Raw genomic sequence first — 71,794 nt, forward strand, 5'->3', positions numbered from 1 at the left:
AACCTCTGAAGCAGGAGAACTGTTCGGTTTAAACTGTTCTTCCCGTTCTTTGTCTCCAGAAGATGTTCGAGGTCGAAGCCAGAAATATTGTGGAGGCTCTGGGTGCAGAAAAAACTCTGATCCCCAACAAGGACCTACTGGTGAACGTGGAGCTGATGACTCTGGTCAAAGTCAGAAAGAAGGGAGTCCTTAAACTCCTATCGTATGAACCTCTGAACATCAAACTACCACAACTGTTGGAGGAAAATCAAGAGCCGACCCTACGTGAGTAGTCTGATACGCAAAGACAGAAAGAAAGAAACAAACAAACAAACAAAGAAGGAAAGAAAGAAACAAAGAAGGAAGTAGTGAATTTATTTTCAATCTCCTCCCAGATTGTGACGAGAAAGTGCTGGTGAAGGACTTCAGTTCTTTGTCGAAGGTCGGGGGGACGGCCAGCGTTGGTGGAGGATCCAGGAGCCTTCGAGCAGAAATCTGTGGTGGTAGAGACAGACTGGACGGACTGACCGAACCTGTCAGTCTGAAGAAGAAGGAAATCGATGTTCATGCGATGAGTGGCAGGTACAGAACAACACCTCTGTCTTTCTGTTTCCCGGTTTTTCAAAAATAAATCTGACACTGATTTATTCTGCAGCAAATTAAACCACAGCATAGTGAACGAGCTGAAACTGGAGAAGACAGAAAAACTTGCATGTGTCAACCAGATTGTCTACAACACCAGCGACGTCAAACTCATCAGGGCGTCCAAGAACGAAGGATCCATGTCAGCATTCTGTGAGAAACTGCTGGGTCTGTCTGTGAAGGTCAGTGTTTCCTCTGGGGCTGTGTATGGACACTGACACCAGCTGACTACTTCATTCAGTTTGTTTTTCACTTCATTCAATGTTAATCAACAGAAGCAACCAGTCATTTAAATGTCACCACTCCTTCCCACTCTAAATATCTGTACACCAATACATTTTGCAAGTGCTTTACAAACCTTCAGAGCAAACTATTATTTGGGCTGTGTAATTCATCAACATCACAACCATGAACCAGTATCCTCAGTCTCCACATCTTACGTTAGCGTTAGCACACACAGCTACTACTGCAACATGCCACACAAAGCATGAGTACAGTTCGCCTAGTAGCCATTTATGTATCACCTGAAGTTATCGTCATGTTGAGAAGATGATGTCTTGTGGACACGGAGCAGTTGTCCAGCCTCAGGTTTCCTCTGTTTGATGAGGAGCTTTATCAGGTCGCTCATATTCCCCCAAATAATCTAGTAATAATGCATTTCATGCATTTACTAGTACCAGCAGGTGGGTAGTACAGTTGTACTTATGAGCGTTTTTGGTGGAATCTCGGAACGTTGAAGAGCCAAAACCACTACAGACGCTGCATGAAAAGCTGCTTTACCACCAAACAAACTACAGTCATCGACCAATCGCACAGCGTGTTGAATCAAAGAACACTCGTGGTGATTGGTTGCACACGAAGCCATTTTTTCTAGATCTGGTCCAAAAAGAACCGATTGGAGTACTCATTGGACAGATGCAGTTTCTTTGTACTGGGTTGTTTCGGTCGATACCTAAAATGTATCGGTAGTCGATACCCAGCCCTGGTTTCCACAGAGAAACAATGTTCACAGGTCATTGAGGATGAAGTCATCCAGACTATAGTTTTAAACCTTCATCTAACAAAACAAGATGACTCAACAAAATGAATCAACAGAACACAGCGCTGACCTCACTGAGATGATATGTAGTCTATTTTAGTCTTTTTGCTGCCTTTTGTCTTTGTCCTATTTTCGTCTTTTTGTTGTCTCTTGTCTTTGTCCTATTTTAGTCTTTTTGCTGTCTGTTGTCTTTGTCTTATTTTAGCCTTTTTGCCGCCTGCTATTTCATTTCTTTTCTGGTCACTGTTTTTTCTTGACTTGTACTGCTGTAACATTTGAATCTTATCTTATCTTATCTTATCTTATCTTATCTTATCTTATCTTATCTTATCTTATCTTATCTTATCTTATCTTATCTTATCTTATCTTGACATCTGGACTAGAAGACGTTTCCTCTAAGTTTTCAGTTCTGAATGTTTGGTGGAGAGGGTTAGGGTTTTAGGTTTTAGGTTTTTGACATGACCAGAGTCTGATAATGACCTGATACTCACCTGGATCTGATCCTTGGACGAAACGTCTTCCGGTCCAGACGTCTTGGTCTTATGTTTGGTTGTTGGATTCAGTTTTAAAGCTGCTTCAGTTCTTCTGTGGGTTTAGTTCTTGTCTTGGTGTGATCAGATCAGGACTCATGTCTCTGTCTTTAAAGTCTTACCAAGGTTTAATAAATGAATCTGAATGTTTCCTCAGGGCAGCAAGAAGGAGCAGATGTCCTTCACTGTTCCACAAAGATCCATCTTTGCCTACGGCCTCGCAGAGATCATAATAGAAGACGATGAACTGAGTAAGAACGCTGTCAGTGTGTTTCAGAGTAGAACTCATTTTTTTTACCTTTGTCTTTTTTCTCTCATCTCATTCAGAAATCCCACTCAGTGATAGTATAGGAGGAACTCCCCGTAAGTTGTTTCAACTTTTCTTCAAACTAAAGTCAGACATTTTATTTTGATCTTCATTGTCTTCATGTGTACAGTCAGTAAAATCTTGACTCAAGCATTTATGGATCTTGACGTCTGTTTTCAGCCCCTCGGAGAAAACTTGATCCTGAACTCCTGGCAATGAAAGGTGAGCGAGACTTTCTGTTTATCATCACACTCATTACTACACAGAATGAGATGTTACAATCTCATGTGCCAAGATCTGAGGCAAAAAAACTCCCTTTAACAGGAAGAAGGGACCTCATATACTGTCAGTGGCCACATTATGTGGGAGCCATGACCAGTCTATGCTCAAAATGTCTTGAATCATTTCCTGCCTCAATCCTTCAAACTGCGTTTTACCCACAACTTTAATTCTCTGTATGTTTAGATGGAAACTGATTTAAATCTGAGTAAAAGATCATTTTTAAATGCAGTTAATGGTGTTTTAACTTACTAGACTAAATCACTAAATCACATGTAGGAGTTTGATAAGTGAAACTTGAAGCTGTTTCTTGCAGAGTTGGAGATGAATCTATCTACAATGCAGCCGCTGGCAGATCTTCCTGAGTCGACCCGTCGTGAGCTGCTGAAGAAACTCTGTGACGTCCTGAAGAACCAGGACGGCCTCTCTGAGCTGGAGGAGACGGTGAGATGATGGACTCCTGGTCTGGTTCAGATCCTGGAGCTAAACCTGGATCAGTGACCAGTCAGGAGCCTGATGAGTCCAGTCCTAAATATCTGCAACTTCAATGTTAAATACATGAACTGATGGTGATGATGATGATGATGATGATAATGATGTCCTCCTCCTCCTCTCAGTTGGATCAGTCCATTAAAGGGACCTATGAGCGTCCTCAGAATCAGACCGTCGCCTCCTTCCTGGACGTCCTGGATTTTCCTAACGTTTCCACGGGTGTGAAGGAAGCTGTTTACATGCTGGTCAGCGCCATGAACAGTAAGAACTGAGACATAAACACAGAACCTCATGTCATCACAACAGCTCATGGACTCATGTCCTGACATTTTCTTTTAGAGTTCACTGGTAGAATTCACAGTTCATTGGTCCATCAATGATGAGCAGATGCAGCAGAACAGGCCCAAACCAGGACATTAGCGCCCCCATGTTTCATGGAGGGATGAGGTTCTGATGCTGGAATGCAGTGTTGGTTCATCTCCAAACATTTAAACCAAACTGTTCTACTCTGGTCTCATCTGTCCACTAAACATTGTCCCACATGTCCTTTGTGGACAGAGAGCAGTGTCTTTGGTTGTTGAGTGGATTCATCAACATGAACATCAGCCAATGTGAGAGAGGCCTTTAGCTGCTTAGAAGTTCCCCTGGTTCCTCTGGTTCCTCTCCCACTATGATGGAGTGATGTTTGTTGGTGGACCACTCCTGTCGAGGGGAACAGTCGTCTTCAATCTGTCTGACTCTCTGTGGATTATTTGTGGCTTCCAGACTCTTTACAGATGGTTGTGGAACGTTTTCCAGCCTGATGAGCAACAACAACTCTTTTTCTGAGCTCCTCACAAAGCTCCTTTGATCTGTTGTCATCACACACTTCAACACAAACATGAGACAAATCCCTGATTCATAGAAACTAAACCAGGACCTGAGTCTCATCACATTGATGGAAACACTCATGGACTCTGGTTAAATCCTCTCTGATCTGGGATATTGACTTTTTTTATTCTAATATTTGTCTTTAATGTGTTTGATTGGGTTCTTTTAGTAGCATTTGTGATTAAAATGTGTTTAAAAGTTTTTATATCTTCATGTATGTTCTTCTTCTCCTTTTTTTGTGCAGGTCTTGCTGATGAGGTTCCAAGTCTTCTGATCACCTGGGATGTAGAAGCTCTGGATTTCTTCATCTATAAAGTCAGTAATCATGCCTTGGTTTTATATAGCACTTTATCATAGACACTCAAAGACGCTTTACATTGAATACATTATTCATTCGCTCACACAGTCACACCCTGGTGGTGGTAAACTACGTCAGTAGTCACGGCTGCCCTGGGGCAGACTGATGGAAACGTGGCTACCAATCCTACGGCCTCTCCAACCACCACCAAACATCACTCACTACCAGCAGTCCCAGCATCCCTGAAACACATCCTGGTGAGGTGCAAGACCAGCTTGAGGCAGGGGAGATATACCTGACGCCACAGTCAGGTACTGGGGTTCCTGGCCTCAGTCAATACCCCCCCCCCCCAAAAAAAAAAAAAAAAAAAGCCTCCTCTCCCACACTTCACATCCTCTGCCCGTGGAGGGGTAACCTCCCGCCTGTTGACATCAGCCAGAGGAAATGAGTGTGGACCTACATCAAAGACTCACCTTCCCTCCTGAGAAGCTCAGACCAGCTTGTGTCCTGACCTTGACCCACGTCCAACTACTGCCACCGTGTCCTCGTTGTGGAGCTCACAGTCCTGTGGAAAGACTCTACTGAAGGGAAAAGCCTGTGATGTGCTGATCCAGCAGTTGAGGCAGATGGACTAGGTTAGAAGGTTCAGGTGTTTCCAGTGGAAGTGGGTTGAGATAAGATAAGTAATACTTTGGGGGGGTCCACCACAAGGCTCCACAGGGAGGTTGGCGTTATAGAACATCACCGCCACCACTGCCGCTGGTTGTGGCTGAAGCAGGAGGACATTGTATGGGCTGCTAAATGACCTGCCTTGGCTCAGAAACCCCCAGAGAGGCCGGGGAACACGACTGATGATAACACAGTGAAGAACAACATGGTCTTTTTAAGGCACCCCATCAAGAGGGGGTGGGGGCTGTGAAGCAGTGGTGAGAGGCACAGCTTTTAAAGGGTCGCAGGTTCGCCTCCCGCCCTGTCCATGGCTGTGGTGCCCTGAACAACCACCTAACCCCCAATATGCTGCCCGGGCGCAGCCACCAGAGGAGCTTCAGCCCACTGCTCCAACTGTACACATCACTGCATGTGAACAAATGGACGGGACAAACAACAGGACACAATATCCCCTCGGGCATCAATATAGTATTGTGCTAATTTGCTAATTCAAAGGAAGTGCTGACCTAGCAGGGACTGGAATGCGTAGTCCTTTCAGTTACCGGATATTCTGAACTTAGCATTAACCTGAGCATTTGAATACAACACGTAATATTCAATATTCTGTAACATAGTGAGGAACCATCCATGTACATTTCACACAGTAAATAATTAAAGTAAAGAAGATGAGCTCCTCTCCAAAGTAACAGAACATCACCATGAACCAGAGGGAGAACAGGGAGGTTAAAGTTCATCTGTTTCTCATCCTCAGGCCACCAACTGGAGGAACATTCAACGAGAGGCTCCGGCCGTTGTGAAGAACGAGTTCTCCTGGATGCTGGACTTCATGGAGACGACCAAGAAGACCAAGGATTACGATGGCTTCGAGATTATAAGGTTTCCTCTGGAGAAGCTGCAGGAGATGGTGTGTGTCGCCATGAAGGGAATCAAGATCCTGAGGTCCTGAACTCAGCACGTCTGAGACGTATGAAAAGATGAACAGCTCAGATAAGAAGCTGTTAACGGATTCATTTTAAAGACGTGTTAACATCATCTCACAAACACGGCAATACCACATCAACACATCAAGACCACGCCATCAACACATCAACACCACGCCATCAACACCACGCCATCAACACATCAACACCACGGCCAATCAAACACCATCAACAACAACGCCATCAACACATCAACACCACGCCATCAACACATCAACACCACGCCATCAACACATCAAAACCACGCCATCAACACATCAACACCACGCCATCAACACATCAAAACCACGGCATCAACACATCAAAACCACGGCATCAACACATCAAAACCACGCCATCAACACATCAACACCACGCCATCAACACCACGCCATCAACACCACGCCATCAACACATCAACACCACGGCATCAACACATCAAAACCACGCCATCAACACATCAACACCACGCCATCAACACATCAACACCACGCCATCAACACCACGCCATCAACACATCAACACCACGGCATCAACACATCAAAACCACGCCATCAACACCACGCCATCAACACATCAACACCACGCCATCAACACATCAACACCACGCCATCAACACCACGCCATCAACACACCAACACCACGCCATCAACACCACGCCATCAACACATCAACACCACGCCATCAACACCACGCCATCAACACACCAACACCACGCCATCAACACATCAACACTACGCCATCAACACCACGCCATCGAACACATCAACACCACGCCATCAACACATCAACACCACGCCATCAACACGCCAACAACACATCAACACCACGCCATCAACACATCAACACATCAACACCACGCCATCAACACATCAACACATCAACACCACGCCATCAACACCACGCCATCAACACATCAACACATCAACACCACGCCATCAACACATCAACACATCAACACCACGCCATCAACACCACGCCATCAACACATCAACACCACGCCATCAACACCACGCCATCAACACATCAATACCACGCCATCAACACCACGCCATCAACACATCAACACCACGCCATCAACACCACGCCATCAACACATCAACACCACGCCATCAACACATCAACAACACATCAACACTACGCCATCAACACCACGCCATCAACACATCAACACCACGGCATCAACACATCAACACCACGCCATCAACATATCAACAACACATCAACACCACGGCATCAACATATCAACAACACATCAACACCACGGCATCAACATATCAACAACACATCAACACCACGCCATCAACACATCAACAACACATCAATACTACGCCATCAACACATCAACAACACGTCAACACCACGTAAAAAGCTAAAGATCTCTTTATTTCCCTCTTTGTCTCTTTCTTTACAATCTACACTTATGACTTAAAAGAATCAAAACCATCATTATTTATATTAAATTGTCTGGTTTTAGTCCTTTCACATTATAAACATGTCTGAGTTCATCGATGAAACTTCATTATTCTAATGTTTTATTCTGGATGGTGGAGGTAGTTCTATTTATGATTGTAATGGAAATATATGTTAATAAATTATCAGTCAGAACCCTGTGGTGTTTCAGTGTGTTTGATCCAGATCAGATGGATAAAGAAATGGATGATGGCGAAAGAAAAAAACCTGCTTTTAAAGGTTTAAACCAACGGATGCAGGAAATGCTAGAGGCATTAATCTCAAATGTGTCTTAAAGCACGCAGAGTTCATTTGTTCATCCTATGATTATAAAAAGTTTTATAATTACTATAATTATAAAACCTATCTCTAAGTCTTTAAATTGTAGATAAACCTTCTAAATGAGTGAATAAATGAGTTAATGTTGAAGCAGTGTCAGTAAGCTGGTGATAAACTGGACCGGACTGAAACATGTTTCCATTATTTAGTTTAGCCCCAAGACAGTCAACATTCAATCAACACAAAACAGTAAAGAGACAAAGGAACCGAAGTGGATAAAAGTTGTTTAATACTTTACGACACACAATAAAACATGGAAATAGTGAAGTCTCATAAATGAAATAAACGACACATTCACTCAAACTGAACTTTATAGAGCAACCACAGAGACGGCAGATAGCCAGCAGCTAACGAATTTCCTCTAAGGATTAATACGGGATTCTGAGCTAAGCTAACAGAGAAGCTAACAGAGTTAGCTCCGAGCGGCGGAGCTCCGCTCCTCTTTCAGCCGGAGAAAGCTGCTCCTCTGCGGCTGTGGATAATAATCTGTGTCCTCTTTATGGAGCTCTGTCTTCTGATGGATCTGAGCAAGACGGACTCCATGTTGGACCCAAGCGACCCCAAAGAGTCGATCACTTCCGGGTCACTCAGCAGCAGCGCCAACCGCGAACAACACGAACCGGAACATCCAGTCAAGGATTTCACAGTAAAACATAGACGTACAAGTTAACAATATATATACGTATTAATCAGGATTTTCCCCAACACATTAAATGAAATTAAGTTATAGTAAAATTCCTTGTATATACACACACACAAGGAAAAAACAGAAAGGCAAAAAATGATAAAAAAAAAAAAAAACTACTTAAGAGTTAAAGCATCTGTATCAAAAACCAGTATTGAACTGATGAAAAGGGGTTAAATTGTTTCTGTAACCTTTTAGGGCAAGAGTGTAAAGTTACACATTTGTTGTTATTCCTTAATTTTTATTCAATTAAACAAACAAACTAATTTTAGTTCAGAGGCCACAACAACGGACACATCAGCATATTAACCTATAAATAACGACAACTAAAAATGTTTCCCCTTGTTTTAGTGCAAAAAGCATCATGAAAGTGTTTATCTTTAATGAACTGAACTATTACAAAGCATGTAATGAACATCTGGACATTTCTAAACAAAAAAAAAGTGTAATTTCTGTTTAATTCCAGGTGTCAGGGAAAACAAATGAATGTCTTGCTAATTCATCCTCGCATGTAATAGCTCAGTGTGAAGTAAACGGATGAAAACAAATCTTTTTAAATGTACGACGCATTTATTTTGAAGGCGGGAGTGGCGCAGCTGTTTCCGCTGCTTGTGTTTGGTGTGGTCAGACTCGGCTCGGCTCGGCTCGGTTCCGCTCGGTTCGGCTCGGCTCGGCTCGGACCAGTAGCAGCGCTAGTGTCTGGTGTCGGCCGCGTTGAACCTGTTGTGTGTGACCGCGGAGGAAAGATGGCGGCCCCTGCTCTCTCCGCTCGGGCTGGCTCGGTGGGAAGCCTCGGGAACAGCCCCACCATGGCCACCGCAGGACGGCTCCCCCACGGAGGAGGAGGCGGCGTCGGGCCCGAACTCGACTTCAGGTCGGCGGCCCGCATGGAGGACCTGAACCGGCTCATCCAGGAGTTCAGCAAACACGACCAGCGGGAGTACGACGACCAGCGGGCGCTGGAGATCCACACGGCCAAGGACTTCATCTTCTCCATGCTGGGTGAGGACCGCGGACCGAGGGACCGAGGGACCGAGCCCGGTACCGGTACCGGTACCGGTAACCGGTGCGCGGTGCGTCCAGGTGGATGCTGCACTCCACCTGGACCAGTGATGCGTTCAGGTGGATGCTGCAGAACAGGGAGGAGGGAGGGGAAGATAAATGGGAGGAGAAGGGGACAGAACAGGGAGAAGAGGAGGAGGAGGAGGAGGTCCAGCACCTGTGGTGCATTCAGTGTCATGGTTCCCCCTCGTGTTGATGCGTTCAGGTGTTTGTTATTAGTTTATTATTTGATGAGTCAGACACAGAATGAAGGAGGAGGTGGAGGAGGAGGAGGAGGAGGAGGTGCTGGTTTCATGGAGGATCTGTTCTCAGCTTTTATTTCTTCATTGATTCGTCTTCACTCAAGTTTTCCAGTAAATCTGAACCAGAGGGCGAAGCCTAAAGCTCCTCATTCTGGGTCTGTCCCTGAACGCAGCATCTTATACTTCTTACTTCTCCTCTTCATCATCCTCTTCCCCCTGTTTCCCTCATCCTCCTGCTCATTTACTCCTCCTTCTCTTCGTCCTCCTCTTCTTCTTTTTAAAGTCCGTGCTCTGTCTCCGAGTGGCAGGAAGAAGAAGGATGTAATGTCCACATCTTTGTTTTAAACTCATGTTTGTCTTTAAAATGACTGTGTCTTGGTGAACTAGGACCTCACCACCGTAACGAGACACAGCTGGGACGAACATGGTGACGGGGACGGTCTGTTGGATCCAGTGAGGTGTCAGTCTAAATCTAAATCAAATGTAAATCAAATGTAAATCTGAATCTAAATCTGAATCTAAATCTAAATCAAATGTAAATCTAAATCTGAATCTGAATCTAAATCTAAATCTAAATCAAATCTAAATCAAATCTAATCTGAATCTAAATCTAAATCTGAATCTGAACCTAAATCTGAATCAAATGTAAATCTAAATCTAAATCAAATCTAATCTGAACCTAAATCTGAATCTGAATCTAAATCAAATCTAAATCTAAATCAAATCAAAATCAAAATCAAATCTGAATCTGAATCTGAATCTAAACCTAAATCTAAATCAAATCTAAATCTGAATCTAAATCTAAACCTAAATCTAAATCTGAATCTAAATCTGAATCTGAATCTAAATCTGAATCAAATCTAAATCTAAATCAAATCTAAATCTAAATCATATCTAAATCTGAATCTAAATCAAATCTGAATCTAAATCTAAATCAAATCTGAATCTAAATCATATCTGAAGTTGGGGTTTGTTTTGCTGTGACGTGTGGCTAGTATGTGCAAGCTAACTGTTAGCATGGAAGATATTTGTTAAATATTCTAACAGAGATGATGAAGGTTTGGTGCCTTCGTAGATCCAGTCACACTAGAAGAGTGTGAGGGCCACAATACATGAGGAATAAAATGAAACATCATCGTGCACTTTAAGAAAAGAGTCGACCTTTAGAAACGATATCGACCAGAACAACATGTCCTGCAGGAAGTTAGATGAAGTCACGAAACTAGACTTGGGACAATGGGAGAATATTAAAGACACTATTTATTTATTGATTGATTTATTCCATCTGGCACCAGTGAGGCCTCCTCTTCAAGATGCTGTGGTTTCTCCTCGGGAACAGTCTCTGCTTCAGGTTCAGTCTCTTTAAAGTCCTGGTACTGAAGACTAGACTGTGTTTGGAGCTAAAGGAGAAAGGATTTGTTTGGTTCTGAAGCCCGGTCCCAGGTCTAGTTTCACCGCTTCATCTAACAGCCTGAAACAGCCTCGTGATGAGGTTGTTATCGTCCCAGAAGCTCGATGATTTCATTGAAGTGCATGATGAAAAGAAATGTGTTGGGAGGTTCCAGTCCTCTTCGGTGTAGATCAGATGTTTGTTGTGGACCAACGTTAAGGCTGGTCTGACTAAGTGTTGACTGACACATTAAAAGGTTGAATCCTGGGGTTAAACCTTTGTAACTTTGAGCGATTTAAAACGAGAGTCCTGAGGTGGAAACGCCTGCGTCCTCTCGACTCCACCATCGGGAATTCAGCCAGGAACAGAGCACGAGTTCAACAGAGCTGAAAAAACCCGTCCAGACAGATTCAGTCCAGTGGCCGAGGGTGAACTCAAAGATCCGTCCGGTCTGACTCAGATTCTACAAAAACAAGAGAGAAGAAGAAAGGTTCCAGAGAAAAACAACAGTACAGCTGATGTGGTGGCGAAGCATCACGTGACCTGGTTCAGGTTCTAGAAGTAAAAAAGTTTTATAGATGCAGAAAATAAAACCTGTTCAGTGGAGGACGGTTGTTGGGAACTTATTCTGGTCCAGTGAAGATCTGCAGAACCAATTAGACCTGATTCTTTATGAACTTGATCTCTTTTTAACTTCAGACCTTTAGTTCGCCGACCAAATAAAACCCCAGAAAAGAAAGAAAAGTTATCTCGCTGTAAAGTAACGAGCTTTGATGTTTGAAGTGTTAGAAGAGTGTTGGAAAGCTAAACGCTGCTAATTCATGCTAAAACCACTTAGAGCGAAACGTTACTGAAAATCTACCTGGTTTAGTTTTAGACCGCTGGGAAGCATGCTATGCTATGCTAGCTATTATCATCTGCTCTAAAGAGACGTCTAAAAACTGTTCAGTGGAGGAAAATCATTGGTTCTGGTTCTGGTTCAGTGAAGACCCAGTGATGCTGGACACTAAGAATTTCATCTCATTTTAATTTTAAAGCCATTTTTAAACAGTCACTTGGTGTTTTCGTGTAAAAAGAGAAATCTAATTCTGTGTCTTTATCTGAGACGACCAACTCTGCTCCATGGAAACATTCGGCTTCGTCAGTTTTTATCCACAAACACAAAATTCTGCGATTCACTTTGAAGAGCCAACACGTCTCTACACAAACCACTTTTGGGTCGTGACCCACCAGTTGAGAATTACTGCTGTAGAGAGTCTTTGTTGAGTTCTCGTCTGTAAGATTCTCCAAAGGGACTTGGTCTGAAGTGGGCTGATCCCTGTGAGGAGGAGGTTTTGAGCCAAAGAGACGCTTCACTTCTCACTTCTCTGTGTTGATATTAAATCTGATCCAGCTCCAGGTGTCTAACCCGTGACTCCTCCTCTGTGTCTCAGGAATGGTCCAGAAGCTGGACCAGAAGCTGCCGGTGGCCAACGAGTACCTGCTCCTGTCTGGAGGCGTCCGTGAGGGTGTGGTGGACATGGATCTGGATGAGCTGAGCGTCTACGCCCGCGGCACCGACTACGACATGGACTTCACCCTGTTGGTCCCGGCGCTGAAGCTCCACGACCGCAACCAGCCGGTGACCCTGGACATGAGGCACTCGGCCCTGGGCCACTCCTGGCTCAGCCTCCGCCTCTTCGACGAAGGAACCATCAACAAGTGGAAGGACTGCTGCACCATCGTGGACCACATCAATGGCACCACCAACTACTTCTTCTCCCCAACGCTGGTGGCCGACTGGTTCTACCAGTCCATCTCCCTGGTGCTGCTGGAGGTGCAGAAGAAGCCTCAGAGGGGGATGCCGAGGGTGGAGAAGGTGGAGAGGAACGGCACCATCATCTCGGTCATCCTGGGGGTGGGGAGCAGCCGGATGCTCTACGACATCGTCCCCGTGGTCTCGTTTAAAGGCTGGCCGGCCGTGGCCCAGTCCTGGCTGATGGAGAACCACTTCTGGGACGGGAAGATCACGGAGGAGGAGGTGATCAGCGGCTTCTACCTGGTTCCCGCCTGCTCCTTCAAAGGCCGCAAGGAGAACGAGTGGCGCCTGTCGTTCGCCCGCAGCGAGGTGCAGCTGAAGAAGTGCATCTCGTCCAGCCTGATGCAGGCGTACCAGGCCTGCAAGGCCATCATCATCAAGCTGCTGTCCCGGCCCAAAGCCATCAGCCCCTACCACCTCCGCAGCATCATGCTGTGGGCCTGCGACCGCCTGCCCTCCAACTACCTGGCGCAGGACGACTTCTCCGCCCACTTCCTGCTGGGCCTGATCGACGACCTGCAGCACTGCCTGGTCAACAAGATGTGTCCCAACTACTTCATCCCCCAGTGCAACATGTTGGAGCACCTGTCGGACGAGACCGCCATGCTCCACGCCCGCAAACTCTCCTCGGTGCGCTCCGACCCGGCCGAGCACCTGCGCACCACCATCGAGCACGCCAAGGCCGCCAACAGGCTGACGGTGGAACTGCAGTGGCGAGGCAGCTCCAGCAACTTGCCGTCGCCTCAGTCCGACGCCGGCGGAGAGAATCAGCCCGACGACCGGCTCGCCAAGAAGCTGCAGCAGCTTGTGACCGAGAACCCGGGGAAGTCCATCTCGGTCTTCATCAACCCAGACGACGTCACACGGCCACACTTCCGCATTGACGACAAGTTCTTCTGAGACTGACAAATCTCCTCCTCCTCCTCCTCTTCCTCCTCCTGCTCCTCTTCCTCCTCTTCCTCCTCCTCCTCCTCCTCCTCCTCTTCCTCCTCTTCCTCCTCCTCCTCCTCCACTGAAACCGTTATTTTTTACTTTCTGTTTTCTGCCACAGAGTGAAGTGAGGTGATCGTCTTAATTGTGTCTGCCACAGTTTTTTTATTTTTCTATTCCTCCTCTTTCACTGTGTGCCCTGTGTCTTTACCTGCTGAAGGCCTTTTAAATACACAGCTCAATGGCAGCGGGTTGTTTTCAGAAATGAAGGAAAAGACAAAATCCACCTTAAGACGGAACTGGAATTGAGAAGAATCCCTCGGGTCCTGATTCCGAGTACGTATCAGTGACGTCGCTGCTGCTTCTCAGTGTTTTCTCATAATCATTGACTAACATCTGACTTGTGACCTTTTAACCAACTACCTGACAGGAAAATGGAAAAGTTATGCAGAAAAGATCCAGGTCCAGAGCCTCAGGTGGGTTTGAAAAAGTAAAAGACTGTAATTTAACGGGCTGGAGTCAGTAAAAACGCACCTACAGGTTTTCAAACCCACGTGAACCTGAGAGCCTGGACCTGGGTTTGTTCCCATTGTTCCTGTTCCAGCGCCGGTCGCGCTCCAGACATTTTTCTTTTCTTTACCTAACGACACCATCGGTCACATGGTTCAGATTCATTCAGCGCAGTAAGGAAAGATGTTATGTCTTATTATTGACCTGCTGACGGTTGCTAACCTCGTACAGGTCCATACCTGCAAAACCAAACTGTGCTCACATGCTAGCCATTAGCATGCTAATTAGCATTAGCATCATTGCTGAGTTCTAGTGTGGAACACGACTCCCAGACTCTCGTTGTCGTGCTGCTGTTTCTTTGCATCTGTTCTGTTTTCTGCTCCTGCTGTGGTTTAGTTTTTCCGAGGTTCCGACTCTTTTGACGTTGGAGCTTCAGGTCGTTTCCCTGGAGATGAATGTAAACGCTGCTTCTCTAACCCACGTTTTACCCTCTGCTGGAGCAGCAGCAGCTCAGAGTCGGTCCGGGAGTCTCAGAGTTGAGTCTTAAGGTGGATTTTGTCTCTCTGAGGAATGTCTTATCCCCGCCCGGGGACGATGGTACTAACGTCTTAGACGCTAACTGTAAATAGAAGACTGAAGTCTGAAGTGTGTAGAGACAGACTGACGCTGATTCGTGGACTACTTTTCGTCTAATTTTGCACAGAATGTAAGAAAAAAAAAAAGGAAAAACACTTGTCCTCTGGACGGGGGACACGGTGTCCTCCAGGTCTCTAACGATGTATCATATCAGTGAACAGGTGACACTTTACCTGATGGTCATACTGCACATTTTAAAGCTGTGGAGCTGCAGCCTGAACACGACCGAGTTTAAAGCCCCAGCACAGAACTCCTGTCCAATCAGTTTGTTCCTTTACGCTTTTTATAAGGTTAGTTTTTAGTTTTTAACATGAAAACACGGAGCTGCAGCGACTGTTGAGGAATCAGTTCAGTTCTTTTAATATCTAAAGGGTTTTTTACTCTTTTCTTTCTGTGGACGGTGCAAACAAAATAATATATAACAGAAGTTTAAACAAAAGGTTTCACAGCTGGAATATAAATTCTCCATCTGTGGAACCAGAGACAGTTCTCAGTAATCAGAGTAAATGAGTCATCGAGTCATTGAACCACGTTACCAGCTCTGATCCAAACGGTCAAAGTCTGATCTCATCCAGCGGTTTCTCTTTATTGTTTCCTAGACTATAGATTCATTACTATGAAGGAACAAACCAGAATATATTTCAGACTTTAGCTTCAGTCATTTCCATTAAAAGATGTTTTTGACTTGGGAACCTTCATAGTTGATCCTAAGAACCAGAGCTGAGACCAGGTCATGTAGAAGATGTGTCGGTGGTGGTCAGAACCGAAGGATGCTCCTCAGAGACCATCAGAACTGGTCCATGGTTCTCTACTGATGTTCTGATCATTATTATGACAAGAACCACAGTCCATCAGTACTTTACGACGTAGAGCTCAGTCATCCTGGAGAATATCAAGAAAGTTTCCTCATGAAATGCTCCAAGGAACCCGTCTCTGATGAGGAAACAAAGATGGAGAGTTAAAAACTCAGAGGAGCCACTGGATGAGAACGTTTCAACTCGTCTGTTTCTGCTTCCAAACGAGAACCGTTCAAACTTTTAAAGTCGGAGAACGTGACCTCAGCTCGGCTCTGATTCACCGACCGATCGCTGCAGCTCTTCCACTTCTTTTTACTGGCTGCGTGGAAACAGCCAATCAGATCCATGTATGTTAATGAGCCGCCGCCTCCTCACACTCAGGTTAACGTGCTGCATTATGACCACGGTGGGTAAAGTGTCCCAGAATGTGACTTCACCTCCTTTAGCTCGACACGTGTCACATGTGTTTATTCAACCTGATGATGATGATGATGATGATTTTTCCAGCTGCTTCTCTCTGACTCGGCTTCACCTCAACCAGCTCACGATGTCACCGTTAAACTCTGTGACGGGTTTTTATCGTCTTAACAAACTCAAACCATGAACGGGTTCAGACCACAGCATGTTCATCGGCTTTGTTCCTGAAACCTCCTCTAGGTCCGTCTGTCTCCCTGTAGCAGACGTCCACAGCTTGGACTGCAGCGCCACTATGTGGTCAGTGTAATACTGTACCAGCTGCTGTCTCTGATGGACCTCTACCTACCACTGGACCAGAACCAGGGACACATGGAGACATGATACAGATTTAGGAATGCGATGGATTTTTTTGTTTTAGAGGCTCAGATTAGACCTGAACCCTGAGAGTTTCTGGTTCTCAGAGGAACCAGGTCACTGAGGACCAGAAACTCCCCCCACCACTAATTAATGGATCTTAGTCTGGGAAGTTATTGACATTTGTTCATCTGAGAAATGAGGCTTTTACTAAACAGTCTGAGCTCTGATTGGACCACTGATGAAAAGGGGTGGGGCTTAGTTTGTTCAGATGGTCCAGAGCTGGTTGAGTCCAGATGAAGGCGACTCAGTCCCTGTTTATTTTTGTCTTTGTGTTTTTAAAGTCTCAAACATTTCCAGAAAAGAAGAAGAAGAAGGAGGAAGCTGGAAACCGTTCTCCTGCAGACCTCTGACGGGTCGTCTTATCTCCATGTCCTCATCCTCAAGTGCAATTAGTGAAAATACAGACAAACAAACACACATGTCGACATCACGTAGCATCAGACACTGAACCCACAATGAAACACTTTAACTCCCACAAACCGACACTAACTCACTCACACCATCAAAGTGCCGCACACTCCTGCTCGGTGGAAATGTTGATCAGTGTAAACCTCCGACCTTACTCCTCTCTGCTCCGTCAGAACCTCTCGACTGTGACCGTTCAGTTCCTCCGTATCCGCGCTGCTTTATTCTGATGATGGATTTATTTCTTTATGCAATGTTGACTCGTATGGTTCAACCCTTCAGACGGCAGCTCCTCCCTGGGGGCGACGAACAAAAGAGGGTCCTGAGCAGAGCCCTGAGGAACTCCACTCAGATTTGGACCTGAACAACTAATGTGAACTAATCTGAGCGTTTAACGTCCTGAGATGAAAACGCTTCCTAACGTCTTGTAGCTGTGATAGATGTGACTGATGGAGATGAATTAAGAAGAATAGTTCCTTAGAGTACCCTCCAGCCAATCAGATAACCTGTTCACTATGTTAAGCCCCGCCCACATGATTTGATTGGTCCAGCAGATCTTTGCTGGAACAGAATCAGACCAGAACCACATAAACTTTACTAAGTGTTTGGCTGCTGAAGAACTCTCATTGATTCTATTTGCACAGAGATCCAAACTTTTCTTTATTTTTTAAATTAATTTGCAAACGTTATTCATTTGTGTGCAAAAAATGTTGCACAAGTTTCATCTTTTTTGTCCTGTTTGCAGATTAAAATGTCTCGTGCAGCATAAAATAATGAGTCTCAGATGTGACGAGAGAAAAGAAACAGTTCAGCTCATTCACACCGAGAATTATCTCAGACAGGAAACATTTAGAAACTTCAAATCTGCTTCTTCATAGATTTATTCTTGAAACAGTTTCCTCTTGTTGCCACCGGGGGGCGCTGCCATCTGACCGGCGGCCGTTTGTACAAACACAGCGACTCTATCTCCTCCTGTGACGTGGAACCACTGTTGTAAATAACACTTGATAAAATAAGACAAACTCCGTTTGCTTCCTGTTCCCTGTCTACGGATGGATGGATGGATGGATGGATGGATGGATGGATGGATGGATGGATGGATGGATGGATGATAAATAGATGGATGGATGATAAATGGATGGATGATAGAACAGAAAAGCCAATCAAGACAGTTGTAAGAAATAAAAACAAACATTAAAATGCCTGATAAAAACAAGGAAAATAAAAGCATGAATAATGAATTCATGAATGAATAAAAACACCTTTAACATATGTCCACAGAAACACATTTGAGGTTATTTCCCAAAGGTTTAGATTCTCAGGTGAACTGGTCCAGAGTTTAGGTTCATAATAAACTAATCCTGACTCACGACTTTAGGCTGAAACCAAAGAATTCACAATAACGACCAAACTGAAAAACACACAGACACAAGAAGCTGCAGAATTCAGATGAAGAATGTTTTAAAAGTGCAGCGTGTAAAAAACATCCAGGTCAGTGAATAACGAGACGGAGCTGAAAGAAAAATGAGAAACGACTAGAAAAGGTGAAGCTGTGAGGATGAAGTTCATACAGTCACTGGACCTGTGGGCTGAGGTCAGAGTTTTATAAAGGAACCAGAACCAATGGATCAGTCTGAGGGTGAAGAACATTTATTAAGGTCCAAACAGGTCCAAAGGTGGGAACAACAAACGAGTTAGCCCCGATTAGCCCACCTGGGCTCCGCCTACCTGGGCTCCGCCTACCAGCCAGGTACCTGAAAGACAAAGAGCAAAGAGAGTGGATTCAAACCAACCAGGGTAAATGTGATCCAGCTCCCTGGTTCTGGTTCTGGTTCTGGTTCTGACCTCGGCCCAGAGTTTAGTTGATTCAAGGATTCAGGGATTTTTATTTGTCATTTGTCACCAAACAGAAGCATGAGATGGAACAAAATGATGATTCCAGGTCCTGGATCATTTCCCATAATTAACTATAATTTATAAAACTAAATAGAACCAATATAGATAAAGAATGAAAGAAAGTGATGAATAATAAAATAAATAAAACAGCAACATAGCAGCATAAACCAGAGTCTGGTGATATATTATATCTGATTTTCCCACAGTCTGAGTTCACCTCAAATGCACCCTCCTCCTCCTCCTCCTCCTCCTCCTGCTCTGCCTCCTCCTGCTCCTCCTCCTCCTCCTCCTGCTCCTCCTCCTCCTCCTCCTGCTCCTCCTCCTGCTCCTCCTGCTCTGCCTCCTGTCGTCTCAGCACCTGTCCTCCACCTGTCCTCCACCTGTCCTGCGTCTCTGCTTCCCTTTGGGTTTTTCCTTTGTGCTCAGCTCTTCTTGTTGCCGTGCCAACAGGAAACCATCCATCAGCCTCCAAATAGAAACACAAACATATGCTGTGAATGTAACGGTAAAAATGAGCAGAGACCGAACACAAAGTCCAGACCTGCTCTCACACCCTGAAGCTAAAGCCGCTGAGCTAACGCACCACATGCTAATCACGCAACAAACAACTTCACTCCCTGAAAATAAACATAACATAAAACAACCACTTAGATGAGAAATTAAGATGAATAATGCAAATGACAGCATCAGTCAGCACAGTTCAATGACAATAGAATAATATGAATGAATGAAATACACAGTGTGAGAGGAGGCGAGTGGACTCATGTGTTCAGTGTTAGAAGGAAACTAACATCCTCCAACCAGTGAGTGTCTGGTTTATTCAGGAATCATCTGGAAATGAAGATGTTTCATCTGAGGAGCTTGTTCAGATCCAGGAGACCGGAGGAAGTTTAAAGGGACAGAAACTCTGGGGGTCATGATCAGGCCCAGGATCCAGGATCCAGGATCCAGGTGTGAACGGGGACAGAAGTCCAGACTGAACTGGATCAGATCTCAGTCTGACATGGACCGACTCCTTTACTCCTCTGTCAGACCATCTGGTCCTGATCAGACTCTGGAGGAACAGCATTCAGTTCCTGATCTCGTGGACTTTAAAGACGCTGATAGAATCTTCCTGTCCAGTAGGTGGCGATAACTCACGTATATAACTGTATGTAAATATGGACGATACGTCTCCTCTTCCTCCCATTGGTCAAACTGACTCTGTTTTCCCGTGGATATTGATCAGTACAGTCTGAGGGCGGAGCCATGATATTGATGCCTCGCCCACACGTCCTCCAGACTCACCGGTGTTTTAGTTGAATTAATCCTACGCTCTGCTCCATCTCCACCAGCTACACAGAAATGTTGGATTATACACTGGAGTCATTTTTAAAAAGAGTTTTTACAGCTCTCATGGTCTTTACAGATGGTTGGCATGGCAACTGGTGGTCGCCATGATGTCACATCCTGTTTCTATAGCGTCCAATAACGAACTAAAACCAAAATTATCCAAAGAAACTGACACTTGAACATTTATCATTATTCCTGAAACCACTGAAACCATCGTTGATAAAAAAGTGTTTGATGTGTATTTCCGTGTTTCAGTTAGGCCCAAGCCCCGCCCACTCATATGGAGTGGGCGGGGCTTGTGACCTATACCGCAACCTCCAGCCACCAGGGGGAGCTCTAGCTTTAGTATCCGGTCTATGGATACGTAGCATTAGCATGATAGCCTAGTTAATTAGCCTGATTAAATAAACCACTGAATATGTCGTCTTTATTTCAAGCTGATGCGCATGTGCAGTGAGGGCGTGGCTTAGTCCTGGAGAAGAAAGTCGGTGCGGAGTAGTAGTAGGCAACTCTTCCTCCTCCTCCTCCTCCTCCTCATCATCATCATCATCACGTCAACTTAAAAAACACCTCTGGTGGTGACGTCACTCCTGGCTCGAGCTGCAGCAACACGGCGCGAGCGAGAGAGAGAGAGAGAGAGAGCGCAGAGCGCGCACAGGTGAACGCACGAGCCTCGACGTCCGCAGCAGGAAGGAATAAACGAAGAAGAAGAAAGAGAAGAAGAAGAAGAGGAAGAAGAAGAAGAGGGTGGAGGATTCCAGAGAAGACTCCGCGGTTTGTTTTTCTTCCTCCTCTTCATCATCCTCGGGGATCGATCTTCTTCACTGAGGAAAACGCTGCGTGAAAACAGCTGAGAGAGGAAAGAAAGAAGGAAGGAAGGAAATAAAGAGAAAACAGCAGAGATGATGGAGGGCAAAGAGAAGGCACCGGCAGGTAGGACACGGATGGAGGGATGAAGGATGGAGGGATGATGGGATGGATGATGGGATGGAGGGATGGAGGGGTGGAGGGTGCTGCAGTATCCCGCAGCTCTCATCCTGAATGCAGCTCTAAGGTGTGGTTATTATGGGATGGAGGAGAGGACTGATGCAGCAAAATATACAGAGATGGACAGACAGGTGGGGGTGGACAGATGGACAGTAAATGGACAAAAGAGACTGACAGGAGACATGGACGAGGAGGTAAAGAAGCAGGACGCGGGTTAAGAGACAGACATGAAGACATGGAGACAGACATGTAGGGGTGGACAGAAAGACAGGTGAGACAGTAAATGGACAAAAGACAGTAGGAGACGTGGACGAGGAGGTAAAGAAGCAAGACACGACTTAAAAGACAGACAAGAAGACAGAGGGACAGACATGAAGACATGGAGACAGTTTGACTGAAGTGTGGTGCATCCTGGGAGCTGCAGTTCTTTAGTCTCTTGTAGTTGTTGCTGCCTCGAGTCACTGAACGGTGTCAATAGTTCTTCATGTGGACGTGTCTCTAGTCTCCAGTGATGTGGACATGTCTCTACTGGGGTTAATGTGTCTCTAGTGGACATGTCTCATGTCTCGTGTCCAGTGGACGTGTCTCTGCAATCTGACAAACCAGGGCCTTGCTAAGCTTAGCCTAATTAGCCTAAAGCTAATTTATTAGCTGGCTAATTAGATGCAGTATATGACCATTTAAATAATATTTAAACTTCTGGTAAGAGTTGAAGCAATGTGGGCGTGGCTTAAATGGGCTGGGACGTTGAGTGGGCGGGGCCTGTCCACAGAGACCAGGGAGGCGTTCAGTGTCCACGTGTTTGTTTACAACCCTCAGATCAGTGTTTGTATTGATTCTGGGACCAGATCCACATAGTTGAGAACGAGACACCGAGACATCGTCCAAACTAGAGAAACCTGAGACGCCCTGGACACACACACACTTTTATATCTCTGTGAGGACCTTCCATCGGATTAAAGGGTTCCTCGTCTTAACATTTACCCTAAAAACTGAACCAAGTCTGAATGAGTTTAACCCTCAAAATGTTGTGAGGCCCAAGAACGTGTCCTCACGACGCTGGTATTCAGGAAGACTTTGGTTCCCACAACCTACTTAAAGCCAGAACACACACACACACACACACACACACACACACACACACACACACTCAGGTGGGGAGTGTTTCAGGTCGATGTGTTTTCGATCTGTCGAGAAAAACCCAAACATCGTCCTATCAGTGTCTCTGTTTACGTCTGTGGGACTGGATTTAGGAACCTGAGACACTCAGTCAATATCTTCACAAACAAACGTGAAACTAAACGCTGCTCAGGCGGCGGCCATTTTGTTGGAGGTGACGTGTACGACTACTGTTACTCTAACGTCCATCATCATGTTAAGCCACGCCCTCAAACAACCTGATTGGTCCAGCAGATCTTTGGAGGAGAATCGGTTCTCCAGATAAACAGCGTTCCTGTTCAGGTGGAATAAATGTGTCGTGTCCTTAGAAGCTGGTTTGTTCTGATCTGAACCAGCTCCATGTTACTGATGAGGAGTCGGGTTTAGATCTGTGTCTTCTTCGCCTCCTTCCTCCAGACTGGTTGTTCTACTCTAAACATTAGATTAGTAGATTATTAGATTATTACAGGTGAGCGAATAGAACGCAGAGTATGTCTTTTATGCTATTTACCCGGAGATGACACATTCTCATGGTGAGGATTGTTGTTCTTGGTAAATCGTGTACGATGAGTTACTGCGTGGACTGATGCTGCTGATGCTAAAGCAGGATAACATTAGCTGTTACATTAACAAGCTAATGACAGTGGTTATTTTAGCACAAATGATGTGACGATAAATTTACCCCTTTACAAGGTTACAACCCTAGACTTTCATTTATCGTAGGACAGAAAATTTTTAACCTTTTTACCTGATGTTCCTGAGTTAAATCCAGATGAATCAATGTCTCATATCTGGTTCTGGTCTCACATCTGGTTCTGGTCTCATATCTGGTTCCTGGTCTCGTATCTGGTTCCTGGTTCCTGGTCTCATATCTGGTTCTGGTCTCATATCTGGTTCCTGGTCTCATATCTGTTTCCTGGTTCCTGGTCTCATATCTGGTTCCTGGTTCCTGGTCTCATATCTGGTTCTGGTCTCATATCTGGTTCTGGTCTCATATCTGGTTCCTGGTCCTTAAACTAGTGTAAACATGTATTTGTCACATTAGAACATCATCAACATCATCACATTAGAAACATTAGGACACTTGTTCTTCTTCATGGTTCCTGATAAACCAGTCAGAGGGGGGACCTTGTAGACCACATTAGACCCTGATTAGACCTGACAATGTTTCCTGGATCTTCTCTGATTGGCTCAATGAAAACCACATGGCACTAAACCTCACTGAGAGGAACCAGGAACCACGTTACCACATATGGTTCCTGGTTCCTGGTCCATGGAGGGTTAAACAAGGTGCCTCATAAAGACTCCACAACGTATCATTTACAGCCTGAAGCTAAACATGGTTGTGAAAGCTGGATTGATGCTAACTGTAGCTCTAGCATAGTTAGCATTCAGTAATTTTTATAGTAAAGTCAGATTCTTTAAGTTCCATGTTGGAAATGTCACCTTGAACACACCAGAAGGTGACTACAGCACAACCCACAGGAAGTTGGAGCTCGTTAGCATGTTAGCTTTTTAGCCTGTTGTTATCTCGTCTGGTGTCTGCAGAGGAATCACTCTTTTACCTCCGTGCGGTGAAAAAAGCCGCTCCACCCACAGAGACGAGGAGTGAGATGGTTTGAAGAGACTGTCTCTGAGTGAAATGATGCATCACTCTGTCAGCGTGGCCTTCCTGCTGTTCAGCAGAGTGGAGGAATGAGTCCCACCGCTTCTCCTCTGCTGCAGATCAATATGTGGAGTTCATTAAGCTCAGAGCTCTGGATCAGGACGTCTGATAAAACCCAGCAGCAAAACTCAGAATCAGTCAGAATCAGTCAGAATCAGACAGAATCAGTCCTGGGAGTAGACAAAGAAACACACAACACAACCTATCAACCTGTTAATGACAACTCCAGAATTTAATATTAAGAAATTAACTTTGGTATTAAAATTAGGGTAATCTGGGCTCATGTCTAGTCCTGGTTCTAGTCCTGGTTCTAGTCCTGGTTCTAGTCCTGGTCTCAGTGTTGTGTTTGTTATGTTGTTATGTTTGACACCTGTGCTGTAGCACAACACAAAGTGAATCCAGTTTGTAGGTTTGAGTCCCACTAGAGTCAAGTTCTTCTGTTTGACATTGTGAAGCTGACGCTATCTTAACTAGCATTAAGCTAACTCTAGCTAGTTGGTTTTTGGGCGGAGTCAATCGATGACAAGATGGCGGCGCCCAGGAGTTAGTTGAAAGCTGTGAATGATGAGAGGTTAACGTCACATTTAGAGGTAAAATATTCAGCTGTCGACTGAACTCTCAACGTTCTGTGACATGGATCTAACCAGGATTTTATGTAAACTGGTCAATAAAACCCTAAATGGACCTTATAAAAACCAGCCCCCCCCCCCCCGTCCTCCCCCAGGATGAGGACCATAAAGAGATGCTGAGCTCAGCATGTTCCCCCTGTTTTATAGCCTCTCGTCTGGATTCCCAGCAGCTCTCTCTGCTTCTAGAAAGGGAACAGGGCGTTGTTCTCTAAGTGAGGAGGCGCCCGTCTATCGGATTATCATCACGTTACACGTCTTAATGTTCAGAGTGGAAAGTTCCACCATCGACCGGCGGAAACAGGACCAGCCTCCGAATCCAGTCTCCGCCTCAAATAACTCTAACAGCACCTGAGATCTGACCTCAGTCTGTGTGTAAATAAGATCAGCAGCGCCACCATGTGGTCAGTAGAATACTGTATCAGCTGCTGCCTCTGATGGATCTCTACCTACCACTGGACCAGAACCAGGGACACATGGATCCAGATTTAGGACCAGATGGAAAGACTCTCGACCTGATAACGTTCTAATTTATTTAGACTTTAGAGAGAAATTAGACCTGGAAGCTTCTTCCATCCTCAGAGGATCTCAGAGGAGTAGGTCTGTTGAGTAGGTGGTCTTTAATAGTGAGTCTGGAGAGTGTGGGTGGGGCATCTACATCGTGGCTCCGCCCTCAGACCGTACTGATCATTCACAAGATGGCCACGCCTGTATCCCTGTGAAAATAGAGCCAAGTGACCAATGAGAGGAAGAGGAGAACCCCCCAGGGTACCATGATGAGATTGAGACAGACCAGATTGGAGCCAGATGATGACTTTCAGTAACGCTCTATTTATTAAGTCTTTAGGAGAAGACTGAGTTTATCCTCAAAGATTCAAATAGGTCTGTTGGTAGGTGACTGTGAGTCCTGGAGAGTGATGGTAGGATCTACATGTGGGAGACCCTTGTTGTCACAATATTATTAAATAGGCGTCCTAAGGAGAGAGACGTGGTGTCCATATTTATATACGGTCTATGGAGGAGACGTGTTTAGTCCATATTTACATACAGTCTATGCTCAGGACTCATCGTGTGTTCACATTAACCGAAGGAATGAGATCAAATGTGTCTCAAACCACCTCCACATGTGGACTGAGACCATCCATGACTCAGCATTTAGTTCCTTCCAGAATCAGGTCAAACATTCAGCGTCCTATTTTCCACATTCTTGATGCAAACTCCACAAACAAGTTTTTCTGGGTGACCTTCAGCCCCGACCAATCACAGAAGCTCCTCTCATCTTCTTTTAAAGCCCCAGACACCAACACACCAACACAACAACACAGCGAGCTGCACTGGAAGGAACTGGGTTAAAAATAGTCCGACCCAGCGTCTGAGCGCAGGAAACAGACTCATCCTCGCCTTCGCCCTGAGATCTCACTAATCACCAAGAAGAAGAAACTCCTCATCGACTTTTTACAGCTTTTGACACAAATTTAACACCAAATTTAGTCTCGTCACCACGGAGACAGAATCAAATGATGTGATCAGATACATGAGTTGACATCCAAGCACTGGTTTAGTCGTACTGGAAATAGAACAGAAGAAAAAGAAGAACAGCACCAATAAATAAATAAATAAATGAATAACTGTGGTGTGGCCCTTTAAGAGTATCGCCATGGAGACTGTGTGAAGGGGCGAGAGACTGTATAATAAGATAGAGAGAGAGAGAGGGAGTCAGCACCTTTCAGTTATTTATGAGTCTCTACTGGAACTGGTCTCTGCATCATATTCTCTGGTCTCATTGGCTGAACAGTGAGTCTTCTGCCACCTTGTGTTCTGTCTGGGACATGACACCCGTCACTGGTTTACATCTAAAACCTGCTTCGTTCAGGGCTGTTTTCCTGGAGCACATGAGTCCAGATTACACTGGTTTATATCAAGACATGTTTAAATGTAAACATTCTCCTGATTTCTTTGTTCGTCTTTGCTCTGAAACTGATGGAAACGTTGTGGTCGGACTGGGAACAGACCGGAGGTGGAACAGAGTGTTCCTGTTATATATCATACATACATCAGCCTGATGGCGAAGGTCAGGATGAGGAAGAGGAGGACGAGCTGGGCATGTTAATGAGACGAGGAGGATCAGAGCTCAGACCATTAATCTTTATTATTATTATTACTGGAGATATAAATCTTTATTCTCCGCTGAGAGAGAAACATTTAAACATCAGTCACTGCTCCCTTCAACATTTCATGTAACCTCAGCTTCTTCTCTTAAAGGGACAGAACGTGTATCTTCCTTCACTTCCTCCCTCCTTCCTCCAGCTTCTCCCTCTTCTCTGGTGTTTATCCTGGAGGATCTGGTGATTGATTGGCTGCTGGAGCCTCTAGTGGACGTACGAGGAACTGCAGCTTCTCAGAAGGTCAAGTCAAATGAAGGGATGGTGCATCAGAGCAGTATGGTAGTGGAACATTAGTGGAACATTAGTGGAACATTACTAGAACATTAGTAGAACATTATTAGAACATCAGTGGGATATTATTAGAACATCAGTGGGATATTATTAGAATAGGTAGTGGAACGTTAATGGTAGAATATTAGCAGGAGATTAGTAGAACATTAGTGGAACAACAGTTTAGGCTGGTTTAAGCTAATGTTAGCTGCCTTAGGTTAACTTTAGCTGGCTTATATTTAAGTTAGCAGGTTTAGCCTAACATCGTTTAGGCCAGTGTCAGCTTGTTAAAACTAGCATTAGCAGGTTTAGCCATAACATCATTTAGACCAGTGTCAGCTTGTTAAAACTAGCATTAGCAGGTTTAGCCTAACATCGTTTAGACCAGTGTCAGCTTGTTAAAACTAGCATTAGCTGGCTTAGGCTAACAATTGCTGGTTTAGCGTCAGGTTCACTGTTTTAGGCTAACATTAGCCAGGCTATGGTAATATTTGCTAGATTACATTAATGTTGTTTAGGCTACTGCTAGTGCTAATGTTAGCTGCCTTAGGTTTTCTTCAGCTGGTTTAGCCTAATGTTGTCTAGGCTAATGCTAGCTATTTTCACGTACTGCTTTTTTTCACAAGAGGGTTACCTAGGAAACCAGAGACGAACTGTCCTCTGCAGGGACATGGACGTTTATATGTGGAAGTTATATGTAGCTTAGCTTAGCATAAACGCATCAAGCAGCTGTATTTATAGAAAACGACACAATGGAAAGAGACGGGATGGGACAGGGAGGACGGAGACGTATGTATTTATAAGTTCTTAGATTAACTTTGACATTTATTCTGATGCAGCTTTGACTCCGTGAGGGTTTGTTGACAGTTGTTGACATGTTGCTGTCAACATGTGGACATGTTGCTGTGGTGTGAGGCTGCGCTGATTTACATACGTGCTGTGAAACCTGACTCCAGACCGTCCAGGGTTCAGAGTCCTCACTAAAACCGGTCCAGGCGCTGTAGGGACAGGAAGCTGACGGGGTCGATGCCCCTTCGTTGATTAGAGACAGACTTAACTGGTCTGGGACCTGGTCTGGGATCTGGTCTGGGATCTGGTCTGGGATCTGGTCTGGGATGACTCGATACTGCAGCCTGTTTGGTCGTCTGCTGTCTGGAGACACTAAAGGGGAGGACGAGGATGAGGACGAGGGCGGCGTCCTTAGAGACAGCAGCCAGCAGGGTGAGTCCTCAGGAGACACCACACAGTTGGTTCAAGACTCAGAGGGTTGGTTCCACCTCCAGACCAGGATCTGGTTCAGGTCTAAGATCCATCAGGTCTCCTTTACTTTACTGAAGGAGAATTTATGACCTGGTTTAGATTCATATGAGAGAATCCTGGTCTGGTGTTAAATGTCCTCTCCTTCTTCTTCTTCTTCTTCTTCTTCTCTTCTTCTTCTTCTTCTTCTTCTTCTTCTTCTTCTTCTTCTTCTTCTTCCTTTTCTTCTTCTTCTTCCTCTTCTTCTTCTTCCTCTTCAGTTTTTTAATCAGTTTGATGCTATAAAGGACCTGGTCCTCTCTCCTCTGAACTAAACCTTTATCTGAACTAATTTAAAGTTTCCAGTTATAAAGACGAACACAAGAATCTGTTTTAAACGTGACACTAAACAGGAAGTAGGAGACGGAGAAGATGTGAAATGATCAGCTGTTTGTACCAAAATAAAAGACCTGCAACTAAATAAAGAGACACACAACAGAGACACAAAAGAGACACAACAGCTCAGGTCCTGGTTTGTGTGTTGAAGGGAGACGACAAGAAAAATATGCAAATATAGAAAATGTGGCTGCAGAAACTCGACCACACAGAGAGAGAGAGAGAGAATGAACCAGAACTGGAGATAAATAAATAAATAAATAATTATTATTATTTATATTTATTTATCGGCCACAACAGTGAAAGAGTTAGAGACAGAGTCCAGTCTGCTGGTTTAGTCCAGAGGGTCCAGACGAGTCCAGTGAGACAGACCTTTGTCTCTGGTCCGTGTGAGGACGTGTCTCTGATGTCAGGTTATAAATATCAGTGTTAATGTCTCTGATCACGTCTCAGTGTCTCACACCTTCACCGCAACACGTCCCCCATCCTGACCCCAGAGACCAGACCAGATCAGAGACTAGACCAGAGACTAGACCAGATCAGAGACCAGAGACCAGACCAGAGACTAGAGACTAGAGACTAGAGACTAGAGACCAGAGACCAGATCAGAGACCAGACCAGAGACTAGAGACTAGAGACCCAGAGACTAGACCAGAGACCAGACCAGAGACTAGAGACCAGAGACTAGAGACCAGAGACCAGATCAGAGACCAGACCAGAGACCAGAGACTAGACCAGATCAGAGACCAGAGACCAGACCAGATCAGAGACCAGAGACCAGAGACCAGAGACTACACCAGATCAGAGACCAGACCAGAGACCAGAGACCAGAGACCAGAGACCAGAGACCAGACCAGAGACCAGAGACCAGAGACCAGACCAGAGACCAGAAACCAGACCAGAGACCAGAGACCAAGACCAGAGACCAGAGACCAGAGATAGACCAGAGACCAGAGACCAGACCAGAGACCAGAACGAGAGCAGAGACTAGACCAGAACCAGACCAGAGACTAGACCAGAGACCAGAGACCAGACAGAGACCAAGATCAGAGACTAGACTAGACAGAGACGAGAGACCAGAGACTAGACAGACCAGAGACCAGAGACTAGACCAGAGACCAGAGACAGACAGAGACCAGAGACTAGACTAGACCAAGACAGACAGACAGGACCAGACCAGAGACCAGAGACTAGACACTAGACCAGAGACCAGAGACTAGACAGAAGAACTAGAGACTAGACCAGGGACCAGACCAGAGACCAGAGATAAACGCAGAGACTAGAGACTAGACCAGACCAGACCAAGACCAGACCAGAACAGACTAGACCAGAGACAGCAGAGACTCAGAGACCAGAGACCAGAGATCCAGACCGAGACCAAGAGACTAGAGACTAGACCAGAGACCAGAGACTAGACCAGAGACTAGAGACTAGACCAGAGACTAGACCAGAGACCAGACCAGAGACCAGACCAGAGACCAGAGACCAGACCAGAGACTAGAGACCAGACCAGAGACCAGAGACCAGAGACCAGACCAGAGACCAGAGACTAGACCAGAGACCAGAGACCAGACCAGAGACCAGAGATCAGAGACTAGAGACTAGACCAGATACCAGAGCAGAGACTAGACCAGAGACCAGAGACCAGACAAGAGACCAGAGATCAGAGACTAGACTAGACCAGAGACGAGAGACCAGAGACTAGACACTAGACCAGAGACCAGAGACTAGACCAGAGACCAGAGACCAGACCAGAGACCAGAGACTAGACTAGACCAGAGACTAGAGACTAGACCAGGGACCAGACCAGAGACCAGACTATAGACTAGACACTAGACCAGAGACCAGAGACTAGACCAGAGACTAGAGACTAGACCAGGGACCAGACCAGAGACCAGATCAGAGACTAGAGACTAGACCAGATACCAGACCAGAGACCAGACCAGACCAAAGACTAGACCAGAGACTAGACCAGAGACCAGACCAGAGACTAGACCAGAGACTAGAGACTAGACCAGAGACCAGAGACTAGACCAGAGACTAGAGACTAGACCAGAGACTAGACCAGAGACCAGACCAGAGACCAGACCAGAGACCAGAGACTAGACCAGAGACTAGAGACCAGACCAGACCAGAGACTAGAGACCAGAGACTAGACCAGAGACTAGACCAGAGACTAGACTAGAGACTAGACCACAGACAAGAGACCAGAGATCAGAGACTAGACTAGACCAGAGACGAGAGACCAGAGACTAGACACTAGACCAGAGACCAGAGACTAGACCAGAGACCAGACCAGAGACCAGAGACCAGAGACTAGACTAGACCAGAGACTAGAGACTAGACCAGGGACCAGACCAGAGACCAGACTATAGACTAGACACTAGACCAGAGACCAGAGATTAGACCAGAGACTAGAGACTAGACCAGGGACCAGACCAGAGACCAGATCAGAGACTAGAGACTAGACCAGATACCAGACCAGAGACCAGACCAGACCAAAGACTAGACCAGAGACTAGACCAGACCAAAGACTAGACCAGAGACTAGACCAGAGACCAGAGACCAGACCAGAGACTAGACCAGAGACTAGAGACTAGACCAGAGACCAGAGACTAGACCAGAGACTAGAGACTAGACCAGAGACTAGACCAGAGACCAGACCAGAGACCAGACCAGAGACCAGAGACTAGACCAGAGACTAGAGACCAGACCAGACCAGAGACTAGAGACCAGAGACTAGACCAGAGACTAGACCAGAGACTAGACCAGAGACTAGACTAGAGACTAGACCACAGACGAGAGACCAGAGACCAGAGACTAGACCAGAGACTTGACCGGAGACCACAGACCAGAGACTAGAGACCACAGACCAGAGACCAGAGACTAGACCAGAGACTTGACCGGAGACCAGAGACCAGACCAGACACTAGACCCGTCGGTGTAGTTGTTGGTCTCCAGGTGCAGCACTGCCTCCTAGTGGCCTGGAGACGTGTGTGTGTAACATCCTGTGGTGTGTGCAGGGCCCAGAGGTGTTCCTAATAAACTGGCTGATCTCTGCAGACAAAAACATAGAAACATTTTTATCCTCGTAACAGAAACAGAGCAACTAAAATTACCCACAACCCCCTGAGAGAGAGTGTGTGTGTGTGTGTGTGTGTGTGTGTCTGTGTGTGTGTGTGTGTGTGTGTGTGTGTGTGTTGTATTTACCTCGTGGGGTATTTGTAGCTGAGCAGCTGAGTTTCCTCGACTCTTTCAGCTCCTCCTGTTTCTGAGTCCAGACCAAAGAAAACCTGCAGCTGGATTCAGGATCAATCACACGTCAACACGTCTGATAAACACTCGTTCATGTGAGACTCTGATTAGTGGATCAGCTCAGAGAACCAGAACCAGAACTTTTCACTCAACAACATGAAGATCTAGAATCAATCAAGTATATCACAGTTTGTAGCTCTGCCTAGCCTCTCAGCTAATAGTAGCTCTCCCTAGCTTCTCAGCTAACAGTAGCTCTTCCTAGCCTCCCAGCTAATAGTAGCTCTCAGCTAATAGTAGCTCTTCCTAGCCTCTCAGCTAATAGTAGCTCCTCCTAGCCTCCCAGCTAATAGTAGCTCTCCCTAGCCTCCCAGCTAACAGTAGCTCTCCCTAGCCTCTCAGCTAATAGTAGCTCTCCCTAGCCTCCCAGCTAATAGTAGCTCTCCCTAGCATCCCAGCTAATAGTAACTCTTCCTAGCATCCCAGCTAATAGTAGCTCTTCATAGCCTCCCAGCTAATAGTAGGTCCCCCTAGCCTGCCAGTTAATAGTAGCTCTCCCTAGCCTCTCAGCTAATAGTAGCTCTCCCTAGCCTCACAGCTAATAGTAGCTCTCCCTAGCCTCCCAGCTAATAGTAGCGCTCCCTAGCTTCTCAGCTAATAGTAGCTCTCCCTGGCCTCATAGCTAATAGTAGCTCTTCCTAGCCTCCCAGCTAATAGTAGCTCTCCCTAGCTTCTCAGCTAATAGTAGCTCTTCCTAGCCTCCCAGCTAATAGTAGCTCTCCCTAGCCTCCCAGCTAATACTAGCTCTCACTAGCCTGCCAGTTAATAGTAGCTCCTCCTATTTCCTGTTTTGGATCTAATCTACTGACACCTGCTGGTCGATGGCTGTCATCGTCATCGTGGTGCGTTCAAGTGCAACGTTTTGGTCACAGTAGATGTTGGTTGATGGTTTGGTGTCAACTGCTCATTCGGATATAAACATCTGTGCCTTAGTTGACGTCTGTATTTCTGTTATGGTTCTGTTCTAGAACCGTGGCACCTGCAGTTTTCAGATTATTTCTGTTTACTACAGAGTTTCCTGTAAACTGAGATTTGTTTCTTGTTTTCCTCTGGAAATGGTGGCTCTGTGGTGGTGGGACGTCTCCAGGCCGACCACCAGGGGGAGCTGTTGATTCTCTGTGTCTGATGTAGCAGCAGGGAACACGTGATAATGCTCCCAGACCTGGTTCATGATGTTTGTCGTCAGTGTCTCACGCTCAGACTCAGCCTTAAAAGCTGAGTCAGGAGGATTAGTTAAAATATTTAAAGCTGGATTAAAGCTCCTGTTCTTCACATCAGGCTGAAGTCAGCGAGCTACAGAGTCACTGCTACGAGCTGAATAAATATTTAAACTAGATTTTTATTCGAATGAATAATGAATGGTGTAAATATGCAGCAGTGAACTGGTCCTGTGTCTCTGTCTCCCTCTGCTGGTCACAGTCAGCATCTCCTCCTCTGTCTCTACAGGGATTATAAAGGAAAACAATGATATAACATTAGGTTCAATCAGGGTCAAACATCTTTAATCAAAAATAATCCCACCTGCACCCAAACACAGACACACAACTCAATGATGTGTTAAGCCCTATAAATAAAAACAACATTCATTCAAACAAGAGACAGAACCAGAGGCTGAGAAAACCTCCAACACCGAGATAAAAGCAGTCAACAAGGAAAAAAACAGAATAAAACATAAAGTGATAAAATGACATTAATAACACAATAAAAATGACAACTATTAAAACCAAATATTTAAATAGTCCATAAATAAATAGTTAAGATTTAATTAAAATCTAAACTGAAAGTGTGGAATCTGAATCTTTTAGCCTCGGTATCAACCTGACTCTCTAGAATTAGCTGCTACATGACATTAGCCGAAACTAGCATCACCTTCCTCTTAGCACTGTTGATAAAACCAGTCTGATCTAAACGAGCTAATGCTACATGTTGTAACGGTCTCAGTGTGTTTCTTTATTTGAGGGGGACAAAGCACATTAATGAACGTTTTAATGATGTAAATGGACTCATTTCCATCTGCTGCTTATGTCATTTATAGAATCAATAAACAAATAAAACACAACATCTACACAATAAAAGCAGCGGAAGTGTTGGTTCCTTACAACAGCAACAACACAACTAATGAATTAATTCCTCTGCTTCATGAACTCTGAACTCTGATGGAGACGTTATTCCTCTGATGTTTGGCTGGTTTAAAATAAAAGGAGTCGGATAGAGGAGGAGGAGGAGGAGGAGGAGGAGGAGGAGGAGGAGGAGGAGGAGGAGGAAGAGGAGGAGGAGGAGGAGGAGGAGGAGGAGGAGCATCATCTTAGAAACTAGACACAACCCAAACTCAGTGGTTTGTTCTTCTTAACAATACGACACCGATGGAACCATCTGGTTTTATGTGGTTCTGGTTTGAGTTCATGTTCGATCCTAAATACTGATAAAATATCTGTAACATTCAATATTATACAAAATAAATCCAGTGACACAATTTTAACTAATAAAAACACAAGTCTTCCACAAACAGAAGAGAGACTTTTCCTGGTTAAACAAAGGTTAATATATTAATAATAATAATAATAATAATAATAATAATAATAATAATAAGATAAAGTAGCTGCTACATCGCTGGTGACGGACTCTTCCTGCGTTCAGTCGGTTTTCGTTCTGGTGAAGTCGTGTTTTGTCTCGTACCGTCGTGTTGGACAGTTTTTAGAGTTTAGGTTGGAAATAGTTTCCATGTCTCAGATAGAAGACGTGTCTGAGGCTTTTTTGTTTTTAGTGTCATGAATTTTTCAGCAGATTCTCCTGAATTAATGATTCAACATGAAACATTTAACACGCACACATATAAACTCGTGTTCTGGATGTGGATTCACTCAGACATCCGGTCATGTAGAAATAAAGAATTATTTAATTATTATTTAATGAAACGAAACGCTCTGAAGTTTCTGCTCCGTGTTTTATCTGCTTATATAAAACCTCCGGTCTCTGAACTAAACCAGAATTTAATTTCAGTCATTAAAGATCTCAAATAAATCTCCTTCAACATGAAAACAAATCGTTTAAAACGTGATGAATAGAAGATGACAGATCTGTCCCTGAGCCGCACTTCTCCTGATGTCCAGCAGATGGAGACATGTCCCCATTGGACAGAGTTTAATTGATCAGGTGATTTAATGAGGCTGCAGCTGATTGGTTCCAGATTTATTATTAACACTGAGAAGAGAAGCTGCTGAAGCTTATTAATGATAATAATAATGTTATTATAGAAACTTCAACCGAAACCCTTTTAATTAATAAACTACTGAGACATCATGAATAAATCTCGTCTTAACTCCATTTATGTTCATCTCCTGTTATTACTGAGGTAATATTGATCATTAATTCACGTTCAGTCTGTCCTGGTGATGAGTGATGTGAATCCCTGGAGCCGTTTCTGGGACGGAGGGAGGATTAGCTTCGGTTTGTTGTGTGAGCTGAGTCATCAGCTGATTTGGATTTAAAATATATTTTGGTGTAAACCAACGGAGCGTTTTTCTTTGAGTCTTTGTCCACCGCCCACACCGAGGCCGTCCTGTGTTTCTGGGATCAGCTGCAGCGAATCCTTCGTAAAAAGGTTTAAAAGAAGTTATTTTTAACGTCGCCTTTATTTTTATCCTTCGACAACGACTAAGAGATGAAGACGCCGCAGTCAAACACTGCATCGAAACACAGTGTTTCTCTTTATCATGAAATAAAGAGTTTCAGAACATAGGAAGTTATGAATAAATTAATTACAATTAGATCATCGTTCAAAATAAACTAGCTAACGTGGCTACATCGGCTAAAGGAGCTAATTAATCCGTGAACTAGTTCAAATATCATAAACATTCTAATTAGCTACTGATTCAGTGTTAATGAGCTAATATTAGCCCATAAACTAACGTTATATTACTGATTATATGACTCTAAACTACTTAAAATTACTGCTGCTACACTAGCCTAAACTAGCTGCTACACTAGCCTAAACTAGCTGCTACACTAGCCTAAACTAGCTGCTACACTAACCTAAACTAGCTGCTACACTAGCCTAAACTAGCTACCACTAGCTGCTACACTAGCCTAAACTAGCTACCACTAGCTGCTACACTAGCCTAAACTAGCTGCTTCACTAGCCTAAACTAGCTACCACTAGCTGCTACACTAGCCTAAACATTCTAATAGTAGTCTAAACAAGCTAACATTAGCCACACAAACTGAATTGAGCAGCATATATATAGCATATATTAGTTTAGCAGTCTAAACATGCTAACATTCATCCAACTAAACAGTAGTCTACAATATACAATCTACGGTGAGCTGTGACATTAGCGTACCGAGCTATATTAGCCACACAGCTACCATTAGCCGCTGTATCACTTTAAACATGTGTGTAAACAAGCTCCAAACATTAGTGAGGAACATTTAAGGCCTTCGTGTTGTCCATTAGCACAGAGGAGCACGTGATCCATTTAAACCAGTTATTGGAGCTGGTTCGTATTTCATACACTCAGGTTGAGGTTTGTGAGCCACCTGTTACCTGGCTGGTTCTTCCTCTGGGCTCCACCCATTCAGGAAGAGGGAGGCTGGTGGGAGGGGCTTGAGGATTTTCCTTAACAACGTGTGAGACCAGACGTCCCTGGTTTCTGGGGACAGACTCCGTTTCAGATGACCTGTCTCTGAAAATGTCCCAGATTTTATGAATGAGAGAAAGAAACAGTTATTATGGTCGTAGCAGTTTAAATCTGAATAAATATGTCAAAATAAATAAAACAATAATCATCCCTGTTTCTTCATTTCATCTTTATTTTTTTTATTTTTTGTTATCTCCGAGCTATAAAGATTTTATTCCAGATATCTGGTAGCATGCGTCTAAACGAGCTAAACATTAGCTCCTGGTGAAGAATCCAAACCTGCTGAAAAACACAAAGACATTTTGTTGAAGTGAACCCGGGTCGGTTGGTGGTTGTGTGTCAGGGTTCTGCTGTGTTCTCTGTCTCCGGGGTTCGATGGTTTCGTTGTCTTTAAACGCTCCGCTGACTTTCTCCTGCCCTCTGATGAGGCAGTTTGTCTATTGATCAGGAAACAAACCTGAACCACTCACGCGTTCACCTGCCGGCTGATAATGAGCTCTGGGATCGATGCTGATGCTGCTGCGCTGGGTTTCCTGCCCTTCAGTCCAGGCCCTGAAGGTTCTCAGCCCTCCAGGTCCTGGTTCATATCTAAAAACACTTTTAAAAGTTTTAAGGAGTTTAGAGAAGACGATTCATCTGAGTATGTTCTTCAGTTCTAAGGGACTGGAGGAAGTTTGAGGTTAAAATAGAAACTAATGTTTATTAACCTTTTATGGGGCAAGGAACCATATTTGGTTATTTGGACACATTTAGTCTTAGTTTGTTATTCTACGCTATAGAAACAGGATGTGACATCATGGTGACCACCAGTTGCCATGCCAACATAAAGCATCGGGTGAGGGGGGGGGGTCCACCCTGGACAGGTCTCCAAAACAAATAATTATAAATATAAATGATTATAATTTCATTAGTATAATCAAGCTCACGTTACGTAACCAAAGTTAGCTTGTTAGTTGTAGCCTGTTTTTAGCATGTCTATCCGATCAGCAGTCGGTCATTTTAAAGTGAACGATGAAGACGTTTCTCTTCCTCTTTCCGTCTCATCTGTCTGTCCCAGTGTGCAGGTACGAGGACGCAAATACACAATTAATTAATTTAATTAAAGGCGCTGACCTGGTTTTTTCTGCTGGGAGTGTAGGCCTACATTCAGCATGATGGTGCGTTCACGGACACGTGCCCCGTCAGGGCGATGATATTAATCCTGTTTAGTTTCAGTCTGTCAGTGGGAACCATGAAACCTGCCGGACACGTCGGCCCCGCGGCCCCAAACAAAGTGTCGCTGCATCACGTGACTGCAGGAGAATTCAGCTCCTCATAAAACATAAATCTCTTCATCCGCTCATATCGACTCCATCAGTGTTCAGTCCTGAGACGTCGCTTCTTTTCACAGATCTGAATCTGAATCTGAATCCTAATGTCAACAAAGTTTTTAACCCTCCATGTGGTCTACAAGGTCCCCCCTGAACTGGTTTATTAGGAACCATGAAGAAGAACAAGGGTCCTGGACCAGGAACCAGATATGAGACCAGAACTAGATATGAGACCAGGAACCAGATATGAGACCAGAACCAGATGTGAGACCAGGAACCAGATATGAGACCAGAACCAGATGTGAGACCAGGAACCAGATATGAGACCAGAACCAGATATGAGACCAGGAACCAGATGTGAGACCAGGAACTCAATGAGAGCCATGTAAAGAGTTAAAGGCAGAAAACTGATGTCGGTTTATTACTGAACCAGTGTTTCTATATTTTTCTACATTTCCTTTTAAAGCCAGACTCTGTTGACAGTGACTCATCCTTCGGCTGATAATTGAGTCGTATAACGAGCTTTTCGTGACTAATTGGTCGTCAACGCTCATCTCAAACAAGAAAAAAAAAAACATTTTAGCAGCACGTTGGTATTATATATAAAATATATATATATATATATATTTATTGATATAGTAACAGTACGTCATGGGAACTTATGCTATTAAGCTAACAATATGCTAAAATTAGCTAACATTAACCTTTAGCTTCTACGTTATTCTTACCAGGCTAACATTGGCTAGTTTATTAGCCTAAACTAGCTTACATCAGCTACTAAGTTGACTCAAACAATATAACATTAGCCTAAGCGAGCTAATATTAGCCTTTACCTTAGCTTCAGCAGTCTATTATTAGCCACTTATTCACAGCAAGCTAACATTGGCTAGTTTATAAAACCCAAATTAGCTTATGTTAGCAGATATGCTAAAGAGGACATGAATCACTAAAAGTAGTTGTGATAATTTAAAGAAGGTCCCTCAAACTAAAAGGATTATTTAACAGTTTCACAGTTAAAACACAAGGTGGCGCCGTTGGGTTAGTTGATAGTTTAACATTAGCCAACATCCATAACAACATTCATGAAGCTCTGGACCAGATCAGCTGAGGTGGAAGTAATCAAGTACAAATACTTCATTACTGTACCTGATAGGTACCTGTTGAGTATTTTTATTTTACTACGTCCACAAATATCCCAACGTTCTACTTCCACTGGGAAAACAGGCTGGTTGACATAAAAGACTAGACATGATTGGACACGACTAGAGGAGGAGGAAGAAGAAGAAGAAGAAGAAGAAGAAGAAGAAGGTGCATGGAGGAAGATCTGGAGGAGCTGGACCTTCTTGTCCATCTGGGTTTATTAAAGAACTGATCCACGTTATGGATGGATGGAGGTGGAAGGAGGTGGAAGGAGGTGGAAGGAGCTGGATGGAGGTGGATGGATGGATGGAGGTGGATGGAGGTGGAAGGAGGTGGAAGGAGGTGTAGAGTCTGTGTGAAGCACCGAGGAGGAACCAGAGTCCCTGAGTATCCTCCTGGAACGTTGATCTACTTCTGTTGTGTTTAATAATCTGAACCAGGAGGTGGAATCATGTCTGATGACATGAAACATCAGGAAGAATATTTCTGGAGCTCATTCCACACCTCCACCTCCCGTCGCTCGCCCTCTCTCTCGCCCTCCATCTCCTCCTCTCTCTCTCTCCTCCCCTCCTCCCCCCTCTATCTCTCTCTCTCTCTGTCTCTCTCTCATCATTCTCCAGTTCTCCGTCTACGAGGAAAGAGGACGTCGTCTCTTCTCTCGCTCTCATTCTTTCTCTGGGATTATTCTCCTTTTTCTTCTTCTTCTGATTCTCTGAAAACGTGACGACGTCTCTGGACGTGTTTGATGGACGGATGAGGATGAAGGAGTGAACTGGAAGCAGCAGCGTCGGCTTTGGTTGTTTCGCTGCAGACGGAGCCGAGATAAAAACTTGTTTTATTTTCTGTCGAGTCTGAGCTGAAGCTTCAGGATGTGAACTCTGAGAGGAAACGTCCTAAAACCCGGAGGAATGAGCTGAAACTGAACTTCATCCGACACATGGATCTAAACTTCTACTGGTTTTAAGGCAGGGGTGTCAAACATATGGCGCGGGGGCCAAAACTGGCCCCCAAATCCTCCAATCTGGCCCTCGGGACTGAACAGCAGGTGGCAGCGATGAGTTGAAGTTAACTTCCAGGTTTTTCATTTAACGTTTTGTAAAAGAAACATTTTCATAATGTTTTCATCAAAGCATTTGAATTTGTTCCTTTTTATTCTGCTGATGTTCCTGTTCTGGTCCGGTTGAGCTTGAAGGTCTGAATGTGGCCCCCGAACTAGAATCCGATCAGAGGATCCTCTGAGTCCTGGACCGGTTTCTCAGATCTCAGACTCTGGTGGACATGTCCCCGGCTCTGGACTGAAAGACACTCGTCCTCCGCCCCCGTTCTCAGATATTAGCTTGCAGGTCTCGGGGGGATGGCGGCGGCCATCGCTAGCTCCCTGATCCGACAGAAGCGCCAGGCCCGCGAGTCCAACAGCGATAAAGTCGCCACCAACAAGAGACGATCCAGTCCCACCAAAGACCCCCGGTCTCTGTGTGAGAGACACATCTTCAGCGTCTTTAGCAAAGTTCGCTTCTGCAGTGGAAAGAAAAAACCGGTTCGAAGGAAACCAGGTGGGTTAACCATCGGTTAAAGGTTTGTCACCTTCTGTTGGACAACGTTTAGCTTTGAGCTAATCACAGGAAACCTGGAAGGCTGGTTCACCGACTGGTGGTTCACAAGGACCCGGTTCCACCAACTCTGTCTAAAGGATTAACTGCTATGAATTTAAATTAGCCAACATTAGCTGCTACGTTAGCTTCAATGTAATAACATCTCTTAACACATGTAACCACAAGCAGCTAAATAAGATTCAGTGGTTTATATATTAACCACCGTTAGCCTGAATAATATGACATTGGTCTCAGCCATAGACTGTATGTAAATATGTAGAGCTCCCCCTGGTGGCTGGAGGCTGCAGCATACGTCATAAGCTCCACCCCTTCCATGGTAGTGGGCGGGACTTGAGCCAAATCAAAACACTAAAACACACGTCAGATAATATTTTATCTGAAGGACGTTTCAGTCATTTCAGGTTTTAAATATAATGTTGGTGAACGTTGCTTTAGTTCAGTAGTTGATGCTGTTTAAAGGAGGCTTCACAGTTGTTCCTGTGTTTACTCTGCAGATAAAAACACTCACAAAGAAAAGTTCTTTAAATCTGGTCACGTTCTAGAGTTGATCTGTAGCTTCATAAACTCTTCTCTAGAGTCGACTGGATCCGTCCAGTAAATGTTCTTCAGTCAGAGTTAATGTGAGAGGAGCTCGTTCCTCGTTTAACTCTCTAACTTTCTGGAAGATTCGTCTCCGGGAAACGTTTCTCTTCTTCTGAACGTTGTAGTTGTTGTTGTTTGGCTGCAGCCTTTGACCTGAGTCTCTCTGGGTCCTGGTTCTGGTTCTGGTTCTGGTTCTTTAACCCTGGAACATTAACGTCTGGTGACTGTTGTGTTTCCGTCTTCAACCCTGTTTTATTCCCAGTGTGTGTTTATTAAATGAGACGACAGTAATAACTGGAAACCAGAGTTTTTAGACTCAGATGGACTTTAAACAGTTAATCTGACATGACAACAAGTTAATAACATTCACCAGCTACGATATTTATTATTTGATACTAGAGTTACCTGAGAATTAATATGTAACTCGCCCATGAACTAATATCACTTAGTTTAGAAACATTCTTACAGTTGACTCGTCTTTTTCAGCCTCTGCTCGGTTGTTGCATTAAGACAGAGTCTCACACGTCCCAGGAACTGATTATTATTGGTTGATTTAAGGAGATATTCATTAAGAAAACGCGCTTCATCGTGTTTTAGGTTAATGGAGGTTGAGTCAGAGCTGGTGGTTTTGGTTCAGATGTTCATGTTCTGCTCTGGTTGTATTTAATGTTGCTGCATTTTAATCCGTGCTGTTAAATATTCCAGGACCAGGAGCAGATCCTCCGTGTGTTCACATTTACTCGTCCACAGAATTAAAACCTTCACGTCGCCTCTTTGCCTCCATCTTTCCTCCATGAACGCGTGTTTTAGTTGATGGAGCCATGAAAGACGTTCTGGTGTTTTTTAGTTTGTGTGTGAACATTTGAAGGAGAATAAAAACGAAGCTTCTTTGTAACGTGAGACGAGTCCAGAGGTTTGTTCTCGACAGGATGAAATGTGAAGCTCGTGATCAAGTGTTCGTCTTCCTCACAGCTTCCTCATCCACACTTTTAAATATAGAAGCTTTTAAAGAGCCCGCTTGTTCTCAGACGTTTGGAGTTTATCAGCTGTGAGAACCGGAGCAATGACTTATATGTGTTCTGTTTTCTTTATTTATGTGTTTCTGGTTCAACTTCATCTTCTTCAGACCAGAAACCAGTAAAAAGTGGAAATAAATTTAGGATAACGTTGACTGACGGCTCCTTTCAGCTCAGGATCAGACACTAAAACACAAACCTTCAAAGTTTCTCTCTTCTTCGCGTCAGGTGTTTAAGCAGCAGCAGCTTTTTAGATCCATGACGTTTGAAACAACAGGATTTAGTGTAAATAGAAGTTAATTCATATTCCAGTTGGTTTTAGTCCAGATCTCTGGCTCCTGGAGTCGGTCTGTGGACGGCGTTAAGTAGATCAGCAGCTGCTCCACATTAGCCTCTCTTGTCTTCTGGTCTATTTCTGCCAGGGACCGGTCCTTCTGGCCCACATTGTTCATCTGGAGCATCACTCACGTCCACGTCCTCAGACCTTCAGTCCACAGCAGCGCCTCTGGAGGAGACCGGCCGGTTTTATTTAGTCTGCTCGCTGGTTTCTGGTCACTCTGCTGCAGGTTAAAGACGAGAGGATGACATGATGAATCATCTGGAACTGTTTGCAAAGAAGCGTTTTCCTTAAAGACCAAATGAAAAATTAATCCTGATGTGATGCAAAAAAAAAGTTTTGAAATGTTTTAAACACATGCAAAAAGCCAAACTCTGTAAATATTACAGAGACTTTGAGTTTTCCTTCGTCACAGCTGCAGCACATTTAGATAAATGAGGAGTCTCCACCTCCAAAGGACGAAATCAACTCAGTGTCAGAAAAGATGTCAGATAGAGGAGGGAAGTCTGGAAATGGAAAGAGATCAGCTGAGAGCAGCGTGCTAATGCTACGTGCTAATGCTACGTGCTAATGCTACGTGCTAATGCCGCGTAACAGTTTCTCTGAACCAGAATCAGGCTTTTGTTTGCTGTGCATTTTTAATTTATCCAAGCGTAAGGAGAATAACAACTACGCATCATCTTTAAACAGAAAAAAAACATGTCACATGTGGATTATTTCACTTTATGTTACAGTGAAGTCACCAGTGTAATAAAATATAAAACTGTTGCAGAATTACAGCAGTGAGTGTTTGCTAATTAGCGGCGTCGTAGCTCGTTACTGTCGTTATTTCTGCCTCATGTCAAACTAGAAAGTTAATAATCATGAACAAACGTTTCAGTCGTATTTGATGAGGTTTTGTTCCCTTTCTTTTTTGTTTTACTGTGTTGACCCTTTGCTGCCACTAGGGGGCAGACTACAGCGTCCACTTATGAGGACACCAGGTCTAAATGAGGCAGGATAGTGTTAACGTGCCCGTATGTGGACGCTGGGTTTAGAACCAGTCTGAGGTCCAGATGAAGCTGAGTGTTGTTGCTGTCGTTGCAGAGCCTCAGCTGAAGGGAATCGTGACGCGTCTCTTCAGCGAACAAGGATTCTTCCTCCAGATGTTGGGCGACGGAACCATCAGTGGAAACAAAGACGAGAACAGCGACAACAGTGAGTTCAACTTCCTGCTTTTACATCTGATCTCAAAAGAGAAGGAAGGAAGGAAAGGATGAAAGGAAAGAAAGGATGGAAGGAAGGAAAGTCTTCATCTTCATCTTGTACTAGTTTGTTTTATTTATCTTAATTTTCATCGTCTCAGTCGTCTTCGTCTTCATCATCTTTGTCTTCTACTCGTTTGTCTTCATCTTCATCGTCTCTGTGTGTTCGTCTTCTTCTTAAATCATGGACATGTTTCTCTGCAGGATTACGACTCTTCCTCTAAAACCTCGTTGGGTTTGAGAAGCAAAGAAAAGAAAAAAGAGGACAAGAGGAGGAGGAGGAGGAGGAGGAGATGTTTTGGCTTCTCCTCTCAGATCATCTGTGTCTGAGCTGAATAAAGGAGGATTAACAGCAGCCATCGCCACAGGCCTCCTCCTCCTCCTCCTCCTCCTCCTCCTCCTCATGCTGCAGCTCTGTCCCTGAGGATTAAATCACTCTCCTCCTCCTCCTCCTCCTCCTCCTCTGGTTTCTACAGACGCTTTTCCACGGAGCTGAAACTCATTCTCTTCTGTGTCTTTGTCTCCAGCTCTGTTCAACCTGATCCCGGTGGGTCTGAGGGTCGTGGCCATTCAGGGCGTGAAGGCTGGTCTGTACGTGGCCATGAACGCTGAGGGATTCCTCTACACATCAGTAAGAACTGCTGGTTCCTCCCACTGCTGCAGCTTTAACACCAGGAACTTTAGCCCTGCTACAGTCCTACAGTCATAGAGTCTACTTCACCTTGTTCCTGGTTCCCTGGCTTGTTCCACGTTGTAGCTAAAACCAGACTAGAACCATCAGATCCAGGAGGAACAAGTTAGAAAACCACAAACATGTTGAACCAACCATTTCTAGAACTTAGAATGTAAATCTAACCTGGACATTTATAAAGCTGATCAACACATTTACTTATTTACAACTATTTCCATTAAAACTATTTAGGACCATGTCCACAACTATCAGGTGTCCAACCAGTAATAATGTCTAAATGTCTCTAAACTGTCTCCTGTCTCCATAGACTGAATATAGCCTCACTGTTGCTTAGCAACCACTGACACATCATGTCCTGATTGGCTGATGGATGCATGTTTCCACCAATAGGAAAGAGGCTGTTATGTTGTTTCTTTCTATCATGTGTAGCTGGCTAGCTCTCTCCTCCTGCTAGCTCTCTCCTCCTGCTAGCTCTCTCCTCCTGCTAGCTCTCTCCTCCTGCTAGCTCTCTCCTCCTGCTAGCTCTCTCCTCTTGCTAGCTCTCTCCTCTGGCTAGCTCTCTCCTCCTGCTAGCTCTCTCCTCCTGCTAGCTCTCTCCTCTGGCTAGCTCTCTCCTCCTGCTAGCTCTCTCCTCTGGCTAGCTCTCTCCTCCTGCTAGCTCTCTCCTCCTGCTAGCTCTCTCCTCTTGCTAGCTCTCTCCTCCTGCTAGCTCTCTCCTCTTGCTAGCGTTTTCCTCCGTGAACCAAACATGACGACAACATTCAGGAGAAAGCCTCAGTTATTTAGAACCAGTCTAGTTTTACTTGGTCTAGAAACACTAGTTAAAAACTGATCTATAGGATGAAGTTTGTACTAAAGTAGAAACAGAGACTCAGTGAGAAGCGTCTTGATGCTACGTCGTCTTAACCTGGTCCAGAGGGCTCGAGTCGTCCTGCAGGACTTCTCATGGTGGAGGACCAGTCTGGGTAAATCTCCATCTATAGTTTATTCTCCATAAATTTGTTTAACTCTGTTATTTTCTCAAGGCTCCACATTAGACATGATTTTATTTGCTCTCTCAGTTTCCACGCTCAGCTCTGAAACCTGCTGTAGAACCAAACATAAAAAATTAATTAAGTAAATAATTGATTTGGTTTCAAGATCAACTCTCTGGTCCCTGAAACTCAAAGAGTCGTTTCTTTTTCTCCTCCTCTGTATCGTTGATTCCTCTCTCAGTCGTCACCTTCATCAGCTTCACAAAACAAAACCAGAAACGTTTGTCCAGGTGTGTCCAGACCCTCAGGTCTCCTCCTCCATGTCCTCTTCTATGTCCTCTTCTACGTCCTTCTCCATCATCTCCTCCTCCATGTCCTCCATCATCTCCTCCATCATCTCCTCCTCCATCTCCTCCTCCATCTCCTCCTCTAGGTCCTCCTCCGTGTCCTCCTTCGTCCATGTTTCTGATAGATTCAAGATTTTTGTCATTACTTCTAGTTCAGGTACAAACACAACGACATGAAGTTCAGCTGCAAACAGCGAAAAAATGCTAAATTAAGCCAATAACTGTGTGTGTGTAAAAACACATTTGTGTGTGTTTGCATGTGTTGTTATGAGTGTAGTCTACGCACTCGTATTGGTTCAGAGTCTATGAACCTAAAAATACATTAAAGGAGAAGCGACGTCTATTAACAGCGTCATTTTGTCCTAAAATGTGACAAATGTTCAGGACGTAAAACGAAACCAAAAAGTGGCGACACAAACCTGTTCGTTAATATACACAGATATAAATGTATATGAATGTTGTGAAGTCTATACGGTGTATTCATATTGATTTATTCCAACCAGAGCGGAGCCACCAGAAGCTTTTATTCTGATTATTAGACTTCATTTAAACATATGTGGAGCTCATAGTTTGTAGAATAACTCCTCATCTTTCTCGTCTGAGATGAAGACTTTGTCCTCCTCCTCACTTTGATCTCATTTCAGGATGTTTCTGTAAAAGGTGTCAGATGATCTGAGGGATCATATTAATTCCAGCTGGAGGAAACATCCTGACGGTGGAAATGCTCCTGATCCGCCTGCAGAGCTCTGAAAGCTCCCGGTCCATCCTGCATCTATAATTCACGTCTGCTCCTTCCATCAAACTTTAAAAAGCAGTTCTTCAGTGGCTCTGTGTGCAGCATCAGAGAAGAGACGGGTCATACGTCCTCCGTCCTCGGGCTCGTTCCTTTTCTCCTGTAAAACACACAACAACAAAGACAGAATCACAGTCGTAATAATTCAACAGGAAAGAAGAAGAACCGGAGAACGTGTGGTTACCATGAACCCGCGCTGTTTATAAGAGAAGAATCTGAAACGACACGGGACACGTTTTAATGTGAACGTAACTGTTTGTGTTCATTCACACGTCTGGAAGTTCACATCAAACTAAACATGACTCAGTGTCTAAAGTCTAAATCATTTCTCCTAAAAGCTTCTCTGTCACGTCTTTATTTTAACTCCTCGCTGATTTGTGGATGAATAATAACAAATAATAACGTTATACGCAGATGACGTCTCATTTTACGTCCTGAACATTCAGTCCCATCAACGCGACGCCGCTAATGAACCTCACTTCTCCTTTAATTCATTTTAAAGTTCATAGACTCTCAGCAGACTACACTCATCAAAACAACGGAAAACAAGCATGAATGTGTGAACCAAGTTAATTCACAGCGTTCATCCCCAGTTATGTGTCGTATATGTGACGGCAGTAGGTTATTCAACAAATCAGAGCTCAGTACGTGAGTTGTGTTTGATTAATGCTACATTATGCTATATGTCGTTTGAAAGCTCATTTTCTGATTTCATTGATATAAACCATTATAGGATTCAACCAAAACAGACGACACAACCAACAGAAGAAACGAGCACAAACTCACCAGAAAAGCCTCATATCGATCCAACAATCAATATTATCCAGGTCACAAGGCACAACTGTTCATTTCAGTCGTATTTTCGGTTCACAAACTACTTTTAGTTCCATAAAAATCCACCAAGAGCTGTTTCAGCGTCTTGGACGAAGAAGGAGATACGTCACAATCTTTGTATTTTATCAAAAAATACACTTGAATTTTACCGTTGTTTAATTTTTAAATCGCTGGTGAACTCTGACCTTTGGATTGACACCTCATTGAACCAATTGTCCCGTCACCAGCCAATGAGAGACAGCGCTGGGAAGAAGCCCCTCCCCCAATCTGTAATCCACAGACTGAGCCAATTGCAGCCAACTTAGTTTGATCATGTTGGCGTTTGTAGCCAGTGAGCTGCTCTAAACGATATGCGCCAACGATATAGTTTGGTTTCTGTGCGTAATTTCAAATGAGAAACAATCCAAAACTGTGATTTTACTTCACTAATTCTGTATCAGTTAATATAATTATAAAATATAAATCTCCTGACTGTCACCTTTCAGTGGAGCCCAAGATCACGACTGTTTGTTAAAGCATTCAAAAGTTCTGGCCTTTCTATTCACAACGTGTTTGGAAACACCAGGTTATACACTTAGAAAAAAAGGGACAATAAACTCAGTTTTGGTCATTTTGATGTGCAGTTTAAACTAGAAGTAGGTTCGACTTAACTTTATTCTCTGATATCCAGATGAGCCCGTCCTCAGTTTCCTCTGAAGGCAGCAGACGAACCCAACAACTTCTTATTTTTAACTGTGTTCCAGCTTTGATTCCTCCAGAACTAAACCACTTAGAGAGAAACTTCAGAGTCTTGTCTTTAAAAAGAGACCGAGACCATGAATGAGCTGCAACAAGTTCATCAACAGCGTTCAGTTACTTTTAGGTCCTAGATAAGAGTTTTTCTGAAAAAAGGCCGTAATGGTTTAGTAACAGTTTGTAGTTTATATATTATATAAACTTTATATTATATAAACTACAAACAATCCACATGTTTAATAGTTTAGAACAGGTTCACACTAGAGAAGGTTAATGTATGATAATGATAAATCTTCCTCTTTGTTCTTATATAAAACATCTCAGCAGGTTTTTCTTTGTTTAGACGCTGCTGCTGGGATGGAAAAATAAAAACAGTCTTCATCTTTAATTCCCTCAGTTTCCTCTACGTCATCTCCTCCTCCTCTTCCTCCTCCTCTTCCTCCTCCTCCTCCTCCTCCTCCTCCTCTTCCTCCTCCTCCTCCTCCTCCTCCTCCTCCTCCTCTTCCTCCTCCTCTGGTTTTATTTGACAGGAAACTGATCCGTCGCGATTTGTTGCTGCCTCAGTGTTTCTGAGCTCAAGGTGACGACACCTCGCTGGTCGTCCTACATCACAGTTCTGTTCTGCTCTGATTGGCTCGTCTTCACCACCTGTTATATCCTGAGGGCGCGACACACAATGAACCAACACCTGTTGTACCTGGAGGGAAGAGACACAATGAACCCACACCTGATAAACCTCTAACTCAGAGTCAGGTTCACTTCAGACTAACACGACTGACACAGTTTATGAAGGAAAACAGTGACGAAAATGTTACACAAAACTACACTTAAATTATATTATTACATCATGAAACCATTCTGTTTTCTATTCTATTCTATTCTATTCTATTCTATTCTATTCTATTCTGTTCTATTCTGTTCTTCATTTAGAGTCTGTCCACTTGATTCGACATCAGCTATGAACCACATGGAGACTGGACTCATAGAATCTGAACCTTTAGTCTCAGTTTCATTCATCCGTCCATGATGAGTTAGCTTAGCATTGATATGTAACATGTAGCCTTGATGAGTTAGCTTAGCATTGATATGTAACATGTAGCCTTGATGAGTTAGCTTAGCATTGCTACATAGCATGTAGCCTTGGTGGCTGGTAGCTTAGCACTGTTATGTAGCATGTAGCCTTGGTGGCTGGTAGCTTAGCATTGCTATGTAGCATGTAGCCTTGGTGGCTGGTAGCTTAGCATTGCTATGTAGCATGTAGCCTTGGTGGCTGTAGCTGTAGCTAGCTTGCTATGTAGCATGTAGCCTTGGTGGCTGGGGTCCTGGGGAGTTCCATGTGTAAATCTCCATCTTCTTCTGGATCGTATCATGAGCTCAATGGTAGAATGTGATGACGTCCAGGAGAAATAAAATGTCCAAAGACCACAGAGACCAGGGTCCATGTAGACCAGGGTCCTTGTAGACCAGGGTCCATGTAGACCAGGGTCCATGTAGACCTGGGTCCATGTAGACCTGGGTCCTTGTAGACCAGGGTCCATGTAGACCAGGGTCCACGTAGACCAGGGTCCTTGTAGACCAGGGTCCATGTAGACCAGGGTCCTTGTAGACCAGGGTCCATGTAGACCAGGGTCCTGACTTATTTCAGGTCTTCTTAGGTGAGACTTTGTTTGTCTGTGTGTTGACAGGATGTGTTCACGTCAGAGTGTAAGTTTAAGGAGTCCGTGTTCGAGAACTACTACGTCATCTACTCGTCCACTCTGTACCGGCAGCACGAGTCGGGCCGGGCCTGGTTCCTGGGCCTCAACAAGGACGGCGTCATCATGAAGGGGAACCGAGTGAAGAAGACCAAACCCTGCTCACACTTCGTCCCCAGACCCATCGAAGGTGAGACACCTGTTGTTCTAAAAGGTCTAAGATGATCTGGACCGGGTCCGGTTATTAACCCGCGGAGTTCCTCAGGGAAGTGACCCGGAGCCTCTTTAGTTACTAAACTGAAGGATCAGTTCCATATTTCCAGAACGTTTTAGAATATTGATTGACCAGATTTGTTTGTTTATTGTTAGTATCGACTGACGCTAGCTGTTAGTAAAGACCATCCAAGAAGTAAATCAGAAAGTTGTAGAGCGCAGGAAGAGCTCAGAGTTATTAAATTTCTCAATGAAGCGTCTTTACTTCTGCTCTGTGACTATTATACTATAAACTATATCATATATTTTGTTTGTTGTTGTTTTCTCTTGTCTCCAGAATTAGAGCAGATTATTAATAACTAGTGTTACCTGTGGCATCACGTTAGCTTAGCTTAGCATGAAGTCTGTAGACAAAGCATTAGCTGCTAGCTAAGCTAACAAGATCCAGGAAGTAAATCAGAGTGTTTTTGGAGGTGAGTCCTGCAGGAACTTCCTCTGAGGACAAGGTGAAGCTCTAATATCACAGAGGGAGGTTTAACAGGAAACATGAAGCTCTGTCTCCTCCCCCGTCCTCACCTCGTCCTCCCCCGTCCTCACCTCGTCCTCCCCCGTCCTCCCCCGTCCTCCCCCGTCCTCCCCCGTCCTCCCCCTCGTCTCCATTTAAAAATAAATATCAACCATCAGCTTCCTCCTGTCCCCATCTCCTCTTCAACTTCTCCACAGATTTCCCCCTTTTTATTGAAAACAACTTTGTGAATAATTTAATGAATGAGTTTGTTTCCCTCCTTCCTCCCTTTCTCCCCCTCCTCCTCCCCCTCCTCCCCCCCCCCCTCCTCCTCCTCCCTCCTCCAGTCTGCATGTATAAGGAGCCTTCGCTCCATGAGCTGGAGGAGAAGCTCCTGAAGTCGTCGAGGAGTCCGACTCTGAACAGCGGCGTGAGGGCGAGCAGCCGAGAGCGACATCGGCAGGAAGAGTCCACAGAGCAGGACGGGTCGTAGCCTGCAGCGCCCCCCGCTGGAGGACCAGGAGAACTCCCATTTTAACACTGTTCAACAACTGCAACCAACCAACGACGACGAAAACAACGAGAAAAAAGAAGCTATGAAAAAAAAAAAAGATCAATATACCGGGGAATAATTTTCTTGCTCGTGATGAAGTATTTTGAATCAAACGGGGGAGGGGGGGCTTGTTTGGAAAAATATCTGGACGCTGATGATGATGATTTACATTTTATGCAAAAAGCCCTGCTGAAAGGAGGCTAGCACACCTACTCTTCATCGTCATCATCATCATCCTCCTCCTTCTTCTTCTTCGTCGACTCAAAGACGAAATGTTTTTCGCGCTGAAAACTCGAAGCTTTAAGCCATGTAGAAACTTCACTTCCTCTCATTTTATGGATGAATGCAAAAACTCTCGCACTTTCAACACACCGCGCTTCTTTTTCTTCTTCTTCTCCTTCTTCTTCTTCACCTTCTTCTTCACCTCCGTGTTCTGTCCAAGCAGAAAGAAGAATTCTCAGTTAGTTTCTTCGTCCGGTTTGGTTTCTGTTCTCGTGGGTTTCCGTTGCAGACGATTGAAAAGCTCCGGTCAGGAAAGAACAGCCGGCCAGTTTCTGAAGGTGTAGCTCCACCTTCCTGCAGGTTTACAACCTTTGTTCCCTTCATTTCAATGAAACCGTTCATTCGTTCATTCCTCGCTGAAGATTCAGTAAAATATATGTAATCCCTGAGTAGCTTCTCCAGGCAAAACCCTGAGAGGCAAAACCCAGGGTCTCAGAACACATTTCAACACATTTCCTAAAAATATTCTACATCTGAACAAAAAGTAGCTCCTGGGCTGCAGTTCCTCTGATTTCCTCTAGAGGCCGACAGGAGACACATAGATCTCTGTGTTATAATTAGAGCTGTGGATTAATTCAGATTAATCAGATTAAATCTCCTCCATCTTTAATCTCTATTGATTCGCTTCATTGTTGATATATATTGAGAATATATCTGCACTGAATGAGTTGATTCAACACCTTCAACAGTTTCAACAGTTTCAGAAACTATTTGTGTCTTTTTTTAGCGAACATTTGTCCACATTAATGTGTCCCTGTCCCAAACTGAGACGTTTACAGTCATTCTGCTGCAGATGCTTCACTGGGTTCAAATCATTAATCAGATTAATCATGATGATGGATTAATCCACGTTAACTCCTTAATTTTTACAGCCTTAATTATAATATTTATCCAGGATCTATCTTGTGATTAATGAAGTTATAGACGTTAATGGAACTGATTCTCACCTTTTAAAATCTGATTTAAATCCATCATTAAGCTCCGCCCACACATTGTTTCAGCCGCTCAGCTTCACGACCAAAGATTTAATTGAGCAGATCTTTGGAAGCAGTTGATGGAAAATGTAAATTATTTAGTTTTGTTTCTATTTTTTATCTTTTTGTGATGAATATGTCATAAACATATTAAATGAAGGGAGTGATTTTTACAGAAGTGAAGGAAAAGCGAACACCTTTACAGAAACAGCCGTGCTGCGTTCAGGGTCTTTTTCACAGCGTCGGAGGCGGAAATGTTTCAGGACGTTTGGAGGATTTAAAAGATTCATCAGGACGCTGACAGACGAGCGGTGTCACTGATCTGATTTAAAAGCTCTGAGCTACTGGAGCTGCCTCTTTGTCCTTTGGGTTTGTGGCCACGCCCATTCCCAAAAAAGAGGCGGGGCTTTAAATCCAGACCCGACCAAAGGAAACCTTCACCCTGATCATGGACTGGTTTTTATTTTCAGATTCTTGATGCATGTAATCAGCTGATCACTGCTTCCTGTTTCTGTCCTTAACCTGAGAAGAAAGACCTGGTTTCAGAAAATATATTTTTATTTTTTTAGGATTATTTATTATTTATCTTGATGCCAAATTCTGATTTTCATTCTGTCTTTTTGTCTTATTTGACGTTTATTGGTTAATTGTTTTGCTCTGATTTGATTCTTTTGTTCCTCACATAGTTTAACGATTGTCTTGATCTGAATGATGAAACTAATGATTCTTTGGTGAATGTATTGGTCGGTTGTGATGGATTCGGGGGCCGCAGAAAAACACGGGGACATCAGAGCTTGATGTGCTGTTAGGCTAGCTAAGCTAACCGATGCTAACATCTAAGAGAGTCTGTAGTTTGTAGCTCAGACTGAACTAGCAGTGTTGCCACTGCTGTAGTTTAAAGATGGCCGCTCCATCATCGAGTCTCGTAGGTGAACCTCGTTTCCGTCCGGCTGAACATTGCAGAGACGTCTCTGAGTCTCGGGGGACGTCTCTGAGTCTCGGGGGACGTCTCTGAGTCTCGGGGGACGTCTCTGAGTCTCGGGGGACGTCTCTGAGTCTTGGGGGACGTCTCTGGTCCTCTGTGACTCCTAATTTTCTGTTATGAGATCTCCGCGGAACCTGATTCTCAGGGGGAACGTCTTGGACGTAGGGGACGTCTCTGAGTCTCGGGGGACGTCTCTGAGTCTTGGAGGACGTCTCTGAGTCTCGGGGGACGTCTCTGAGTCTCGGGGGACGTCTCTGAGTCCTCTGTGACTCCTAATTTTCTGTTAAATGAAATGAGCTCCGTCAGGAACCAGAAACTTTCAGGAGAAACGTTCATTGGACACGTTTGACGTCTCCGTCCTCTCCTGATGGTCTCTCCTGGCCGTGATGCGTTCAGGTGCCAGTCAGCTGGTGGGAGGATTTGGTTGCATGTGTTAACACTGCCCTGCTTGGTTTAGACACTGCCCTGGAAACTGAAGCTCCTCTCAACTCCAGTTTGTTCCCACTAGAAAAGTGAAGTTTTCTTTTGTGGTTCAGTCACTGCCCTCTCTCCTTCATCACTTTCCTTCTGAACCCTTTACTCCTCACATAAGCCACCGGCCGAGTTTCCCCCAAAAAACATCTGGGAAAAAAAAACAAACAGGATCTGGATACCACTGCCTTCATAGTTCTCAGAAAACTTCTTTTCCTTTTGTTTGGCCAAGACCTTTTCTCTCTGGATCTCTTTGTGCATTAAAAATTTAAACTGAAATTATTTCAGGTTAAATGCTTTTTTAAAGAGGAAGAGAAGAAAGAAAGAAAGAAAGAAAGAAAGAAAGAAAGAAAGGAAAATCTAAAGTTGGGCTGAAACAATTCCAGATCGATTGTTTTTTTTTTAAAGCATGAAGAGAAAAGAAAAACTTTCCCTCTGACGTGTGTTAATATTTAATATGAGTGAATAAGAGCTCAATCTGCTGATTATTAGCCGGGTCGTGAATGCATCGTCGACTGTTCGGGGAACTCGGTCTCCTCCCATCAGCTGACAGGAAGTAAAAACTTTTATTTTTCAGTTTTAACGTCTTCATAGATTAAAGAAAAATAACTTAATAAAAAGTTCTGCATGTAAAATAATTGCACTCTTTAAAAAAATAATAAAACCACGCTGCCGCCATTTTAAGTCCAGTTTTGGGGGCGTGGCCTAAGAGCTCGACTCTGATTGGCTGCTGCCGTCCAGGTGTTTGTCTTTTCTTTTGTTTTTGTTGTTTGTTGGTTGAAAGGATGGAAGGAACGAACCAATCACAATCCACCGCACTGCCTCAGAGAAAGTCTTCCAGGAAGGATGAGTTCAATGAACATACGGAAACTTCACTACTCCAGACAACATCAGGTCAAAGGTCAACGGACGATAACATGATAGAACAAAAGAAAGACGACAGGAAGGGAAGGAGGGAGGGAAGGGAAAGAAATAAGATTTTATTATATTTCTGTATTTTTATGGGAAAATCAAAGTTCCAGTTTTAGTTTTACAGAAGACAACGAACCTGATGTTGTCTGTGACGCCTGAAGGCAACAGATGGAAACTCCAAAGTCGCAAAGTAATGATGTCATAACCGAGTGACAGTGGCGGTGGGCGACCAGAGAGGGGGGCGGGGTTTGGGGGTGTGGCCATGTTGACTCGCCATGGTCTCGTTGTGTTGCTGATGTTTGCACCTTTTCTGAAACATGTCATGTAAACGCTTCACGTAGAACATCGCAGAAAATAACGCAGGATGATGAAAACATAAAAATAAAAAGAACGACAAAGAAACGACGGCGTCTGACTCCTCTGTGTCTCCGCCTCCTCGTGACGTCACGTCACGAGTCAGAGGCCAGATCTGCAGTTCCTCTGACGTCCACTAGAGACACACTCCCACTACAAACACTAGGGAAGAGGAAGGAAGGAAGGAAAAAAGAGGGGAAGGAGAGAGGAAGAAACAGAAAGAATGCAGGAGAGAAAGAAATAAAAAAAGGGGGAAGAAGAAAGGAAGGAAAGACAGGAAACGAACAAACGAGCAAATGACTGAATGAGGTATAGGACAGAAGGAAGGAAGGAAGGAAGGAAGATAGATAGAAGGGAGGGAAGGAATAAGGAAGGAAGGACTCAGATCTGTTGTGTCCATAATAGTAAATATTTGAGTGACGTTCAGGTGCGTCTGTATTCTTCAGTCTTTTATCTGTGTTGTGATGTCGTGGTGCATTCAGGGTCACGGTCTCTGACGTTCTTCTTAAAAGCTCCAGTTTCTCCTGAAGTGAAGCTAAAAACTAAAAGCTCTCGTCCGTCCACTCAGCGTCTGATGTCCTGACGTCTCCGGAGACGCTTCATCCAACTTTAACGACGAGAAGACGAGAAGACATGAAATAAATATAGAGGCGGGTTTTCATTGTGTCTCCATAAATAACAACTAGTCCAGATCAAATATGGATCAGCTCCTATAAACTGAAGCCAAAGCTTGTAGAGCTCCCCCTGGTGGCTGGAGGCTGCAGGTTATTATAAGCCACGCCCTTCCATGTTAGTGGGCGGGACTTATGCCAAACTAAAACACTAAATATACACATCAAATACTGTTTCTTGTTCTTATTTGTCAGAGGAAGGAGGGAAGGAAGGAAGGGAGGAAGGAAGGAAGGAAGGAAGGAAGGAAGGAAGGAAGGAGACATAAAACAAGCTTTTAAGAACATTCTGATGCCGCGAGTCTCTAACAGTTATTTGGATTTGAGACTGTTCCCATGGAGACGCGAACCCGACCAGGACCAGACCTGCAGGAGATAAACCGACTGTAAATGAATCACTAACAGCAGAACTTCTCTCTGTGACTGAGAACATCCTCCACTAGAAACTGTGAAACGTTCACTTATAACCAGAAATACAATGTTTACGTCACTTTCAGCTCATGATCTGTATCAAATCCATGTTTTAATCATCTTTGTTTGGCTTTTAATGAAGAAATTAGCCTGAATGTTTTTATCGTAAGTTTCTACCATGGAGCTCTACCGCCACCCAGAGGCTGGTTAGGGAATTACCTTTGGAAAGTAATACTATTGTGTTTTAATACATTTATATTCCACAAAGCTAAACTAGTTATTGTAAATGTCCCTTTTACCGGATATAATCTATCATTCCTTCTCTGTATTATTAGTTAGCGTAGCTTACTGTTAGCATATTAGCACACTATGAGTTAGCATGTGTAGAAGTGATTGCATGTTTCTGATAATGTGTTTTCATGTCGACATGATGTTTGATTGAAGTGTTTGGAAAAGTTATTTAAAGTCCTGAAATAGAAGCAGCTCCGTGTAAATGACTCTGAAGACACAAAGACCAGTTCATTAAAGGAGAGACGCCCCCAGAGAGAAGTGGGTGATGTCTAGTGCCGTCTTCAGTCTTATTACATCTTCGTCTTTTTCTTTTTTTGTGCTGTTTTCACTTTTAACTCAACATTTTTTGGCTCATTTAAAGTTTTATTCTTGAATTTTTCATTCTTCTTCTTAATCCATTTGCTCATTTTCGTTCAGTTACTTCTCACCATCGTCAAAACTCATTCATCTCGTTATTCTCCTCATCATTAAACCAACTATGATCACACCTCAGACATGATGAGACTGATTCATTATTAATAACTAATATTGATCTAATATTAATTGATTGGCATCATTAGACTTAAATGTCAAATAAACATAATTCCCCTACAACATATAAAACCTCTAAAACATTAAACACGTCTTTTTTCGTGGATGGTTTCTGTGATTCCAGGTTGTTAATTTAAACAGTTAATGTTGATGAATGTTCAAGGGTCATTTTTTGGACTAGTTTTGTTTGAGTCATTTGACGCTATAGAAACCGGATGTGACGTCACAGAGACTCAGCATCTGGACAAACACAAACACACACTGTCTCCAGATAATTAACACACTAACTAATGACTGTGTTTTATTTTTAGCCTCTGCTGTGGATGTTCCTGGTTGTGTTGTTGCAGGCTGCAGCCACCAGGAGGCGCCATCTCCCCATGACTGAGGAAGTAATCTGGTATCACCAGTAATCTGATTACACCTTGAACATAACATGAGAGTCTCTGAACTTTAAAGTCTGTAGATCCTGATTTTTGTGTCTGTTTGTATTTTGTGTTTTATTATTAAATGTTATTTATGAGCTTTGACAGAATTATTAGAGATCAGGTCTCCACTGAAAACCAGACTTAAAAACAGATTTAAAAGAACATTTTACTATATCACAAAAAATATGTAATAAAAAAACACAACCCAGTGTGATGACAATGACCAGAGGACACGAATATTTCAGAATATCTCATTACACAAATCTATTTTCAAACAGCACCTAAATACAAAAGCTTGTGTTTAATGGTTTTAATGTTGTTTGACTTCATTTTCAATAAGATGAACATGTCATTTGTCTAAATGTATCATGTCATTAATCATATAGAACCGTTTCTTTCTGCTCATGGATGAGTCAGTGAAGCTGAACATGTTCACAGTAAAAGGGAAAATGTGCTTCAGTAAATTCTGTGGATTATTTTCTAAGATCTTTGACCTTTTAATTCATTTTCCAGTCCGTGTTGATGCTAAGTTGATCTGACTTCTCTGTAATGAGCGGATCCTCCGGGTTCTGGAGAAACTAATCTGACCATTTCAAGTTTATTTGGATCCATGTGTTTATTTGAATCAGTTTAATTAACAGGTGGACAACAGCACAAGTGCAATAGAGGAAAGTTAAAGTAGATCATTACTTGTACTAGTTTTAAAGCTCAAATAAATCTGTTTTTAATCAGGTTTAACTGCTTTTTGGTTCGTGTTGTCAGATACTGAAGAGATTAATCTGATCTGCGCTGGTTGTTCTGAGAAATCTGGTTCTTAAAACCACGTAAACTGAGTAAACTGATCATTACCGAGTTATTTTTCTATGAACTGAACGTGGAGGCCGCGTGATGTTGTGAAATCATTGGTCGATGTCGCAACTGAGGAAGAGGAGAAAGAGGAGGAGGAGAAAGAGGAGGAGGAGAAAGAGGAGGAGGAGAAAGAGGAGGAGGAGGAGCGTGGACCGGAATCATCTCAACTTCTCGGTTCCTCCGTGGGAACAAACTCTTTAACGCGTCGTGTTGACGTTCAGTCCAGTTGTGGGTCCACAGCTGTTGCAGCGTGTTTACTTCCTGAATCAGCTGATCGCCGCTCGTCCGCCGACATGTTGATCCGGGGTCGGTAGCTCCTCGGCCGGGTTCAGCCTGGAAGACTTCCCGGAGCTCCGGGGTCCAGCCACCGGCGCGACTGTAGATTTACGGCCGTGATCGAGTCCTGACGCGCGGCCGTTCATCACCGGAGCCGCCGCCGGAGTGTGCGTGAGTCCCGGCCCCGCCCACGCCTCCTCCCGTCGGGACGTCCAGCTGAACAAACCCGACGGGCTCATCCCGACCACGGACACACCGAGCAGACCCGCTGCCCATGTAAGTCCCCGCTCTTCTGCTTTTATTCCTAAATCAATCCGTTTTCGGACGGAGTCTGGCGCAGCGCCTTGCCGCTGTTCTGTTGGCGTCAGTTCAGTGAATATTGAACGTGTCTCTGTAGATTCTTTCACTGAAAGTCGCTTTAAATCAGATCACTTGTCATTTAACTGAAGATCTGCTGAACATCTACAGCCTGCTGGTCACAACCAGCCCCGTCTCTGCTGCTCAGACGCCTGCGTGCAGAATCTCCTTTAAAAATCCACACATTTATTACTATAGCGTTTACAGTGAGCAGCGCATCGAAGCTGAAGCTGAACTGCGCCTTTACATGAATCATGTCCATGTTTTTAACAGTTCGGTGTCTAAACTCTGCACCAGCCTGCTCCCACTCACACATAAATGCAACTTTAGGAAATAAAGCCGATTTAATCCCAGACGGTCACACAAGTTTCGATTTAAATTTTGACCATGTTTGTCTGCCGAGTTATTCCTCAGACCGGAGGGATTCGTCATAAATTCTCGTAAATCACGAGGTTTTAGTTTAAAGCTGATAAAAGCTGAGGTCAGCTTAAAACGGACACTTTTTAAATGGGACTCTGGTGTGAGAGATTCCCTCCATCGATCCGCTCTGATAATCACATTAAAGTCAACCAGGACCGTTTGAGACTCTGCAGCGATCAGCACAAACACACACACACACACACACACACACACACACACACACACACACACACACACACACACACACACACACATACAGAAACACACAAAAAACACACGGAAACACAGCTCACCTGCCTCTTCATCCGCATCATCATCATCTTCATCAGCATCATTATCAGTTCTGTGCAGAAATTCATTCATAAAACATTACATTTTAAATCTGAGTGTTTGTTTATAAGACACGACAGTGTGTGTGTGTGTGTGTGTGTGTGTGTGTGTGTGTGTGTGTGTGTTTGTGTGTGTGTGTGTGTGTGTGTTTCTGTGTGTGTGTGTGTGTGTTTCTGTGTTTGTTAGTGTGTGTGTGTGTGTGTGTGTGTGTGTGTGTGTTTCTGTGTTTGTTAGTGTGTGTGTGTGTGTGTGTCTGTGTGTGTGTGTGTGTGTTTCTGTGTGTGTGTGTGTGTGTGTTTGTGTGTGTGTGTGTGTGTGTGTGTGTGTGATGGATGGTGTTGTTGAGTCGTTCTCTCCTGGATTTTCCTCCTGGGATCCACTCGCTCTGCCTGATCACCCACCGTGACACTTCATCTCTCCATCTGTCTCTTCTCTCCCTCTCTTCTTCTTCTTCTTCTTCTTCTTCTTCTTCTCGTTATTATTATTAAAAATCTAAACTCATTGATCTGTGACATCGTCACGTTTCCATCATCATCTGTTAACGACCTGATTAAAACTAGTCAGCCGTAACATTACGACCACTGGATCAGTCCCAGATCACAACATCTCCACATCCTGGTCTGGTGCCAGGTGGTCATAATGTTATGGCTCTTATCCCTGTTCCTCCATCTGTCTGTTAATTGTCTTAATGTATAAACAAAGAAACGCAAAAATATGTGCACAAGAAAAAAGAAAAAAGAGCCTCGGCATGAATTAGGAAAATAAAAAGTATAAATAAAATCTAAAATTTAATTTAATTTATTTTTTAGTGTCTGACTAAGATTAATCATCAAACTCATTCTGTAAAGAAGCAGAGTTTCAGAATGAAAGAGCAGCCGTGATGCTGACGGTGTCTCCATGTCTCTGCAGGGCGTCCTTCATCTCCACCCTCCTCTTCCTCGCCACCGTGATGGGCGGGGCTTCTCCTGCTGTCAGTCAAACCAGCGAGCCCACAGGTAGGTTCAGATCCCCGGTCTGGTTCTGGTTCTGGTTCTTGGACCAGGTCTGGTTCTGGTTCTGGTTCCTGCAGTAAATTAAAGATGAATATCTTTGTGTTTTCCTCGTGTGGTGCAACATCTCTGCAGGATCAGAGGTTAATTAAAAGACGAAGCTCTCGCCCCGCGGGACGATCCAGAGAGAGAAGGCTCATTTATTACTGGGGGAGGACGGGGGAGGACGGGGGAGGACGGGGGAGGAGATGGAAAGCGGAGGAAGAATGTAGTTCCAATGAGCTGCTGAGGTTATGCTGAAGGTTTTAAAGCAGATTCATGACGGATCTGAGGAGAACTTCCTTCTACAGAACCTCAGAAAACTACATGGTTCAAGGTTTAAGATCGAACACGTGTCGATCAGATGGAAAAAGAAACTCTTTATTATACAGTTCTGTCCATTTATATTTGGACACTGACACAAGTTTTGTTATTTTACTAAAACATGTTAAAGATCCAGTTCTGTATCAGTTTAAAGTTCAGACTCTCGGCTTCGGTCTGAAGATATTTACAACCAAATATCTTCCTTCAAAGGACCAAAAGTATTTGGACACTGACTCAAAAGCTGTTTCATGGACTGTTCTCTCAGGAATCCTTCATCACTGAAGCAGGTTAAAGGTCTGGGGTTCGGATTTAGATCAGGAGATCTTAATAAAAGTATATCAGACCGTCCTCAGGCTGAAAACGTTCCAGTGACAGTGGTGGATGATGTGGTCTCTGCACAGAAGACTCTGCAGGAAGTGGATGTATCAGAATCTAAATCTGCAGTAAAGATAAGACTGAGCCTGAGTCCTGAGACTAAACACAGAGCTCATCAGTCAGAGACAGAGACAGAGTCAGAGACAGAGACAGAGACAGAGACAAAGACAGAGACAGAGACAGAGACAGAGACAAAGACAGAGTCAGAGACAGAGACAAAGACAGAGACAGAGACAGAGTCAGAGACAGAGACAGAGACAGAGACAAAGACAGAGACAGGACGGCACCATTAGATTCAGACTGAACTGGGATCAACGTGGAGAAACAGTGGAGGAGGTTTGATCTGAAGGTTCACTGAATAAATTCTAAGGGATAAAAGGACGTATGTTCTGCTCAGATTCAACCGTGAGTCAAAGTCTTTAAGACTGAGAAGTGGATTAATCTGTGATGTCTCAGTTTTTTTTATTTTATTTTATTTTATTTTATTCAGACTGGATCTGGACCTGCAGAGAATCTCAGGGCTCATTGGAGATGAATGGATGCTGACTATGGTTGGGGGGGGTTGGTATAAGTGTAAATGGATGGATGGATAGTAAGAGAAGAGGAGGAGGAGGAGGAGGAGGAGGAGGAGGAGGTTTTAATAGAAAGACTAATACAGCAGCAGAGGAAACCTGACAGGTCAATTACCAACACACCCTGAGTCCCAGAACGTGAGGGAGCCTCCATTAATCCGTCCTGCTCTGAGGTTCCCAACACGAGGCTCTGGACCCTGAGGAGGACGCTGTTAGCACATAGCTAGCACCGCTGTAGGTTAAAGCTCCTCTATGCTTCCTCTATGTTAGCTGGGAGGCTAGGAGGTTCCACTATTAGCTGGGAGGCTAGGAGGTGCTACTATTAGCTGGGAGGCTAGGAGGAGCTACTATTAGCTGGGAGGCTAGGGGATGCTACTATTAGCTGGGAGGCTAGGAGGTGCTACTATTAGCTGGGAGGCTAGGAGGTGCTACTATTAGCTGAGAGGCTAGGAGATGCTACTGTTAGCTGACAGGCTAGGAGATGCTACTGTTAGCTGACAGGCTAGGAGATGCTACTGTTAGCTGGGAGGCTAGGAGGTGCTACTATTAGCTGAGAGGCTAGGAGATGCTTCTGTTAACTGGGAGTCTAGGAGATGCTACTATTAGCTGAGAGGCTAGGAGGTGCTTCTGTTAGCTGAGAGGCTAGGAGGTGCTACTATTAGCTGGGAGGCTAGGAGGTGCTACTATTAGCCTGCGGTTTGTATTGTCTTGGTTCTCCAGGGACAGTTTGTTGTTCCTGAGTCGAGCTCTGACTGAATCCGTCCTTCATCCTCCTCATCCTCCACTCGCTCGTCTCTAATTCGTTTGACTGATCGAGTGGAAACTTGAGCCGCGGCTGAAACGATTCAATTAAATCGATGAGTCACGTCTCTTTTTTAAATTATCGATCTCTATTAAAGATGAGACCAGATTTGTTCTCGTTGCGTTTTCTGCCTCCTGCACAGATTTCTGATTTATTACTGATAGTTCTCAGGACCAATCAGAGCCAACTCTCTCAACGACTACAACAACCGTCAGATCAATAGAAACGCTTTGTTCTGACTAAAATGACCATAAGTTTGGCCGATCGGGGTCTCAGCCATAACATTATGACCACTGACTGCCCCCCTCCTGTCTGGGTCTATGCAGCGTAATTAAGGTAACTTTCTCCTCCTTCTCCTCAGAGCCCACCTGCTACGACTGGGGGGAGTCCCGGGAGGCGGCGGTCTCGGTCCTGGAGGGGGAGGCCGGTTGGCTGTCCTGCCCTCTTTTCTCTCATCCCTCCGTCTACAACTACACCTCCACCCAGAGCGCCGGGCACAACCTGGTCTGGTACCACGTCCCCGAGAACCAGGACATGGAGCAGCCGCTGTCCAACAGGTCAGAGTCCGATTCAGGAGAGACCAGCTCTGTACAACATGTGTATGTCTTCCTAGCCTCCCAGCTAATAGTAGCTGTTCCTAGCTGTTCCTAGCCTCCCAGCTATTATAGCTCGTCTTATCCTCCTAGCCTCCCAGCTAATAGCAGCTGTTCCTAGCCTCCCAGCTAATAGTAGCTGTTCCCAGCCTCCCAGCTAATAGTAGCTGTTCCTAGCTGTTCCTAGCCTCCCAGCTAATAGTAGCTCGTCTTATCCTCCTAGCCTCCCAGCCTCCTAGCCTCCCAGCTAATAGTAGCTGTTCCCAGCCTCCCAGCTAATAGCAGCTGTTCCTAGCTGTTCCTAGCCTCCCAGCTAATAGCAGCTGTTCCTAGCTGTTCCTAGCCTCCCAGCTATTATAGCTCGTCTTATCCTCCTAGCCTCCCAGCTAATAGCAGCTGTTCCTAGCCTCCCAGCTAATAGTAGCTGTTCCCAGCCTCCCAGCTAATAGTAGCTGTTCCTAGCCTCCCAGCTATTATAGCTCGTCTTATCCTCCTAGCCTCCCAGCTAATAGTAGCTGTTCCTAGCCTCCCAGCTATTATAGCTTTTTCTAACCCAGCTAATAGTAGCTGTGCCTAGCTGTTCCTAGCCTCCCAGCTAATAGTAGCTCGTCTTATCCTCCTAGCCTCCCAGCTAATAGTAGCTCGTCTTATCCTCCTAGCCTCCCAGTCTCCTAGCCTCCCAGCTAATAGTAGCTCGTCTTATCCTCCTAGCCAATCGTAACTCCTCCTAGCCTCCCAGCTATTACTAGCCTTTTCTAACCCAGCTAATAGTAGCTGTTCCTAGCCTCCCAGCTATTAGTAGCTCGTCTTAGCTTTTTAGCCCACACTGCAGATACATCGGGGTCAACTTTATTCCTATTTATATTTATATTATTATATCTGGACCTTTAACTTTCACTTTGCTGCAGGAGGTGGATGCAGACTGGCTGTGTCTGGTGGAGGTGGAGGTGGTGGAGGGGCTGATGGAGGTGGTGGAGGGGCTGGTCTGGGAGTAACTGAATGATGAAGTGTGGTCTAATGATTTCCCTTCCAGACACGATGTATGGTTGTTGTGGAGGCGAGCGTCTCGATTAGCGTCAGCGCGGACGCTCCCGTTTGTTTTAACGTCGTTGTAATCGAGTCTCGTCTGATTTACGTTGGTTCTCTGGCTCTAATGTGATTCATCTCTGCAGCCCACGGCTCAGCAAAGACAAGGACAGAGTGTGGCTGCAGCCGGCCGACAGAGCCGACGCCGGCCAGTACATCTGCATGCTACGGTAAGACCAGGCCTCAACCAGGCCTCAACCAGGCATTTAACCAGACCTCAACCAGGCTTCAACCAGACCTCAACCAGGCATTTAACCAGGCCTCAACCAGGCTTCAACCAGGCATTTAACCAGGCCTCAACCAGGCTTCAACCAGGCATTTAACCAGGCTTCAACCAGGCATTTAACCAGGCTTCAGAGCCTAAACACTAAAACAATCACAGTCAGACTATGTGAGCACACACAAGGAATTTCACTCCATAACTTTTACCGTCTTGAACTTAAAGAGGCGTAACCGAGATTAGACTCTAAGAAATAACAATGAAGGATGAAACCCTCCTAGATTCTGATGAGACTCGTGGAGTCCTGCCTCCTTCCTCCTTTACTGTAACCCTCTGTACATCAGGCCGGACCAGTCATTGCGCCACCTGCAGGCCGGTACTAGTGTCCCTGCACCGGCTTCCAGAACATTTTATTACTAGTTTTTAAGAACCTCAATGTCTGGACGCCCATAGATCCAGGATCAGAACTCTGGACCCTTTTGTGTCAAAGCCACCCAGAGTTTAAAGCTTTTTAAATAGTTTTACAAACACAGTTTTTATTAACAATTTACTTATTTGACGTTTTATTCATTATTTCATCTTATTATGTGCTTTAGAAATAAACGTTGAGTTTTGACTGGTCGTGGTTTGGATGTCAGTCACATCTCGATCGGACCCACGGATCCGTCCCGTAGAATCAGCAGCTCGAGTTTCGATCGTGCGTCTTGGCTCCTCCACTTTTAATCAGCTAAAGTGGCTCTGAGAGTCTTAAAGATCTGAGGATTAGAGGATCGGAGGCTGGACTCGCTCCAGAGCTCCGTCACACAGGAGGCGAAAAGATTCATTAATAACAAATATAGTCATTATCTATAATTAGTACCTTAGTATTCAGGACAGTTAGGTTCCTAAAACACTTAAAATGTAAATTAATCTTTGGTTTTATCACTAATTAACACACTAATGATCTCAGTGTAGCAGAAAGGGCTTAAAACATAAAATAAAAGGCTGCTCAAAATAACAACGACTCATTCTGTGGGAACCTGTGCGATGGCTGCGTCCAACAATCATCAATTTCTCTCAGAATATCTTAAAACCTGATGGAAAAGCTACTTAAATCCAGTATATGGAGCTAACCCTCATAGCATCCTAGCCTCCCGGCTCACAGCATCCTAGCCTCCCGGCTCACAGCATCCTAGCCTCCGGGCTCATAGCATCCTAGCCTCCCGGCTCACAGCATCCTAGCCTCCCGGCTCACAGCATCCTAGCCTCCGGGCTCATAGCATCCTAGCCTCCCGGCTCATAGCATCCTAGCCTCCCGGCTCGTAGCATCCTAGCCTCAGCAGCGCTTTCTAGCTTCTTAGACTCCTAGCTACACCTAATAGTAGTGCGTCCTAGCTTCCTGGCTACGTAGCTAACGGTAGCTCTTCCCAGGTAGCTGCTCTTAGCTGCATTCTCTCGCCCGTAAACCTAATAATAACCTTTATGATAAAACCAGGTCTGATCAGGTATTAACCGTCAAAAAGTGATGATAAATCCAGGAACTTGCTCCACAACGTTAGCATTAATTAAACAAATAGGCCCGACAACTTAATAAAAACAAAGCCTCACACAGACGTGACTTCCTTCTCTGCCAGCGAATGCATTACTGATTAACCTTAGCTACAGATCTGAAGTTCCCTTTCATATTTTAGATGAGTTGTCTTTTTGTTTTTTGTTTTTTTATTGAAGTGCTGGAAATGACAGAGCGACGGTGGTCTAGTTTCATCTTCCTGTGTGGTCACATGTCACTTCCTGTTTCCTCTGCCTCTCGGTCTTATCAGAACGACCAAGTCTGTGTTCTCAGAGACATTCTGACTTTACTTCAGACTCTGATGTTGGTTCTGAGTAATCAGAGATTCATCTTTAATCTGAATCTGTGTGAATCTAATCTTTAAAACAGTGATGTTAGTGAGCAGAAGAAGCAGAAGATGTGAAGTTCCTTATTGTGTTATGATGGTTTTGAATTTGAAGATAAAGAACGGTACTTCCTACCCTCAAAGCTAATAGCAGCTCTTCCTTAGCCTTTCAGCTAATAGTAGCTTCGTCTTTTCATTTAAACTGTCTCCTAGCAACAAATCGTCGTGCAGTAAGATCGCCATGCGCCTGAGAGTTTTGCGGCGAGACGAGGTGGTTCGCAGCACCGACTGTGAGCCTCCGGTTGCCGTGGCGCCGACGCATGTCGTCATGGAGCTGCAGAAGGGGAAGAAGCTGGAGTGTCCAGACCTGCAGGAGGCAATCAAGATGTCCAACACCACGCCCACGGTCACCTGGGTCCATGTGATGCCAAAACAGGTCATTGTCCAATCATACATCCTAGCAACTGTTACTATGTACACAAGGTCAAAGCTGAGGGGTGTGTTCTTCCCCACAGGAAGGATCAAACAGTGTGGACAGCTACAATGGGCTAAAGCTATATTGAGCTAGCAAGACACTCATATATACAAACCTGTATATGAAAGTTTTGACTCCTATAGGAGAATATCAGTAATATTAGAGCCTAACGTTAGTGATGTCAGTTAGCTTAATGTTAGCTAGATAGCTAGCAAGTTCACGTTCGTTGGGTAGCTAGCTAGCATTGTTAGCTGTTGCGTTGAGTCTCAATGCTGGGAGACTCTCTAACGTTATGTTTCATCAGTTTACATCACAGTTGAACACAGCGCCCCCAACAGGTCATTTAAAGTCACTGTGTTTCATGTAGTATTTTACAGTATTTTACAGTATTTTACAGTTTGCTCGCTGTGTCTGAGGTCATGGGGGTTCTCAGATTTGGCCTTCATTCCTTCCTTCCTTCCTTCCTTCCTTCCTTCCTTCCTTCCTTCCTTCTTCCCATGGTTCGCCCTGTGTCTGAAGCATCTTTTTGTCTCTGAAGTGTTCCCCGTATTCGACGTGGAACTCGGACCGGGAGCAGAAAGGATCCAGTCTGCAGTTCCACGTCATGTTGGATTCTTATCAGGGTTTCTACTTCTGCATCGTCCACTACCAGAGGAACGGCAAAGCTCTCAACTTCACCAGGAGCATCAACGTCACCGCAGTCTGTGAGTCCTGCACCAACATAATAATAATCATCATCATAATAATAACAGCTGTTCAGGTAAATAAACTCTGTGACTCCCTCAGACCCATCTAATGTCTCCAAAGACCCTCAGATCCTCCGGCCTAGTGGACACCAGGTCATCACTGTCAAACCAGGCAAGTTCCTCCCTTAGATTAGATTAGATTAGATTAGATTAGATTAGATTAGATTAGATTAGATTAGATTAGCTCTGCCTCAGCCAGTTCATTAAATCTTTATTCTGACTCACTTTATCGATCCATGAGGGAACTCTAAATAAATAAAATAAATAAATAAAAAGTCTCTTAAAATTACTATTAAAAATATGAATAGTTAAATAGATAATAAATTAATAAAATAAGAAGAAGATTTGCATGTTAAATGACCAAAGGTACATTTTTTTGATTCAAAATTAAATCAACTTTTATTTTTTTGTCTCCGTTAGACACTGAGGTGCGTTTGGTTTGTGAAGCTCTGTTTCCCGTCCTCCTGGACAGTCCTTCATGGGACATCTGGTGGACGGTGGACGGGAAGACGTTGGACAAACTGGCCGATCACCATCGATTCTCCCAGAGCACCAGGTGCTGATCAGACCAGACCAGACCAGACCAAACCAAACCAGACCAAACCAGACCAAACCAGACCAAACCAGACCAGACCAGACCAGACCAAACCAAACCAGACCAAACCAGACCAGACCAGACCAGACCAAACCAGACCAGACCAGACCAAACCAGACCAGACCAGACCACAACGGACCAGACCAGACCAAACCAAACCAAACCAGACCAAACCAGACCAGACCAGACCAGACCAAACCAGACCAGACCAGACCAAACCAAACCAGACCAAACCAGACCAGACCAGACCAGACCAAACCAGACCAGACCAGACCATATCAGACCAGACCAGACCAGACCAAACCAGACCAGACCAGACCAGACCAAACCAAACCAGACCAAACCAGACCAGACCAGACCAGACCAAACCAGACCAGACCAGACCAAACCAGACCAGACCAGACCACAACGGACCAGACCAGACCAAACCAAACCAAACCAGACCAAACCAGACCAGACCAGACCAGACCAAACCAGACCAGACCAGACCAAACCAAACCAGACCAAACCAGACCAGACCAGACCAGACCAAACCAGACCAGACCAGACCAAACCAGACCAGACCAGACCACAACGGACCAGACCAGACCAAACCAAACCAAACCAGACCAAACCAGACCAGACCACAACGGACCAGACCAGACGAGACCAAACCAAACCAGACCAGACCAAACCAGACCAGACCAGACCACAACGGACCAGACCAAACCAAACCAAACCAAACCAGACCAAACCAGACCAGACCAGACCAAACCAGACCATATCAGACCACAACAGACCAGACCAGACCAAACCAAACCAAACCAGACCAAATCAGACCAGACCAGACCAGACCAGACCAGACCAGACCAGACCAAACCAGACCATATCAGACCAGACCAGACCAGACCAAACCAAACCAAACCAAACCAGACCAGACCAGACCAGACCAGACCAAACCAAACCAGACCAGACCATATCAGACCAGACCAGACCAGAACAGACCAAACCAAACCAAACAAAAACCAGACCATATCAGACCAGACCAGACCAAACCAGACCATATCAGACCAGACCAGACCAGACAAGATGAAGTTTGTTTTTTGTTTTATTTTGAAAAACTTGAGCTCTGTGATTGGTTGCAGGGTGGTGAAGTACGATTATGGCGACCAGAATGTGGAGAACATCCTCCTGATCCAGAACCTCCAGTCCGAGGACGTGAACCGAGAGTTTACCTGCATGGCCAGGAACCAACGGGGCCAGGACAGTCGCAGAGCTCAGCTGGAGCTGGAGGGTGAGGACGGATCAGCTGATTAGAGGTCGGAGGTCAAACAGGAAGTTAGACGCATCAGTCTGTTTATGTTCTTCCATCAGATTCTACTCTGACGTTACTGTAACGGAACTCATTAAATCAGAAGAAGACTTTTAACCTTTTTACCTGATGTTTCTGAGTTAAATCCTGATGAATAAATGTCTCAGATCTGGCTCCTGGTCTCATATCTGGTTCCTGGTCTCATATCTGGTTCCTGGTCTCATATCTGGTTCCTGGTCCTTAAACTAATGTAAACATGTGTTTGTCACATTAGAACATCATCAACATCATCACATTAGAAACATTAGGACACTTGTTCTTCTTCATGGTTCCTAATAAACCAGGTCAGAGGGGGACCTTGTAGACCACATTAGACCCTGATTAGACCTGAGGATGTTTCCTGGATCTTCTCTGATTGGCTCAATGAAAACCACATGACAATAAACCTCACTGGTTCCTGGTCCATGGAGGGTTAAACCTTCTAAAACTCAGCATGAACCTTTTTCACTTCTTTTTCTTCTGTTGCTTTTAGCATTAGCTCCAGAAGCTAACTTACTGGGGGCTTGTTTCCATGTTCTCACTTCAGTAAATTAGCCTGGTGGCTAGCTGACCTTTCCCAATGACTTCATTCATGACCAGGTTCATCTTCTTCACCACAACCAGCTCCAATGAGGCGTCAACGCTTAGATGCTGTCCTGCTCTGTGTCGTCACTGTGGCTTTAGCCCAGGACTTTGGACGGTTTCATTTCATTCACAGACCATAATAAGCAGCTGGGATGATGGAGTCAGTGATGGACGTCCTGGTATTTTGACACATGATTTAATTGAAACTTTAATTGAGGTGAAACGGAACCAACTTTATGTAGCCGGCCTGAGAGTCCTGATTCGTGAGAACATCCTCCTCTGTTTCCATCCAGGGTCAGAGACCATGAGACAACACACAGAAAAAACACAAACCATTCTATGGAGCGTTATTCTGCTTCCTGTTAACAGGCTGGTTTATGTTTCATGCACCACATCCACTCCACTTTATACATGAACGTCACACGTTTGCCCAGTGAGTCACTGGAAGTGATGACCAGATCTCAGACCGGATCTCAGACCAGATCTCACACCGGATCTCAGACCAGATCTAAGACCGGATCTCAGACCAGATCTCAGACCGGATCTCAGACCAGATCTCAGACCGGATCTCAGACCAGATCTAAGACCGGATCTCAGACCGGATCTCAGACCAGATCTCAGACCGGCTCTCAGACCAGATCTCACACCGGATCTCAGACCAGATCTCACACCGGATCTCAGACCAGATCTCAGACCAGATCTCAGACCGGATCTAAGACCAGATCTCAGACCAGATCTCAGACCAGATCTCTCTCAGACCGGATGTCAGACCAGACGTCAGACCAGATCTCAGACCAGATCTCAGACCGGATCTCAGACCGGATCTCAGACCAGATCTCAGACCAGATCTCTCTCAGACCGGATCTCAGACCGGATCTCAGACCAGATCTTAGACCGAATCTCCGACCGGATCTCAGACCAGATCTCAGACCGGATCTCAGACCGGATCTCAGACCAGATCTCAGACCAGATCTCTCTCAGACCGGATCTCAGACCAGATCTCTCTCAGACCGGATCTCAGACCCGATCTCAGACCGGATCTCAGACCAGATCTCAGACCAGATCTCAGACTGGATCTCCGACCGAATCTCAGACCAGATCCCAGACTTGGTGAAGGCCTGGTGAAGCTGCTGCTCTGGTTTCCCCTCGTCTCTCTAAGAATCTGTTTTATCAGTGTGAGAAGTAACTGAAATGTGTCAGAGCAGTTTATTCTCTGGAGTCTGAGGCTTTTTATCAGATTTACAAGA

The 71,794-nt window shown here is 44.6% G+C and overlaps 3 protein-coding genes across 5 annotated transcripts in view; all 3 read left to right on the forward strand.

The window, feature by feature from the left end:
- Positions 1–8,818: 8,818 nt before the first annotated feature.
- Positions 8,819–18,170, forward strand: LOC125013955 (nucleotidyltransferase MB21D2). Its single transcript, XM_047594922.1, has 2 exons — positions 8,819–9,542; positions 12,668–18,170. The coding sequence occupies exons 1-2, from the start codon at positions 9,098–9,100 to the stop codon at positions 13,930–13,932; spliced, it is 1,710 nt and encodes a 569-aa protein (XP_047450878.1). The 5' UTR covers positions 8,819–9,097; the 3' UTR covers positions 13,933–18,170.
- A 2,722-nt stretch (positions 18,171–20,892) lies between these two features.
- On the forward strand, positions 20,893–53,022 carry LOC125013838 (fibroblast growth factor 12-like). 3 transcript variants are annotated; one of them, XM_047594742.1, is made up of 5 exons: positions 20,893–21,305; positions 43,910–44,020; positions 44,595–44,698; positions 50,127–50,325; positions 51,201–53,022. In XM_047594742.1, the coding sequence occupies exons 1-5, from the start codon at positions 21,275–21,277 to the stop codon at positions 51,344–51,346; spliced, it is 591 nt and encodes a 196-aa protein (XP_047450698.1). In that variant the 5' UTR covers positions 20,893–21,274; the 3' UTR covers positions 51,347–53,022. The 3 variants fall into 3 exon arrangements, with proteins under 3 accessions (XP_047450698.1, XP_047450697.1, XP_047450696.1); XM_047594741.1 differs by lacking the exon at positions 20,893–21,305 and adding an exon at positions 28,289–28,465; XM_047594740.1 differs by lacking the exon at positions 20,893–21,305 and adding an exon at positions 40,011–40,828.
- A 5,682-nt stretch (positions 53,023–58,704) lies between these two features.
- LOC125013951 (interleukin-1 receptor accessory protein-like) overlaps positions 58,705–71,794 on the forward strand; it is an 18,308-nt gene continuing 5,218 nt past the window's right edge. The window contains exons 1-9 of the mRNA XM_047594916.1: positions 58,705–59,111; positions 60,852–60,937; positions 63,405–63,600; positions 64,809–64,892; positions 67,030–67,252; positions 67,830–67,995; positions 68,078–68,149; positions 68,458–68,593; positions 69,757–69,905. Of these exons, the coding sequence (XP_047450872.1) occupies positions 59,110–59,111; positions 60,852–60,937; positions 63,405–63,600; positions 64,809–64,892; positions 67,030–67,252; positions 67,830–67,995; positions 68,078–68,149; positions 68,458–68,593; positions 69,757–69,905 (1,114 nt within the window). The 5' untranslated portion in view covers positions 58,705–59,109. The remainder of the gene's footprint in view (positions 59,112–60,851; positions 60,938–63,404; positions 63,601–64,808; positions 64,893–67,029; positions 67,253–67,829; positions 67,996–68,077; positions 68,150–68,457; positions 68,594–69,756; positions 69,906–71,794) is intronic.

The sequence above is a fragment of the Mugil cephalus genome, chromosome 9 (assembly GCF_022458985.1).
Source record: "Mugil cephalus isolate CIBA_MC_2020 chromosome 9, CIBA_Mcephalus_1.1, whole genome shotgun sequence".
In the NCBI taxonomy this organism is placed as follows: Eukaryota; Metazoa; Chordata; class Actinopteri; order Mugiliformes; family Mugilidae; genus Mugil; species Mugil cephalus.

Bases quoted from the DNA above. Each gene is read 5' to 3' on its own strand.
- LOC125013955 (XM_047594922.1), top strand. From the start codon at position 9,098: ATGTACGACGCATTTATTTTGAAGGCGGGAGTGGCGCAGCTGTTTCCG. The intron at 9,543-12,667 runs GTGAGGACCGCG...TCTGTGTCTCAG, and splicing joins CTTCATCTTCTCCATGCTGG to GAATGGTCCAGAAGCTGGAC.
- LOC125013838 (XM_047594740.1), top strand. From the start codon at position 40,630: ATGGCGGCGGCCATCGCTAGCTCCCTGATCCGACAGAAGCGCCAGGCC. The intron at 40,829-43,909 runs GTGGGTTAACCA...CTGTCGTTGCAG, and splicing joins ACCGGTTCGAAGGAAACCAG to AGCCTCAGCTGAAGGGAATC. The intron at 44,699-50,126 runs GTAAGAACTGCT...GTGTGTTGACAG, and splicing joins AGGGATTCCTCTACACATCA to GATGTGTTCACGTCAGAGTG.